We start from the raw sequence: 72,089 nt of genomic DNA on the forward strand, positions 1-72,089 counted from the left end.
TGAAGAGGAAGCAGCGCTCGCAGGGAGCGCCGCCTCCTCTTCAGACAGCTGAATGGCAGGGGTGTCGGATCCCTGCAGATCAGATATTGATGACCTATCCTGAAGATAGTTCATCAATATAAAACCCATGCTCAACCCCTTTAATGAGTCCTAATGATGGATTCAAACCTTTTCAGGTTTATGGGTTATTTATTTGTTTAAAGGGGTTCTCTGGAAATACATAGTGATGACCTATCCTCAGGATAGCTCATCAATATCAGATTGGCAGGGGTCCGACTCCAGGAACCCCGGCAATCAGCTGTACGAAGAGGCCACGTCTCTCCCTGAGCACTTAGACCTTGTGACATCACATTCATCAGTCACATGGCTTAGGCACAGCTCCGTCCGAGTTGGGATACCATGCACAGCCACTAGAGATGAGCGAAGCGAACTTGAAACCGAACTAAGCTTTGGGTCGGTTTCAAGTTTTAAAGCGGTTTTCCATTTTAGAAATCAATTACCAGTTATTTAACCAACTTTAGCTCATGAGAGCCCATACTTTTTAATACCGTACGGAGACGGATCCCCGTACAGTATTAATCTGAAGTTTTGAACGATGCGACTTTGGATGTAACATTGCAAGCTCACTTCACTTATCTCTAACAGCCACTATCAAATGTATGGCACTGTGCTTGGTAAGCTGCAAGGAGGCAGAGGTGCACAAACAGCTGATCGACGGGGGTTCTGGGAGTCGGACCCCCCGGTGATCTCATTGATGACCTATCCTGAGAACCCCTTTAACACTGTTTCACACCAAGAAAGCCAGAAAACAAACAATATTGAGGCAATTAATACACATTTGCTTTAAAGGAAAATAGATTTTTATTTAAAAAATCTGTGCAAAATGGAAACATAAAAATGAAACCGTATAACACAAGAATTTTAATAAAAAAAACTAAAACAAAGCAAAAATCATGTCAACAGATTAAAGAAATCACTGCAAAACATACTCATCAGTGTAGGAGGCAATGGGACACTAAGTTGCCCGTACAAGCAGGCAGCCTTTCTTTGCAGGCATCCCAAGTAGTGTTGAGCAAACATGTTTTTTTAAGTTTGGCGTCCAAAGTTCAGGTTATCGAAGAATCCCCTTCTGGATTCCGCTACAAGAGACTAACAGAAATCGGAATCCATAACCGGATTCTTAAAAAAAACCGAACTTTGGATGCCGAACTTGTGTTTTAAGTTCGGCATCCAAAGTTCGGGTTTTTCGAAGAATCCGGTTATGGATTCCGATTTCTGTTACAGTCTGTTGTAGCGGAATCCATAAGGGGATTCTTCGATAACCTGAACTTTGGACGCCAAACTTAAAACACAAGTTTGCTCAATCCTAAGCATATGTCAACCCGTGACTGAAATGCTACAGATATTCTGCATCAGAAAATATGGGACATTTCTGCTTGAAATCTACGCACCAAATGGTGGTTTGTGTTCCAGATTCTGTTGCAAAAACGCTGCAGATTTAACGCAGATTTCATTCTTTGCACTGCAAAGGATAAAATCCACAAATTTTAAATAGGTCTCCCATTTTTTTCTGCAGCGTGGGGACAAAATCGCTAAAAACTCACTTTGCTGGTACTGTACGACATTGCAGATTTGCTGCACAAAAATCCACAACCGGAAATCTGCAGCATTTCAGTCACGCATTGACGCCCGCTAAAATTTCTTTGTAAAATAGTGTCGCTCTACAGTGGAGCCGGCGTCATCTGGCTCTATGCGACTAAAAATGAAGACTCTGGTTAAAACGGAGGTAATGGTCCACATTTTTATAGCAGTTTTATTGAGTTTATTTTGCAGCAATTCTTTTGCATGTCATATTAGGAGAAGACAACCGGGTATTGGTGGCATGCAAACAAGATTTTGGGGATTTTTTTTAAGCATGTTATATAAATATATTGCTCATTACTCTCCCCAGAGCTATGCACAGTTGGCCAATATGAATCACTAGTAACGGAAAATGGTATTTTTTATGTAAATGCTTAATAAATCAAGAGCACACGTCATTAGAATATATAATAAAGCAGTATCTGAGGGGGCGGTATACAATTCAGGGCTCATGCACAGGAACACACTTTTTCCCCCGTGTCCATTCCGTGTTTTCTTTGTGGCCAGTATGCAGAACCATTCACTTTAATAAGGCCGCAAAAAACGAAAATTAATCCACATGCATTGCATGTGAATATGACTGCATGGCCATTCTGCAAAAAAACATAGAACATGTTCTATTATTGTCCGCATTACAGACAAGGATAGGACTGTTCTATTAGGGGCCAGCTGTTCTGTTCAGCAAAATACGGAATACTCATGGATGTCATCCGTATTTTTTGCAAAACATCCAACGGTTGTGTGCATGAGCCCTCAGAGATGGAGATCACGCATCAACCCCCAGACTCTGCACAGGAGGTAACGTGGCTGCCACATTACATCTTTTTAATGGCCTTTTTTGGCCTGTAGATAAACGTACACAATTCTGTTTGTTTACAAACATTTTTGGGGTTGCATTTTTTAGTCATCCAACTTTTTTTTTCTGTCCATTTTTTTCTTTTAGAGAAGTTAGAAGAAAAAAAAAAAAAGCCAAATCCAGAGCAGAAAAAGTCTTAAAATAGTACAACAATAAAACTAAAAAAAAATGACACGAACGCTACAAGTTTGTGTTATTAATTAGGTTACATTGTGCTTGTCTATAACTGTGACTTGCATAACAAATCAGACCACATTTAATTACTAATCAGTGCAAAAATCCAGGCAATTCCAAAGGGTTCACTTATTTTCTCTTGCAAATACAGAGATTTGTACAATTTCTATACAATTTTTACAGTTCCGAGATGAGATATGCGCCACTCACATTGTGTATTTTGTATCAATCTTTGTTAGATAAAGTAAAGAGCGGAACATAAGGCTGCTTTCACGTCACCGCTATTATTTCCGTTCTCCTGCTCCGTCCTGCAGGACTTTTCTCTCTGCCATTTCTGGTGAACTCTGTGATGGAAGCCCCCAACAAAGCCTCCGAAGCAGATGTGAATGTAGCCTAAATGGTATAATGGATAGGTTTGTATTCTTGTTTTGGACCCACTCCTTGCTTTGGCTTGCATACACTGAAGCTCTGGGGCATTTTATAATTGTCTATTGGCCAGCCTGAGACATATCTGGCTAATGTATTCACCCCAACTCCGGACTAGGAGCGCGAGTATAAGACAGCTCCCGCCCTGAACTTCCAGCGCTGCCGGGGTCGCATAGCTTTATATTGATGTATTTATGTAAAAAAATACAGCATTATGTCAGTGTTATCCAATACATTCCAGACGTTTGAGGGTTACATAGCATCATAAATCAATATAATGCTATGCGACCCCAGCAGTGCTGGGAGGTCAGGATGGGAGCTGTCTTATACTCATGCTCCCAGTCCGGAGTGTACAACTCACTTGTCTGAAAGCGACCTAAGAGTTTTTCCTGGAGTGTTTGCAATCACGTATGAAGCTTGTGTGGCACAGGGAAGACACAGCAGAGAGAAGTATCGCTCTTACTTTCATACCTTTCCTCATTTTTTATTATTCACTTCTGGCTTTGGCAAAAAAGGCATCAACAACTGCATGTGTGAATCCATAAAAGGAAGCAATTAACCAAGGGGGTTAACAGTGCATCCAGACATCGCAGCTGTGCTGCATTTTGGTGAAAAACAAACAAAAAACACACACCCAAAAAGAAACCAAAAACAAACAAACAAGAGTTACATTGAAATTTGCAGTGTGTTTTCCCTTTGCTGAAAACGCATCATAACTGCAGTTATGTGGTTGTAAAAACCGCGCTTTTCTACCACACCAAAAAAGCAGCAAGGCTGCGATAAGTGGCACGACCCCTAGAGAGGATTAACCAGGTTTTCTTAATGGCCGCTGTTCATACAAACAGACCACATGCAGTTTTGTTATGCCTTTCTTAGCTGGCTCTTGGCCATCCTAAGGCTCTATTCACATATCCGCAATTTCGTTCCGCATTTTGTGGAACGGAATTGCGGACCCATTCATTTCTATAGGGCAGCACGATGTGCTGCCCGGACACGGAATTGCGGACCCGCACCTCCGTTCCGCCAAAAAATAGAACATGTCCTATTCTTGTCGTTGCGGACGTGTGAATGGAGCCTAACAGTGTGCCGATTTCTCAATCAGTTGTTCAACGTAGGACTGCACACAGTGTACAGTGCTTGAAGATGGGGCTCGCCGAGGCAAAAGCCATGAGGCGTGACGGCTGGAATACTGAAATACAATTAGGTCTATTAAAAACAAGGGGTTTTCCGGGACTCCTACACGGATGGCCTATCCTCAGTATAGGGCAGTGATGGCAAATCTTTTACAGACTGAGTCCCCAAACTACAACCCAAAACCAAAACCCACTTTTTTATCGCAAAGTGCCAACACAGCAATTTAACCTGAATACCAATAGTATATCTTCCATGTACTTTATCATTTAGCTATAATACCCTGCATTCAATGCGCTGCCTGTGCTGTTCATAGTGCGCCCTGCGCTGATGAATGGCAGGGAAAGTCTAAGGCAGTCATGGCGAACCTATGGCACGGGTGCCAGAGGCGGCACTCAGAGCCCTCTCTGTGGGCACCCGCGCCTTGGAAAAAGTCTATGGCGTACCAATATGCCTTAGACTTTTCCTGCCATTCATCAGCACAGGACGCACTATGAACAGCGCATTGAATGCAGGGTATTATAGCTAAATGATAAAGTACATGGAAGATATACTATATTGGTATTCAGGTTAAATTGCTGTGTTGGCCATTTTTGATAAATAAGTGCCTTTTTGGTTGCAGTTTGGGCACTCGGTCTCTAAAAGGTTCACCATCACTGGTCTAAGGCATATTGGTACAACATAGACTTTTTCCAGGGTGCGAGTGCCCACAGAGAGAGCTCTAAGTGCCGCCTCTGGCACCGTGCCATAGGTTGGCCACCACTGGTATAGGGCACGGATATCTGACTGGTGAGGGTCTGACACCCAGGACCCCCGCTGATCAGCTGTTTGAAGAGGTGGGGTGCTCTGGTGAGCGCTGTGGCTTCCTCAGCGCATCCAAGTACAGCACCGTACATTGTATAGCAGTTGTGCTTGGTATTGCGGCTCAGGCCATTCGCTTGAATGGGACTGAACAACAAATAGGGGGACTGGAGAGCAAGACATCACTGGCCTAGGAAGCGGCTGCAATGCTCAGCTGATCAGTGGGGGTGCCAAGAGTCAGGCTCCTGCCGATCTCACATTAATAACCTATCCTGAGGACAGGCCATCAAAATAGGAATTCTAGAAAACCTCTTCCCTAGCATAAAAAAAAATAAAGTAATAAGAGTAGCCTGTATAGTATTCGTAGAACCTCACTTGAAGCAATGTTGTGTAAAGGTAGCCTAACACATTAGTCCAAGGCTACATGCACACGACAGTGCCGTTTTTTGTGGTCCGCAAAAAACGGAAGCCGTCCACGTGCCTTCCGCAATTTACGGAATGGAACGGGCAGCCCATTGTAGACATGCATATTCTTGTCCGCAAAACGGACAAGAATTGGACATGTTATATATTTTTTTTTGCGGGCCCTCGGAACGGAGCAACGGATGCGGACAGCACACAGAGTGAATGGAGTGAATGGATCCACATCTTTCTAGATGTAGGAGTCCAGTGGACGGTGCTACTCAGTGATTGACAACTTTCCTTGTAGAAGTGTGCATAGAGAGATCGCTGTCAATCACCAATATCAATCTGCTCTACAACTTCTGCCCTATAACTTGCTGCCTAAAGATCAGACTGCATTATCATAGCGATAGGGACCTGACCGGTCACTACGTCATTAAGTTGTAACTCTGTGTATTATCACATAGCCACTGCCCCTGAGCATTTTGGAGGTTTCCCATGTTCTTCTGACCCCCTATCCCCCTTTCTTCCCCCCACAGTAAAATATGGTTCCTGATATTTTGGGCAGGCTATATACAAATACACAGTGATGGGGATGGCAACCACTGCTTCTGTGACGAGGGGACATCCCCTGCGTCTAGAGGAAAGAAGGTTTGTACACAAGCATGGAAGAGGATTCTTTACGGTAAGAGCAGTGAGACTATGGAGCTCTCTGCCTGAGGAGGTGGTGATGGTGAGTACAATAAAGGAATTCAAGAGGGGCCTGGATGTATTTCTGGAGCGTAATAATATTACAGGCTATAGCTACTAGAGATGGGTCGTTGATCCAGGGAGTTATTCTGATTGCCTGATTGGAGTCGGGAAGGAATTTTTTATTCCCCTAAAGTGGGGAAAATTGGCTTCTACCTCACAGGGTTTTTTGCCTTCCTCTGGATCAACTTGCAGGATGACAGGCCGAACTGGATGGACATTTTTTCAGATGTAAAGACTGAATTCTATTACTAGTCACGATGCTGTCAAATTATGGCTAGACAGCTTCAGAGCACTCTGCACAGTGTGACCCTGTGAGACCAGCGGTGGACACAGGACATTTTTACATTTGCCAGTATTCTCTGCTACATTCTGCTCCAGTCTCCACAGGCTTGTCTTCTTATATTCCCGTCTAGCCTCCTCTGTTCTGTCAGTGCTGGCCGCAACGCACTGTACACACAGCGCTAATCCTAAAAAGCAAATATCACAAGATGCCGCTGCGCAAAGTGCTGTGCTGTCCAGCGATGATTAGACAGCACGGGGGTTAGGAATAGAACTCTACTCCTAAAGAGAAGCAGTGGTTAATGTCACAGTCATAGCAAGATACCGTGAATCTGAATATAGCTTAAACAAAATATCAGGGGCCATATTTCAGCAATGGAAGGCGGATGAACATGGGAGAGATACCAAAATGCTCTGGGGGGCTGCGGCTATGTGATATGTAATAGATTTTTATGGTCTCTTGACAGGTCCTCTTTAAAACTAAATTTACCCATACAAATTAGTCTAAAGTTGATCAGAACAGATGACTTCAACCGAACAGTGTTCATTGGGTGAAATCTAAAAAGGGTTGTCCCACCAAAAATATTCTATATTTTTCAAAAAGGCACCTGGATCTGAATATTTTTGTAATTTAAAGAGGACCTTTCATGGGTCCAGACATTATAAACTAAGTATCAGGATACGTAGGGCATAGTGCAGGGATCTAACTGCGCTTACTATTTTTCGCCCGCTGTGGCCCCCGTTGTATTCTCTCGCCTGGTACGCTAATAGCATCGGAGGAGACGGAGTCTTTCTCTGTGGGCGTCTCCTTCTCCCTGGCTGTAGATCTGTCCAATCACAGCGGAGAGCGTCACAGCCAGGGAGAAAAAAAAACCTCACCTTCTCCCTGGTTCTGACGCTCTCCGTTGTGATTGGACCGCGCTACAGCCAGGGAGAAGGAGACGCCCATGGAGAAACAGGACAGTCTCCTCCTCCCTGTACCAATGCTATTCATTAGCATATCAGGCGGGCAAAGTGATCGGCGGGGGAACGGAGCAGCGCCCAGACAAACATACATATCCTGATACTTTGTTTATAATGTTTGGACCCATGAAAGGTCCTCTTTAATGTATTATATATGTAGAACGTATTATAGCTACTGAGTTATTCAGTGAAATCAATATGTATATCACCACCTGCTGTTTGACCTTTTTGTAATTTCTCTGTCCACTTTAGTTAGGTGGACACACATGCTCCGTTCTATCCTTCAAGTGCAACCAGCTGCAGAAGGACACATCTCCTGAGAAAGGACACACTCACTGAGCTGCCAGCTTGAAATAAATCTAGGAGAGCAACTGGAGCAATGAATGTGGAGATCTCTGGAGCCATGTGAGGTACAGCGCTGGTTCTAGTTTTGTTACAAAGAGATTGTCATGTTATTATGTCTTATTTTCATTTTTTAGATTCATGATGGGATAACTCCTTTACCAACAAATGCTTGTATTAGCCGATCGATGACAGACCATCATCATCTGAAACAAAGTCAGATGAGGCCTTTTGTCTAAATTTGTCATTTGTCATTCATTTCAATGGGTCAGCCAAAAAATGCTGATAGTTCATCCGTTGTCCGTGTTTCCCTTCAGCAAAAAAAAATACTGCATGTCCTACTTTTTTCACATTTGCAGACAAGGATAGGCATTTATTACAAGGGATCTGTGGGGAAAAAAAACGATCCTCCAAAAAAAAAACAACACATGCAACATCCGTTTTTTTTTTTTAGCGGATGCACAATTTGTGTGCATGAGGCCTAACGGGGTGGACTTCATTTCCAAATTACTCAAAACTCAGTTTTATGAAGCATCTGTGGGATAAGCTGCTAGTATAGAACACCTTAGTACCAGATAATACAGGCACCTTCAGAGCTTGTAAAGTCCATGCCTCAATGGTTCAGAGCTGTTTTGGCGTCAGGAGAACATGAATAATATTAGGTTTTAATGTTATGGTTGACAGCTGTATATTTTTTATGTAAGGCTACTTTCACACTGGCGTTTTGGTTTCCGTTTGCGAGATCCGTTCAGGGCTCTCCCAATCGGTCCAAAACTGATCAGTTTTGCCCTAATGCATCAATTTGCCTCAGTTTGGCTCCGTTCCGCTTGCAGCGTTTTGGTGTCCACCTGACGATGCGGAGGCAAATGGATCCGTCCTGACACGCGATGCAAGTCAATTGGGACGGATCAGTTTTCACTGACAATAGAAAACGGATCCGTCCCCTATTGACTTTCAATAGTGTTCAAGACAGATCCGTTTTGGCTATGTTACAGATAATACAAACGGATCAGTTCTGAACGGATGCTGACGGTTGTATTATCTGAACGGAAGCGTTTGTGCAGATCCATGACGGATCCGCACCAAACGCGAGTGTGAAAGTAGCCCAAGCTGTGACATGTAATCTGTTTGAAAAGATGATCCCTGAAATAATGCACAGCGAAAATATACAGTTATCTAGCCACCTGGGCAGCGACTAGATTTCCAGAGGAAAAAGGATTAAAGCCGACTATGACTGATACGTATCTAAAGTGAAACTATTGCTTTTCTTGGAAAATGACTACATGTTACACCGGCGCTGATGACACATATACCTTATACATTTCTCCCTTATTTACAAGTGTGTAGATAGAAAGGCATTGCGGCAATCACAAGTACGTATCTGAAGTGGACTTATTCTAGTCCAAGTAGATTCCAAGTCATCCGTCCGCTACATTCAGGGGTTGTACCTAAAAGAGAGTAAAACACATAGGTTTGTAACACAATCTCTTCTGCACCTCAGATGTTATTCACCTGGACACGATAGCCATCTGACATTATCATATAATGGTTCTGCGGGACCATATTAGGGACGAGTATATAGCAGGAGTACAGTATGTTGCTGCTGTCTGGCACTATATTTCCTTCTATATGCGGTGCTACTAAGGAGAATTGTACTGTAATACAGTAGGAAATAGAACATGGCACTTGGGCCAGAAATACTATCATAGCAGCCATTACAGGGCCCGCAGAGGCAGGGGAGCCCAGGCTACAGTGATGTCTGTCATCCATTATGGCCCGGGCCTCATTCTGCAGCCTGTTCTCTACCCAGCAAGCACCATGCAGTGACATCATCGTGCCTCTCGTACCTGCTGGGAATAGACCCTCAGTCCGTGCGCTTTTCTACTCTAGACAGAAGAATGAATGGGCCAAGGATCACTCTTTGGTCTGTCCGCTGTCTCAAACCATCACACGCAATGATGTCACCACATCGAACCTACTGGGAAGAGCAGCATGTGCTCCGATCATCGGGGGAACGAGACTAGGTGAGTATTGTAAGGGGGGCACTAAGGTGGAGCACTACTGTATTAGGCCAATAACTGGGTATTATACTGTGGAGAGGCACAACTGCTGTGTGGGGACACCAAAGGGGCATAACTACTTTGTGGAGTAACTAAGAAAGCATAACTGCTGAGAGAGTAGGGGTTATATAGTAAGCACGGGTGGTGTTTACTAGCTGGGGTTCAAAATTTGCTATGGGTCCTCTGTGTGCAGAGTGCCTCTGTATAAAACTAAAGGTGTTCAGCGGTACAGTATGGCACTGTCAAATGGATTTTTACTGGATCCAGCTAGTAAAAATCCATGTGCATTAGGCCTTACACACACTACTACTGAGTTAAGCAGAGACAGAAGGCTAAATACAGGAGAGGGTGAAGATATCAGCAGAACGGCACAATCATAAGTGCCGAATGGCAGAAAGTTTATACTGGCCACCTGACAACATGTATGGAGGAGTTCACATCAGTTTTTATTGATCCAACTGCGTTTTCTGCAGATATCCATGTATGAATGTACTTATTTTAATGTGAGGTTTACTGGTGGAATTTTAGGGATAAAGTTAACAAGTTAAATGGTTTTCTACTAACTATACTACATACGTGATCTAAAATAAGAAATAGACCTCCTTGCGCTCCCGGCCTAAGGGTCTGCAACAAATCAGCCAAGCCTGGCTGATCCCGCGGCTAGATGTCGGAAAGGAGCTGTTGTCCTCCTTGGATATATGATATAAAGGATAGTTATATCACCCGAGGGTGATGTAAGACACCAGCGCTGGAATAGCAAAAAAAACCCCGTCTGCTTAATCCCTATATTTCTAGAGTATGTGAGTGGGTGTAGGGGAGAGGGGGGGAAAGAACAAAGGTGGGAAGAGAGAGAAGGTGCAAATGACAGAGACCTGGACTCACCAGTGGGCAGTCCGTAGCGTTCGCTGTCTGTGCTGAGGATGCAATGAAGGCCTATACAATCAGGTAATAGCGCAAGTCTTCCAGTGTGCAATATGAAGATGAAAGTGTACCTGGTAAGTTCCTGCTTTAATAGGTTCCGAGATGCGTCTTCTTCCAATTCTTTTTCTCTTTTTCAACGTTCTTGTCGGTGTTCTGCAATAAGTCCTTCTTGCTCACCTGCTAGCACGAACGCTGCCCCGGCCGGAAGCAAGCGTGGTGCGAGGGAGCTTGTTGTTACGGTCGTCCTGGAAACCGCTTCGGTGACGTCACCTCCGTGGATACCGTAGCCTCCGTGGGACAAAATTACCTCCAACGCGTTTCAGAGCCTATCGGGCTCCTTCGTCAGGGATGGTTGATACATTGTCCGTGGGGGTTTAAGTAGTTGGTCCGGTTTCCATGACAACAAGTATAATCTTCTATCAAGCTGATATGTAGATAAGGGGACGTTATATTTATTACAGATGTATTCCAACTCATGCATACATGCAACTGTGATGTGTCTATATGTATGTATTTTATCTATGTTATTGAATAGTTCATAAAGTTTTCCAGGCGATATGATGAGTACTGTTTGTTTGAAAAATGTAGGAATATAGGGAGTTCCTTAAATATTTTATTGGCTGGGTTCATTGTGATGGTCATAAGTTATTATTGAAAAGCAAAAAGTTCGATTTCCTGATTCAACCCGTTAGGTGCCAGACTGTTGCATTTGAAAATCCATTGACTTTCGATCCTGGACATCAATTTGATGTAATCCCCTCCCCTGCTATCCTGTTTTATTTTTTCAATTCCTGCAAAGCTTGATCCCAAAAATTTGCCTTGATGGAATTCAGCATAGTGTCGTGATAGCGGGTGATGATCTGCCTTTTTATGTATATTGTTAACATGCTCCCTAATCCTGGTTTTCAGCTCTCTTTTAGTGCGTCCTATGTAGATTTTTCTGCACGGACACCTAATGGCATAAATAACACCCTTGGTATTGCAGGAAATATAGTCCTTGATTGTGAATTTGCCCTGTGGGGTGTCAAATTCCAGTATTGATTTGGTTTGGGGTCTCGATATTTTACAGTTTTTGCATAATCTGCATGGGTGGAAGCCTTTTTTAACATTGGATTTCTTCATCACCAAATTCCTTTTAGTGGATGGGGCTACAAGGTTGGCTAGGTTCGCAGATTTTTTGAAAATGAATGTTGGATTGGGGGAGATCTTGTCCCCAATTATTTTGTCGTATTTTAAAATGTCCCAATGTTTGTGGATAATTTTCTTAAAATGATTTGCCCCTGCACTGTATGTGGTGATGATGGGTACTTTAATGTTGTGAGTGTCATCACTTATATGTTGTTCTTTTTGTATTGTTTTTTCTTTTAATAGTTTATTCCTATCAATGTCACTCACTTTCTGGGTGATGGGGATCAAAGATTCTTCCTTATAGCCTTTCTCAATAAATTTTTTATTTAGTGTGTCCACCTCTTTGTAGTAATCTGTATTGGTGGTGCAGTTTCTACGGGCTCTTATGTACTGACTGAAGGGGATATTATTAAGCCATATAGGTAGATGGCAGCTTTCCAGGGGGATGAAACTGTTGGTGTCTGTAGGTTTGTGATATGTTTTGGTCTGTATTTTCCCGTTTTCAATGAATATGGTTAGATCTAAAAATTGTATTTGTTTTTTATCAAAGGTTGGAGTGAAGTGTAAGTAAAATTCATTTTTATTTAAGTTGGTTAAAAAATTGTTGAGGGATGGTGTGTCCCCTCCCCCAATCCAACATTCATTTTCAAAAAATCTGCGAACCTAGCCAACCTTGTAGCCCCATCCACTAAAAGGAATTTGGTGATGAAGAAATCCAATGTTAAAAAAGGCTTCCACCCATGCAGATTATGCAAAAACTGTAAAATATCGAGACCCCAAACCAAATCAATACTGGAATTTGACACCCCACAGGGCAAATTCACAATCAAGGACTATATTTCCTGCAATACCAAGGGTGTTATTTATGCCATTAGGTGTCCGTGCAGAAAAATCTACATAGGACGCACTAAAAGAGAGCTGAAAACCAGGATTAGGGAGCATGTTAACAATATACATAAAAAGGCAGATCATCACCCGCTATCACGACACTATGCTGAATTCCATCAAGGCAAATTTTTGGGATCAAGCTTTGCAGGAATTGAAAAAATAAAACAGGATAGCAGGGGAGGGGATTACATCAAATTGATGTCCAGGATCGAAAGTCAATGGATTTCCAAATGCAACAGTCTGGCACCTAACGGGTTGAATCAGGAAATCGAACTTTTTGCTTTTCAATAATAACTTATGACCATCACAATGAACCCAGCCAATAAAATATTTAAGGAACTCCCTATATTCCTACATTTTTCAAACAAACAGTACTCATCATATCGCCTGGAAAACTTTATGAACTATTCAATAACATAGATAAAATACATACATATAGACACATCACAGTTGCATGTATGCATGAGTTGGAATACATCTGTAATAAATATAACGTCCCCTTATCTACATATCAGCTTGATAGAAGATTATACTTGTTGTCATGGAAACCGGACCAACTACTTAAACCCCCACGGACAATGTATCAACCATCCCTGACGAAGGAGCCCGATAGGCTCTGAAACGCGTTGGAGGTAATTTTGTCCCACGGAGGCTACGGTATCCACGGAGGTGACGTCACCGAAGCGGTTTCCAGGACGACCGTAACAACAAGCTCCCTCGCACCACGCTTGCTTCCGGCCGGGGCAGCGTTCGTGCTAGCAGGTGAGCAAGAAGGACTTATTGCAGAACACCGACAAGAACGTTGAAAAAGAGAAAAAGAATTGGAAGAAGACGCATCTCGGAACCTATTAAAGCAGGAACTTACCAGGTACACTTTCATCTTCATATTGCACACTGGAAGACTTGCGCTATTACCTGATTGTATAGGCCTTCATTGCATCCTCAGCACAGACAGCGAACGCTACGGACTGCCCACTGGTGAGTCCAGGTCTCTGTCATTTGCACATTCTCTCTCTTCCCACCTTTGTTCTTTCCCCCCCTCTCCCCTACACCCACTCACATACTCTAGAAATATAGGGATTAAGCAGACGGGTTTTTTTTTGCTATTCCAGCGCTGGTGTCTTACATCACCCTCGGGTGATATAACTATCCTTTATATCATATACTACATACGTGGTTGTTGCTAAAATTAATTGATCAAATTAATCTCTGCATAAACTGAAGATTTTATGAGCACAGCTAAGGGTACTTTCACACTAGCGTTGTTAGAATCCGGCAGGCAGTTCCGTTGCCGAAACGGCCTGTTGGAGTCGGCAAACAGTATGCAAACTGATATTCTTTTTTTCCGGATCCTGATCAGTCTCATTAGGAATAACGGATCCGGTATTTACATTTTTTCAAAGATCAAAAGCGAAACCAACTCCTCCTATATCCCGGCGCATGCGCAGACCGGAAAACCAGATTCGGGGACGCGGCAATTTCCGGAACACTTTGTTCCGGATCTAGCATTAATACATCTCTATGGAAATGAATGCCGGATCCAGCAAGTGCGGTATTGTTCTGGGATTTTCTCTGGTCAAATACCGTGAAATCCTGATGCAAACTGAACGGATTGCTTTCCGTTCTGAATGCATTAGGACAAAACTGATGCGTTTTATCCGGTATTGAGACCCTTTACCAGATTTCAATACCGGAAAAGAATAACGCTAGTGTGAAAGTACCCTAAGGCCTAGTTCACACATTAGTGATTTTGATCAGTGATTGTGGAGCCTACGTAGAGATAAGGTATAGGGGAAAGATTTGCACCCGTTTTTGACCCGCATTGGTTTTGGTGATGGAAATCACCGACGTGTGAGTAAAGCCTAATTCATCATTGGTTCTCTTTACATTACGTCTTACTGATGCATAAATGTGTGAAATTAGAGCTGCAATATTAGGGTTGCTGTAACTTGGGCAGTGGCCAGTTTTTCTGCTTTACTTTGTCTTGGCTTTGTTGATACCAATTACAAAATGTTATATGGAAGTGCTAGGAGGGGTTGGAAAACCAGTACTTACGTGACAAAGTAGATACGTGAGAGCTTTGGTGCACGTCCGGCTGGCTACTGAGTCACATTTTTGGATGATAGAGCTGTAGAAAGATCTCTAGGCTCAAAGTTAACTCCATCTCCAGCCAATCTCGATTGAATCCATGGAGACAGCCACACAAGGTACCACCTTTCTCCAAGAAAATTCTTAGCATTTTTCTTCCATCCATGGTCATAAGCTCTTTCATGGCCGCCAAACCACTCTCTGGTAGTTGAGCCACGGTAAAGAATTGAACAGTGCAGGATGAAGAAAGCCAGGCAAAATAGGAAGCCCACGACACAGGTATCAGCGACAAAGGCGACAACGAAAGCCGAGCCTGAGACCTGACCTAGAAAAGAGAGAAGGCAACAGCTTAGAAAACATTTCTTACACGCTCTATAGAACCCCGAAGCCCGCTATTTACGGAAATTGGTGTCAGCTAGGTTTAGCCTATAGAGCTGAGGACATACGCTGCTAGATCGCCACTAGCACAATATACATTTCCCATAGCTCTGAGGGCTTTTATTCAGTCAAATAAAATATTTTATATATTGTAAGGGATCGCTCTCTCAGAGGGGGGGGGGGGGGGGGGTCGCAATCACAGATGTCTCCTCTGACAACAGGGTTCAAGTCCAAAAGGTGCTTTATTTTGGCACCATCACACACACATAAACACGAAAATAAACACCTGCCCGTCTGGGCTCTACCTAATACGTGTGATGTATCTATCTCACCTATAGAGTCCTCAGCCTCGTGGCCCCTCAGCCCTCCTGGCTGAGACCACACAGAGCCTCGGCAGGCTTCATTTTCCAAGTCTCTCCTGAACTCCTGCACTGAGGGCTGGTTTCTCCCCCCAGGGATTATAGCCAGCTGGCCTCACCTGTGGTGGAATAGGGGTGTGGACTAAAATATCCACCCCTTCTACACCTCTATCTTGTATGAGGCCTGTCACTGCCTCACAATATATATGCAAATGAGGCTAGTAAGGAGCCCAATGGGCTGTTACCAACATTTCAGGAGCCGAGCCACGCCCACTGTGACGGAGCCCGCAACGCCTGCATCCTCTGAATATCCTCCTTGCTCCTCCTACTTCACACAGTTAGAGCGCTGTAATTTCACGCATGCCAGCTAGCACATGCGCAGTTAGTTACCTGAGGCTGCAGACAGCACATGGAAGGAACACTATGCCAGCACTGACAGGCTGTGTACTCGCACATGCGCGAGATTCCGGTGCTCTAACTGTGTGAAGTAGGGGGAGCAAGGAGCAGCTCCGAAGGATGCAGGCGGTGCTGGCTCCGTCACAGTGGGCGTGGCTCAGCTCCGGGCGCCACGAGGAACGCCGAAGACTTCACCACCAGATCGCGTTGGACTTCGCAAATTCTTTCAGGAACAGCTGATCGTTATCGGAGGATCCGTCCCAGCAGCGCCGATTGGTGGGTAAGTGATCTCTGTAGCTGGAGAGCACGGGATGCCGCACTTAGGCACAGAGCACCTTTTCTTCCCACAGCACCGTGCAGCATTACAGCTATTTAACTTTATATATATTGTTTCTATACATACATTCTGAAGCCCCAGATCAAGGAAGACCATTCCTGGTTTAATACAAGGTCAGTGATAATCACCGCATATCTTCACTTGTCTTGTGAAGGATTATCCCACAAAAAGTCGCATCATTCAAAAAGTCGCATCATTTACGGTGGAACTCTATTCATTGACTACATTTTATCTACTAAATACCATTTTCACCATAAGTGGCTATTTTATTGTTATTTTATTTTTACTCCAAGGAACATTTTTATTGACTCTCAGTTTGGACTATTGATCAAATTCATCTCATATTACACAACCATATCTCAACCAGCATTTTATCTATTTCCTATTATCTACAGTACAGACCAAAAGTTTGGACACACCTTCTCATTCAAAGAGTTTTCTTTATTTTCATGACTATGAAAATTGTAGATTCACACTGAAGGCATCAAAACTATGAATTAACACATGTGGAATTATATACATAACAAAAAAGTGTGAAACAACTGAAAATATGTCATATTCTAGGTTCTTCATGGTTTTCACTTCACAGGTGTGCCCTGTCAGGTTTAATAAGTGGGATTTCTTGCCTTATAAATGAGGTTGGGACCATCAGTTGCGTTGTGGAGAAGTCAGGTGGATACACAGCTGATAGTCCTACTGAATAGACTGTTAGAATTTGTATTATGGCAAGAAAAAAAGCAGCTAAGTAAAGAAAAACGAGTGGCCATCATTACTTTAAGAAATGAAGGTCAGTCCAAAAAATTGGGAAAACTTTGAAAGTGTCCCCAAGTGCAGTCACAAAAACCATCAAGTGCTACAAAGAAACTGGCTCACACGCGGACCGCCTCAGGAAAGGAAGACCAAGAGTCACCTCTGCTGCGGAGGATAAGTTCATCCGAGTCACCAGCCTCAGAAATCGCAGGTTAACAGCAGCTCAGATTAGAGACCAGGTCAATGCCACACAGAGTTCTAGCAGCAGACACATCTCTAGAACAACTGTTAAGAGGAGACTGTGTGAATCAGGCCTTCATGGTAGAATATCTGCTAGGAAACCACTGCTAAGGACAGGCAACAAGCAGAAGAAACTTGTTTGGGCTAAAGAACACAAGGAATGGACATTAGACCAGTGGAAATCTGTGCTTTGGTCTGACGAGTCCAAATTTGAGATCTTTGGTTCCAACCACCGTGTCTTTGTGCGACGCAGAAAAGGTGAACGGATGGACTCTACATGCCTGGTTCCCACCATGAAGCATGGAGGAGGAGGTGTGATGGTGTGGGGGTGCTTTGCTGGTGACACTGTTGGGGATTTATTCAAAATTGAAGGCATACTGAACCAGCATGGCTACCACAGCATGTTGCAGCGGCATGCTATTCCATCCGGTTTGCGTTTAGTTGGACCATCATTTATTTTTCAACAGGACAATGACCCCAAACACACCTCCAGGCTGTGTAAGGGCTATTTGACCATGAAGGAGAGTGATGGGGTGCTGCGCCAGATGACCTGGCCTCCACAGTCACCGGACCTGAACCCAATCAAGATAGTTTAGGGTGAGCTGGACCGCAGAGTGAAGGCAAAAGGGCCAACAAGTGCTAAGCATCTCCGGGAACTCCTTCAAGACTGTTGGAAGCTCATCAAGAGAATGCCAAGAGTGTGCAAAGCAGTTATCAAAGCAAAAGGTGGCTACTTTGAAGAACCTAGAATATGACATATTTTCAGTTGTTTCACACTTTTTTGTTATGTATATAATTCCACATGTGTTAATTCATAGTTTTGATGCCTTCAGTGTGAATCTACAATTTTCATAGTCCTGAAAATAAAGAAAACTCTTTGAATGAGAAGGTGTGTCCAAACTTTTGGTCTGTACTGTATATCCTAATTCTATAAATAAACTAGATCAGATTTTACACATATATGAGTGTGCCTGCTTATCTCTTTACGTCATATTTTCCACTATCCTGACTGGGCGAGTCAGACTTAGCAGTTCTTGCACCTCTATCATTTGCTTTAACAGTAGAGCCATCTATCCCAGTGTTTCCCAACCAGTGTGCCTCCAGCTGTTGCAAAACTACAACTCCCAGCATGCCCGGGCAGCCTTTGTCTGCATGGGCATGCTGGGAGTTGTAGTTTTGCAACAGCTGGAGGCACACTGGTTGGGAAACACTGATCTATCCCATTCACCTTTTCATGTCCTATCTTTTGCCGTATTTTGCAGATGGCGGACCCATTTAAGTCAATGGGTCCGCATCCACACCAGGAGTGCACACGGCCAGCGCCCATGCATTGTAGACCGCCATTTGTGGTCTGCAGCACAGGCACGGAGCCCTTGAGTTCCTGTACATGAGCCATTAGACTGACATTTGTTGTGCGTGTTATATTTTTTTTAATAGCTACAGTTCATAAATCTGGTGTGCAGATTGTGTGCTTAGCTATTGACACCCACTTTTCAAAGATGCCACGAGTGGTGTAAAACATTGGCGTGTGCAAAAATGTGCGACTTTTTCCCGCCAGAATTCTGACGTGAAGGAAATGACAGATACCCCCAATAACATCTGAAAAACATTTCAGCATGCTGTAGGTAGGAAAGCTGGGACGTGTGCAGCAGACGACCACACAATGCTTATATCGGAAAATGCTTCTTTACATATTTATACTCTACTCCATATTATAGGAAGAATGATACAGATCTCCGTAAGAATTATGTCCAGTCGCCCTCTGGAACCAAGCTAAAGCCCAAACATATTTAAAGCTCTACTAAACAAACGGCACAGCTAAAAATATATGAAATGACTGGTACAGGGTTAGAAAATATGGCTGTTTTCTAAAAACAGTGCCACCCCTGACCACGACCACAGGTTGTATGTGGTATTGCAGATTACCCCAATTCACTTCAGTGGAGCAAACCTATAATACCGGAAACAACCCATAGGCAGCTGTAACACTATTTCTAGAGGAAGCAGCCATGTTTCTAGGGTCCATTCACACATCCGTAGTGCATTGCGGATCTGCAATACACCCGGCCGGCACCCCCATAGAAATTGCTGACAAGAATAGGACATGTTCTAATTTTTTCCGGAGCCACGGACTGGAAGATCGGGGGAGCACTCCGGAAATGGGGATGCGGGGAGCACATAGTGTGCTCTCCGCATCCATTCCGTCCCCATAGAGAATGAATAGTGTGAATTATTCCATTATTACGGAAGTGTGAATGGAGCCTAATCCTGTACAATCTGGTTACACTGTATAGCGGCTGTGATTGGTATTGCAGCTAAGACCCTTTCACTTTTATGGGGCTGAGCTGCACCTAGGCCACGTGACCGATGAACGAGTCGTCACTCGGCCTAGGAAAAGCTAGAGAAGGCTGCAGACATTTGATCAGTGGAAGTCCCAGAGGTTAGGTCATCAGTATTAGGCCTCATGCACACGACCGTTGTTGTGTTCTGTGTCCGTTGTTCCGTGACTTTCAATGGGTCCGTTGAAAACTCTGATAATGCACCATTTATCATCCGCGTCCGTGATCCGTGTTTTCAGTCCGTCAAAAAAATATGACCTGTCGCGGACCCATTCAAGTCAATTGGTCCGTGAAAAAACACGGAGGCACACAAGATTGTCATCCACGTCTGCGTCCGTTTTTTTTCGCTTTCCTTCAGGTCTGGTAATCCTCCAAAAATCAAGGAAGACACACGGAAACAAAAACGGATCACGGAACCCCGTTTTGCGGACCGTGAAAAAATACTGTTGTGTGCATGAGGCCTTAAAGTGTGGAAAAACCCTTTTAACAGTTATAACCTGTTAGGTAACTGATTTTGTAAAAAGAATACAAACCTCACACATAAGTTTAAAGGAGTCAGTATTCAGGACAGACCCCCTTAATGAAGAACTTCTACATTATTCTCTAAGAGAAACATGTAAGACAGAGAAACTATTGCACCTACTGATCATCATCTGGAACTTGTTCCCGAGTAAAACAAATGTGCAGATCACAACTCCTTACTGCAAATGAGTCAAGGAAACATCCACATAGTCTTTTCCAGGTGTGTAGCCGAAGAAGGTGAAAAATGTAGCAGGCGCACCCTGGCCCTGGTGCCTGAGAGGGCCCAAAGGTGCCCCTGCTGGTATGATGATAGTTAGGGGGCCAGGAGCAAGTTATGCCTTGTCTAGTCTAAGGCTAGGTCTACACGACGACAATAAGTCGCGTGACAGATAGGGCACAACTACACTGCAACATTTGTCGCATCAATGTCGCGCGATAACTTTTACAATGATAGTCTATGGTGTCGCAATGCGACATGCTGCGACTGCGACGTGACAGTCACAGAAAAACCAATTTTGAATGGATTTTTTGCGACTGTCACGATGCAGCATGTCGTAGTGCGACACCATAGACTATCATTCTAAAAATTGTTGCGCAACATTGATGCGACAAATGTCGTCGTGTAGACCTAGCCTTAGACTGAGAGGTCTGTTTTGCATATTATGAGACCCGATGTCTAAAAGGTTCCTGCTCCAATACGTGACATCGTATATGTGGCTGTCTGCCCTGTATGCATTGATAGCAGTTATTGTTATAGGTACATTGTAATCGTAGAGACATTTTATATTCCGGTCTTAGGGTCCATTCACACGTCTGCAAGTGGGTCCGCATCCATTCCGCAATATCCGGAACAGGTGCGGACCCATTCATTCTCAATGCTCAACTGCTCTCCTCATCCGCATTTCCGGAGCGCGGCCCCGGTCTTCTAGTCCGCAGCTCCGGAAAAAAATAGAACAGGTCCTATTCTTGTCCGAAATTGTGGACAAGAATAGGCAGTTCTATGGGGGTGCCGGGCGGGTGTATTGGCGGATCCACAATACACCATAGAGTGTGAATGGACCCTTAAAGGGTTTTTCCCAGAGTTAATTAACAATGACCTATCCTCGGGATAGGTTATCAGTATCAGATAAGTGGGGGTCTAACACTCGACACCCCCACGATCAGCTGTTACCTACAGCTGTTGGTGCTGAACCTAGCACTCAAAATAGAGCCAGAAGCACAGCTCCATTCATAGTGTTGTGGCCACACCAGGTAACTGCAGCTTCGCTCCCATTAAATCTCTAATCTGTGGTCCACTGATGTCACATGTGGGAACAGTATTAAGAGGTGCATGCCTTCTAATAATTGTGGCGCAGTATGGGCTGGGGTAGATTTCAGGTATAGTTTACGCCAGTGTTCTGATGTGAATTATAATAAATGTGCCAGGACACCTAGGCCCTGTGCCGCCCGTTTAAAAAAAAAAAAAAAAAAAAAAAAAGCCTGGCTTGTGCCAAAATTCACAACTTTTGTCAGTATTCTGGTTTAAAACCGGTGATCAATTCCCTCCAGTTCATTCCAAGCCTTGGGATCTATACATGTATAATCTATTCTTACATTTGAACAGCCCCCCCCCATGTGCCTGGCCCCTCAGAGGGAATATACTTACCCCGCTCCCTGCGCCGTCCCTCGTCCCTGCACCACCACTGCTGTTTCTTCCTGTACACGGATAAAAACATCAAGTGTCAGGGGGAAGCAGCCAATGGCAGGCGGGGGCGGGGAGGAGCCTCCCCTAGCGTCACCCGCAATGCTAGAGAGGCTCGCCCATGCCCTTGGCTGCTCCACCGCCCTCCGACACCAGATGTTTTCATCCGTGTACAGGGAGAATCAGCAAGAGCGGTGCAGGGATCAGGAGCGCGCAGGGAGCGGGGTAAGTATATTCCCTCTGAGGGGCCCGGCACATGGGGGAACTGTTGAATAGGGGTTATCCAATATCATTCTTTAAAAACTACTACTACTACCCTTACTAGACATCTTTAGATCAACTACCCAAAAATAAGCCGCTTCGGTCAGTGGCTGTCACCTTAAAGGGCTTCTGTCACCCCCCAAAACTCATTTTTCGGCATATTAAAATCCTTATTGGACGACTATTCCCTATATAGGGCTCTTACCTTGTGCTGTGGCTTGGTTTCACTAAAAATCCATATTTTAAAATATGCAAATGACTTCACTACCAGCAAGTAGGGCGTCTACTTGCTGGTAGCCGCCGCATCCTCCTTTAAAAAAAACGCCCCTCCTCCTGCTGATTGACAGGGCCAGGGAGCGCTCTCCTCCTCCGGCTGGCCCTGTCTGCAATTCAAATCCCGCGCCTGCACCTCATTCGGCGCAGGCACTCAGAGAAGGACGCTCGCTTCCTCAGCACTTCCTCAGTGCGCCTGTGCCGATAAAGTCTTCTCTTTCGGGTTTAGAGGTGAACTCATCGGCACAGGCGCACTGAGGGAGTGCTGAGGAAGAGAGCGTCCTTCTCTCAGAGCGCCTGCGCCGAATGAGGTGCAGGCGCAGGATTTGAATTGCAGACAGGGCCAGCCGGAGGAGGAGAGCGCTCGCTGGCCCTGTCAATCAGCAGGAGGAGGGGCGTTTTTTTGAAAGGAGGACACGGCGGCTACCAGCAAGTAGACGCCCTACTTCCTGGTAGTGAAGTCATTTGCATATTTTAAAAGATCGATTTTTAGTGAAACCAAGCCACAGCACAAGGTAAGAGCCCTATATAGGGAATAGTCGTCTAATAAGGATTTTAATATGCCCAAAAATGAAAAATGAGTTTTGGGGGTGACAGAAGCCCTTTAATAAACCATTTTGCTGTGCTATATACGGTAACCTTTGTATGTGATGTACATGGAGTTGAACAAACACCTTTACCTGTAAGGAACATCATCCACGGCATAATCAGCAGGAAGAGGCTGTGGAGACTGAAGCCCTCGTGAAGCAAATCCATGAAAATTTCAGCATTCAGGATGGTTGCAAGAAGCAGCGCCACCAACCCACTGAGTAACGCACAAAAGAAGTAGCGATAGTTTGAGTAGCCGACACACTTTCCGAGCAGGGTGCAATGGTGGTCACGGCGAAGTACACACACGTTACAGTTAAAGCAGTGGTGGCATCTCGGGGGAATGTGGGTCTGGCAGCTGTAACAATAACTAAAAAAAAAAATACAGTCAAAAGAGTACCTCAAATGGAACACAAAAACACTCAAGAACATAAAAAAGTGAATGCATGATTTCTATGAAGATATAATCCGACTTCTCAATCGCTCCTTATCAGCGCGACAGGACCCTCAAATTATTATTGTAGTCTATTACTCATTATACCTTGTTTTAAAAGTGCAATCTAAACTGATGACAGAAAACACAATTGAAAAACAGGACCCCATATTATTTTTTTTGCCACAGACAATCATCTACAGGAGGTTGGGGGAACGCACAGGACATGAAGACATGGTATCCAGCACTTTGGTCTGCTGGAGTTGATCAACAGGGAAAAAAAAAAAACGACCAGAAAATAAGCAGAAAATGGGACCAGAAACGGAAGGCTCCATCCACTGTGGGGTCGTCGTCAGCACAGCTCCCATTTACCTGACTGGATTACATTCACATGCATATACACATTATTATGGTCACCAGCTAATATACAGAGAATTCACTGTCTGCTGCATGGCACTCCTTATAAACCGACTGAGGGATATGTGTGCAGACAGCCTATCACACACCTTATATACCCACCGGGGGATAAGTGTGCAGACAGCCTGTCACACACCTTATATACCCACCGAGGGATATGTGTGCAGACAGCCTATCGCACACCTTATATACCCACCGGGGGATAAGTGTGCAGACAGCTTATCTCACCTTATATACCCACCAAGGGATAAGTGTGCAGACAGGCTATCACACACCTTATATACCCACCAAGGGATATGTGTGCAGACAGGCTATCACACACCTTATATACCCACCAAGGGATATGTGTGCAGACAGGCTATCACACACCTTATATACCCACCAAGGGATATGTGTGCAGACAGGCTATCACACACCTTATATACCCACCGAGGGATATGTGTGCAGACAGCCTATCACACACCTTATATACCCACCGAGGAATATGTGTGCAGACAGCCTATCACACACCATATATACCCACCGGGGAATATGTGTGCAGACAGCTTATCTCACCTTATATACCCACCGAGGGATATGTGTGCAGACAGCTTATCTCACCTTATATACCCACCGAGGGATATGTGTGCAGACAGCTTATCTCACCTTATATACCCAATGAGGGATATGTGTGCAGACAGCCTGTCACACACCTTATATACCCACCGAGGGATATGTGTGCAGACAGCCTGTCACACACCTTATATGCCCACCGAGGGATATGTGTGCAGACAGCTTATCTCACCTTATATACCCACCGAGGGATATGTGTGCAGACAGCCTATCACACACCATATATACCCACCGGGGAATATGTGTGCAGACAGCTTATCTCACCTTATATACCCACCAAGGGATATGTGTGCAGACAGGCTATCACACACCATATATACCCACCGAGGGATATGTGTGCAGACAGCCTGTCACACACCATATATACCCACCGAGGGATATGTGTGCAGACAGCTTATCTCACCTTATATACCCACCGAGGGATATGTGTGCAGACAGCCTGTCACACACCTTATATACCCACCGAGGGATATGTGTGCAGACAGCCTGTCACACACCTTATATACCCACCGAGGGATATGTGTGCAGACAGCCTGTCACACACCTTATATACCCACCGAGGGATATGTGTGCAGACAGCCTGTCACACACCTTATATACCCACCGAGGGATATGTGTGCAGACAGCCTGTCACACACCTTATATACCCACCGAGGGATATGTGTGCAGACAGCCTGTCACACACCTTATATACCCACCGAGGGATATGTGTGCAGACAGCCTGTCACACACCTTATATACCCACCGAGGGATATGTGTGCAGACAGCCTGTCACACACCTTATATACCCACCGAGGGATATGTGTGCAGACAGCCTGTCACACACCTTATATACCCACCGAGGGATATGTGTGCAGACAGCCTGTCACACACCTTATATACCCACCGAGGGATATGTGTGCAGACAGCCTGTCACACACCTTATATACCCACCGGGGGATATGTGTGCAGACAGCCTGTCACACACCTTATATACCCACCGGGGGATATGTGTGCAGACAGCCTATCACACACCTTATATACCCACCGGGGGATATGTGTGCAGACAGGCTATCACACACCTTATATACCCACCGAGGGATATGTGTGCAGACAGCCTATCACACACCTTATATACCCACTGAGGGATATGTGTGCATAAGTAGGAAGCGGTCATAATAATGGGACTCGACCACCGAGGGATGTGTGTGCAGACAGCCTATCACACACCTTATATACCCACCAAGGGATATGTGTGCAGACAGCCTATCACACACCTTATATACCCACCGAGGGATATGTGTGCAGACAGCCTATCACACACCTTATATACCCACCAAGGGATATGTGTGCAGACAGCCTATCACACACCTTATATACCCACCGAGGGATATGTGTGCAGACAGCCTGTCACACACCTTATATACCCACCGAGGGATATGTGTGCAGACAGCCTGTCACACACCTTATATACCCACCGAAGGGATATGTGTGCAGACAGCCTATCACACACCTTATATACCCACCGAGGGATATGTGTGCAGACAGCCTATCACACACCTTATATACCCACCGAGGGATATGTGTGCAGACAGCTTATCTCACCTTATATACCCACCGAGGGATATGTGTGCAGACAGCCTATCACACACCATATATACCCACCGGGGAATATGTGTGCAGACAGCTTATCTCACCTTATATACCCACCAAGGGATATGTGTGCAGACAGCCTATCACACACCTTATATACCCACTGAGGGATATGTGTGCATAAGTAGGAAGCGGTCATAATAATGGGACTCGACCGTGTATTTCAGCTCACTGGAAACAGGAATTACATATTATCAAAATAACCATCTACTATACAAGAGACATTATATACTCACACCCAACCTTGACCGAGGCTCCCATGCTCCAAGAAGACACCTTTAATTGTGGAATTACTCAGGACAAATTTCACCATATTCCCCACCACATTAAATAAGAGGTACAATGCCAGCACCAGAAGAGGCAACTGTCCACTCCCTGTAGTGGTGAGGATTAGATAAAACACCTCCAAAGTCACAGAGGAGACAAGAATGGCCATGATGATCAGAGGCAGCACCTGGGCGGGGTCCCAATGGCGGGTCTCCATGCTTAAATACCTGCCAAGCAGAAACAGTGGTCAGAATGCTAGAAACATAATTATGCATATCATCCATTCTTAAAGTGCAGCAAATAACTGCAGAGCACATTAAATGACAACTCTATTTTGGGCCATTCCTCTATTATTCCTGCTAAAAGTTTACAAATAAGGGTTCTGCTACACAGCAACTTGAAAGTCACGTGACTTTTAATATAATGATTGTGAGTGGGGTCCCAATGAGGCACGCGACATTCCGCAACTGAGTCGCGACAGTCACAAAAATCCAGACATGATGGATTCGGTGTCGTAGGTCACACATATTTTTGTGTCGTGCAACTTCTCTGTAGCCGAACCCTAAGGCTAGGTCTACACGACGACATTTGTCGCGCTACAAAAAGTCGTGCGACAGATAGGGCGCAACAGTTGTCGCGCAACATTTTGTTGCATCAATGTCGCGCGACAATTTTTATAATGGCAGTCTATGGTGTCGCACTGCAACATGCGACAAGTTGCGACTGCGACGCGACAGTCGCAGAAAAATCCATCTTGAATGGATTTTCTGCGACTGTCGCGTCACAGTCGCAGCATGTCGCAGTGCGACACCATAGACTGCCATTATAAAGATTGTTGCGCGACATTGGTGCAACAAAATGTCGCGCGACAAATGTCGTCGTGTAGACCTAGCCTAAAGGTACAACTAGTTGGCGGTGTGTCCTCGTGAGGTCTGTTGCACACACTGTTCAGTCAGTGCGACCATTGGCAGATTGTGCAGGGACACACGCCCCACTAGTAGGACTCGGTTGTACTTTTATTCATAAAGGGGAACACCCTGGTTTTGCAATTGTCAGCATCAAATGACAGGAAACGAGCTCATGCACGCAAATGTATTTTGTGTCCACAGGTCGGATGTGGGCCCATTCTCTTCAGTGGGGCCGCAAAAAAAGATGGACAGCACGCCCCTGAGCTGTCCGTTTCCGTATGTCTGTTCCGTGGCCCTGCAAAAAAAAAAAAATAGAACACGTCCTATTATTGTCCGTTTTACAAAAGATAGGACAGTTCTATAGAGAGCAGGACACAGGCGGATCCGTGTTTTGCCCTAATTGTGGTTGTTTATCAGTAAAGCCCGGTTTTCCTGCATTCAACTGCAGTCATGTGACATTTTCCACTGTGTTGGCTGCTTGCCCGATAACATCACGTCTAAGGATCGACAGATTATTGGAGTCACCGATATTATCGGCCGAGATTTCATGATTTTAAAAGTTATCGGCATCTAACCTTGCCGATAATGCGTCCAGTGCGCTGTCACAGAACATGAGCGTGCTGCTGTCAGTGCGCGCCATGTTCCCTCAGCAGCATAGGGGAGAAGGAGTCACTCTCTCCCTCCCCCGTGCCGCGCTGCCAATGAGGAGAGACGGGGGAGGGGGATGGGCGGGCACACTGCGCCACCAATGAGAGAACCTTTCATGGGTCCAAACATAAAAAACTAAGTAGCAGAACATGTAGGGGTTAATGCAGGGATGTCCCCGCACTTACTATTATTTCTGTCCAGCACTCCGTTGCGCCCGCTGTGGCCCCTGTTACTTTCTCCTGTGCTGTATGCCAATCACTAGCATCGGAACACCAACTTCTCTCCCTGGGCGTCTCCTTCTCCCTGGCTGTAGCACTGTCCAATTGCAGCACATCACAGCCATGGAGAAGGAAAAAAACGTACCTTCTCCCTGGCTGGGACGTTCTGCGAGCTATTTTTGAGTCACTCTTGAAGTCAAGCGGTCAGCGGCCTCTTTGCTTCTAGTCACGGTAACCGTGCCCCCTTCGCTGTGACTGACAGCGCTTATGACCGTCAGCCGGCTGTCAGTCACAGGAGAAGGGGCAGGGAAGGGGGCACGGTTACCGTGACTTAAAGCAAAGAGGCCGCTGCCCGCTTGACTCCAAGAGTGACTCAAAAATAGCGCGCTCAGGGGCTAAAAGAACGTTTTTTCCTGCTTTTACTGCATCTATCTGCAGGAAGAAAATCATCATTAGAAACACACTGCCGGCTACTTGAAGGTACTAATGGCAGTTTGGGGTGGTTTTTGCCGCTGACAGGTTCCCTTTAAAGGGTTTTTCTGAGATTTTTATACTGATGACCTATCCTCTGGACATCCTCTCAACACCCGGGACCCCTGCTGATCAGCTGTCTGAGAAGGCACTGTGCTCCAGCCCCATAGAAGTGAATAGGGCTGAGTGCAATACCAAGCACAGCCGCTATACTATGTATATGGCTATATGCTGAGCATGGCGACTAGGGAGAAGGCTGCGGCGCTACTGCCAGCACTAGTGCTTCTCAAAGAGCTGATCGGTGGGGGTCCCGGGTGTCGGACCCCCATGATAAGTTACTCGTGATTCTGCAGTAAAAACACATTTGGAGAACTCCAAACTCGGGAGGTCTGCAGGCCAGAACTGGAAACCTATGCCAGCTAGGAGCTGCTGAAGACTTCTGGTGCAATTCACCCCAGCAGAACTACAGACACTACTGTGGAGCAGGAGACAGAACGCTGAACGATCTCACTGACATACATGGCCCTTGGGAATGTGTGTGTAGGCAGAGAGGTATCTGAGGGCAGAGCCACAGCAAAATCCCACAAAAAAGCTATGTTACCCATAGTATTCAATCAGACTCCAGCTTTCATTTGTCAGAGAACCTTTTCAGAATGAAAGCATTAACCTGATTGGCTGCCATGGGGAATTTCTTGTTCACCAGAGAATCATCTATGAAGCTGCTGGGTACAGACACCATTAGTAAGTCACGTAGAGAGGGCTGACATGAGCGCAGTGTCACCATGGCAACCCAACACACGACCAGAGTGTTTCACCCCAGTACAACCACTGAAACTCCCTTCACTACAATACAGAAAGACAGAAGAGTCCGGTTACCTCTAGATACAGCTGACAGAAGCCCTGCAGGAGTCCGCCTTATCCTTACACTCAGTGTCAGTGGCCTTCACTCATGGATGACAGGGCTGAGCAGTGAGCACTACCTTTCCCTCCACAACCTGTTTCCACGTCACGTGACCTAAACCGTCAGCGAGCCCATACACTGCGCTTTACACAGCGGTAAAGTGTGACTGAAGGACCTTTCATGACATCATCACCACGTGATCAGTCACATCCGGAGGAGCCAGCCAGTAGAAGCTAGAATGGAGTGGGTGTCGTGAAAGGAGGTGTGACGTCAGACGTTACGTGGTGCTGATGGTCACGTGGTTGCAGGTATAATAGAGGCAGTGGGGGTAGTATATACATCAGTGTGCTGGTATGTGAGGTAGGAGGTATAAACGACACCTCATACTTACTGCTGTAGATATACTATATATCTATCTATCTATACACACTACTGTAAAGGAAAACTGGCTTAGTTGCCCATAGCAACCAATCAGATTCCAACTTTCATTGTCCAAAGGAGCTTTGAATAATAAAGGTGGAATCTGATTGGTTGCTATGGGCCACTAAGCCAGTTGTACTTTACACCAGTTTACATCAATCTCAGTGTGCACAGATGTATAGTATTAGGGATAGTGGGGTTAACTGGTCATTTATATTGATGACCCAACACCCAGGACTTGTGCCGATCGGCTGTGTGGGTGCTGCAGCCTTTTCCTAGGCCATGTGACATCGCCCTACACGGGTCACATGACCTAGGTGCAGCTCAGCCCCATTACCACAGCTGCTATACTATATGTGGTGCTGTGCTTGGTGAGCAGCCAGCTACACTCACCGGAGTGGGGGTGGGGGGACTCGGACCCCCACCAATGTTATAATGATGACCTATCCTGAGGATAGGTCATCATTATCCTTTCCTGGATAACCCCTTTAACTGGTCTGGCATACTGTTCTCAGCCTGCCAGGTCACTTAAAGAGGACCTTTCATGGGTCCAGACTTTATAAACTATCAGGATACGTAGAGCATAGTGCAGGGATGTAACTGCGCTTACTATTTTCCTGGGCGCCGCTCCGTTCACCCGCTGTGGCCCCCGTTGTATTCTCCCGTCTGGTATGCGAATAGCATCGGAGCAATGAGGAGGAGGCTGAGTCTTTCTCCGTGGGCGTCTCCTTCTGGCTATAGCGCTGTCCAATCACAGTGGGGAGCGTCACTGCTAGGGAGAAAAAAACCTCCCCTTCTCCTCTGGCTGTGACGCTCTCCGCTGAGATTGGACAGATCTACAGCCAGGGAGAAGGAGATGCCCACAAAGACTCAGCCTCCTCCTCATCGCTCTGATGCTATTAGCGTACCAGGCGGGAGAACAGAGCGGCGCCCAGGAAAATAGTAAGCGCAGTTATATCCCTGCACTGTGCCCTACGTATCCTTAGTTTATAATGTCTGGACCCATGAAAAGTCCTCTTTAAACGGAGTTAGGAACCTGCCCTCAAACTAACCTCTAACCATAATACTAGGTACTAAAACTAAAATACTCTATACTGAAACTCACCGTAACGGTCCATTCACACATCGGTGTGTGTTTTGCGGCAATGTGCGTTCCCGCATTTTGGGGACCGCACATCACCGGCACTAATAGAATATGCCTATTCTTATCCGCTATCGCGGACAAGAATAGGACATGTTCTATTTTTTTCGGGATCGGAAATGCGTACCCAGAAGTGCGGATCGTGCGGCCCCATAGGAATGAATAGGTCCGCAATTCTGTTCGGCAAAATGCAGAACAAAATTGCTGATGTGTGAACGGAGCCTATAATACTGTTTTCAAAATGCCTAGTTTGTCTGCAAACGGTCAAGAGTAAGACATTTTCTATACTTTTTGGTGCGGATTCAAACAGCACATGTGTTGTGCTACCCGCATCCGTAAGTCCGTTCCACAGCCCTTCAAATAAACAGAACATGTCTTATCCTAAGGATAGGACATTTCTGAAGGAGAGAAAAAATTGTGGCAGGCTCTTGTGTTTTGCAGATGCACAATTTGCGGATCGCAAAAACAGATACGGTGATGTGCTTGAGCCCTAACCCTGCATGCAAAACCATCAGTTTTTCCCTGAACAGATCCTGACACAATCTGCATTGCTCGTGTCAAATTAGGGTTGGTATTAGGCCTCATTCACATGACTGTATTTTTTGTCAGTGTCCTATCCGCATTTTTGCAGATCGCACATGGACCCATCAATTTCTATGGTGCTGCAAAAATTGCAGGCAGCGCATGTGTGCTGTCCTCATCCGAGCTGCAAGTTACAGAATATGTCTTATTCTTGTCTAATTTGCAGTTTGGCGATGGGGTCTGCGAAAAGTGCAGGATGCACATGGCAGCTATCTGTAAATGTGGCCTTAGTACTAGGGTTAGGCCTCATGCACATGGCCGTGGCTGTACTGCCAGATGCAAAACAGGGATCTGTAAAATACGGACACTTTCCTTGTGCAATCCGCATTCTTCTCACTCCCGCAATACGGACAAGAATAGGACATGTTCTATAATTTGCAGAACGGACACACGGATGCGGACAGTACATAGATTTTTTGTGGACCCATAGAATTGAATGGGTTCATTTGTAGAGATGAGCGAACCTCTGTTTTAAGTTCGGCGTCTAAAGTTCGGGTTTGGATTAGCGGAGAATCCCGATCTGGAACCGGATATGGATTCCGACTTCCGTTGTGGTCCGTGGTAGCGGAATCAATAATGGCCGATTATTGATTCCGCTACCACGGACCACAACGGAAGTCGGAATCCATATCCGGTTCCAGATCGGGATTCTCCGCTAATCCAAACCCGAACTTTAGACGCCGAACTTAAAACAGAAGTTCGCTCATCTCTATTCATTTGCAATCTGCTAAAAATGCAGATCAGACACAGATACAAAATGCAGTCGTGGCCATGAGGCCTTAGGCTCCTTGCAGAGGAGCGTGAGCGAATTAGGTCCGGATGCGTTCAGTGAAAAATTTGCGATTTCGCAAGCAAGTTCATTCAGTTTTGCCTACGATTGTGTTCAGTTTTTATCACGCGGGTAAAATTTTATCGTGCATTGATACGTTTTTCAAGCGCGTGATAGAAAACGGAATGTTTACAAACAACATCTCCTTAGCAACCATTAATGAAAAACGCATTGCATTCGCACTTGCTTGATTTTCACGCAGCCCCATTCACTTCTATGGGATCAGCGTTGCGTGAAAAACGCAGAGTATAGAACTTGCTGCGATTTTCACGCAAAGCACAAGTGATGAGTGAAAAACAACGCTCACGTACACAGACACATTAAAATGAATGGGTCCGGATTCCGTGCGGCCGCAATGCGTTCGTATCACGCATTGCAGCCGCGCAGAAGACTCGCTCGTGTGAAAGGGGCCTTAGGGGTTAGGATTAGGGTGCAGATTTATGTGCAGAAAATCCGCACCAAAAGCACACAAGAATGCACATAAATCCGCATTATTTATCGCATTTTAGGTGTGTTTCTTAGGCCTTATGCACGCGGCCGTTGTTTGGCCGTTCCGTGCATTGGGGACCTTAATTTGCGGTCCCCAATGCACAGGCAACATGTGTGCGGCTGCTGCAACAGATCCAGACCCATTCAACTTGAATAGGTCCGTGATCCGTCCGCACTGCAAACAAATAGAACATGTCAAGTGACTGGGTCCGCATTCGTGATTTGGTGTGCACACGGCCGCTGCCCGCATATTGCAGACTCGCTGTTTGCAGGGCGCAATACGGGCACGGCTGGCTGTGTGCAAGAGGCTTTATGCTGTTTTTGGTTTAGATTTGATGCAGATTTTCCATCATATGATCTTTTACCATGGTGATAGATCATGTGATGACCGGAGTGACGTCACCACAGGTCCTGTTCCTGCAATGAATGCTCACCACAGGTCCTGTTCAGCAAAGGAGACAGAAGAGATGCCGCCTACGCGATCAAGTGGACTAAGGTGAGTTAAATTTTTATTTTATTTTTTAACCCCTCCAGCGCTATTTTACTATGCATTCTGTATTCAGAATGCTATTATTTTCCCTTATAACCATGTTATAAGGGAAAATAATACAATCTATAGAACACCGATCCCAAACATGCGCGATTTTTCTCACGCAAGTGCAAAACGCATTACAATGTTTTGCACTCGCGCTGAAAAATCGCGGGTGTTCCCGCAAAGCACCCGCACATTTTCCCGCAGCGCCCGTCTGAAAGAGGCCTAAGGGTTACATAGCATCATAGATCCCTGTAAGTGCTAGGGAGGTCAAGACGGTTGCTTCCGCAGACACACACTGCGAGTTCAATGCGTTGAACTCGGTCGTGTGAAACCAGCCTAAGGGCTCACGCACATGAACGTATGTATTTTGCGTTCCGCAAAACAAGGATCCATATTGCATCCGTTTTTTTTTCTTGCGGACAAGAATAGGACATGTTCTATCTTTTTTGAGGAACGGACATATGAAAACGGAATGCACACAGAGTCATTTCCATTTTTTTGCAGACCCACTGAAGTGAATGGTTCGGCATACAGGCCTCAAAAAAACGGAATGGGCACAGGAAAAAAATAATAAGTTTGTGTGCATAAGCCCTAAGGCAGGCATCTGTGAACTGCCTGTTTGCAGTGCGGGATGTGTCTGATGACCGTTGTGCGTGCATGTGGTGTCTACGGGTATGTTCACATGGTTTAAATCCATGTCGATGAGAAACTGTTGAATCTTGAATGTGTCTTGAATGGAATATAGTCTTGAACACCGGCTGAATCAGTGACATATTATATGAATAAACCTGCCCTAAGGGCTTGTGCACACGGCCGTAGGTGTTTTGCAATCTTCAAATTGCGGATCCGCAAAACACATCCCTGTCGAGTGCATGACACCATATTTTTTTTTTTTACTTCTCTATAACTGTCCTATATTTTTTTCACAAAACAGACAAGAATAGGACATGTTTTATTTTTGGGCTGGGCTGCGGAACAAACATACGGATACGATTGTACAATTATTTCCATCTCCTGATCACTTTATGGTGGAAATTTTTCAGATCCATGAAAACATGTGGAAAGGTGTTCAGAAGATTAAAATGTACACTTGCATATGCTGCAGTTAGGAAAAATGGCCACTAGATGGGGCCCTTCTATAAAAAGAGAAGAATTATTGGGCATGATGCATGCAGGAATTACACATAAGTAACCTGTCATATATTGTATGTTATGCAGTCAGATATCAACATGTTGTAGAGAAAATTGTGGAAATTTGTTTTTTGACATTTTTCAAAGCACAGTTGTAGCGTCATGGGGGGGGGGGGGGGTGAACCATACGACCTCATGAAGGTAATGGTCCAGTGGTGAAAATAAAGATGATTTTTACACCACATATACTTGTGGTTTTTGATCTAGCGAACTAGAGGGGTGGATTCTCAGCAGTGTATCAACCTTGGTCCTGCACCTTTAGGCCTCATGCACACGTCCATGGAACACGGACCGCGAGATACCGGCCTGGATTCCTGCTGAGTGCAGGAGCGCACGGCGTCATTGGTTGCTATGACGCTGTGCGCCCGCTGCTGTACAGTAATACACTCGTATGATCTATACGAGTGTATTACTGTACAGCAGCAGCGGCATGAAGTGCACGGCGTTATAGCAACCAATGACGCCGTGCGCTCCTGCACTCAGCAGGAATCCAGGCCGGCATACCACGAACCGTGTTCCACGGACGTGTGCATGAGGATTTAGCTTGTGAATTCCTTAATAGACTCCCTCTTCAGTGTCAAGTATCAATGCCATCCACAGGGGCATCGAGAGAAAACCTAAAAGATGCAGCAGCGGCCACCACACATCTTCACTAAGGCTACTTTCACACCCGCGCTCGGTGCAGATCGGTCTTGTATCTGCACAGACAGATCCGCACCAATAATGCAAACGCTTGTATCCGTTCATAACAGATCCGTTTGCAGCATTCATTAAGACGGATCTGTCTTCACTTACATTGAAAGTCAATGGGGGACGAATACGTTTTCAATTGCACCATATTGTGTCAGTGAAAAACGGATCCGTCCCCATTGACCTACATTGTAAGTCAGGACCAATCCGTTTGGCTCTGCATCGTCGGGCGGACACCAAAACGCTGCAAGCTGCGTTTTAGTGTCCGTCTAAAAAACGCAATGGAGACCAAACGCAGCCAAATTGATGCATTCTGAACGGATCCTTATCCATTCAGAATGCATTGGGGCTGAACTGATCCGTTTTGGGCCGCTTGTGGGAGCCCTGAAACGGATCTTACAAGTGGACCCAGAAACGCCAGTGTCAAAGTAGCCTAAAAGGCTTATAGCGTTGTACCTAGTCATTAGCACAGCTGCTTTAGGCTAGTGTACATGTCAGTTTCATTTCAGATGTAATCGGGGTGGACTGGCCATAGACCCTACAGAGAAATTTCCCGGTGGGCCGATGCCCAGGGAGTCGCCCAAGCCCTTCTCATAGCAATCTGATGCTATTATCATTAATTCATGCTAGGAGCATCAGGTACTTATGCATCTGGCCAGTGGCTGCAGGTGCTCTCCTGAACACAACTGCATTCTCAGTATGGTGATACAGTTGAATACTGCAGTGCGGGTGGCAGTATTATGTTCTGCACTGTGGTATTTAGTTCTGCAGGGGCGGTATCTTGTGCAGCACTATGTATTGCTGACCCGTCTACTTCTATTCTCTTTTATTGTCCCTGCCTACTTGTGTTGGCATGCCTTCAGCCAATTTGACCCTGCCTACAACATGGGGCCACTTTTAGTCTCCAGTCCGCCATTGGATGTAGTTCAGATGTGATTGCACTAAGTAGCATCCTCTGATCTCTTTATTTATTCACCCACCACCCTGTGTTATCGGCAAGAGTTCTAAAAGGTTTGTAAGGAGGTCATTTTTTTGTCAGACATATGGAACGTAAACAAGAATATTTACTGATCTCAAATGGGACATCAAGCTTGACGGTTACAATAGTCTTACAGGAGGCAACAGGCTTAGTGGTTACAGTCTCAAGTGGGGCAATGAGTAGCTGGTTACAGAGTCTCTCAATGTAGGTCAGAGACATCAGTTGTAACACTAGAACTGTCTCTTTAAGAGGCACCTGTTTACTCTCTCCCTCACCTTGTGGCGCGCGCACCGAGTTCCCTGGGCGTCACCTTTCTAGATTCAGTCTCCTTAAGGTGGCAGTGGTGAAGATGGCTAAGCTGCAGTTGATGCCATGATATCTCCTCTATTTGACATGGTCCCACACAATATGAACAGTCTCCAGCCAACACGCCAAGATTGCAGGATCTTTCTCCTTGCAACCATCGTGCACACTGCCCTGTCCCACCACGGTGGCAGTATCCCTCCTCACGGCAGTATTGCACCCAGCATTGCTCACAGTTGACTCTGTATGCCATCATTTGCAGCAGGTGGCTTGTCTTGATCACAGACCTGTCTTCTCTACAGGCCTAGGATGCTATGAGGATGCGTGGACTAAGCAGCTTCATTCTACCCCTATGTTCAGCCTTCTACTCCTCTGCAATGGTCAACTGCCTGCTTGCCCCATCTAAGCCTTGAAGTGATGCACCTTTATGGCTAGTCCACTCACTTATGTTTTAGCTAGCTACATGCCGTGTCTCCTAGCTCACTCTAGTGCGGTCTTTCTTTCATAGTGGCTTTCTTGCTTCTGACCATTAGGCTGTGCCTGCACTTTTGTTTATCCCCTCCGGGAAGCATTGTAGCTTGCATGGGGATGCGGGCATCTTGACTCCCACATTGACCTCTGATTCAGCCAGGCCTTTGTCACTTTACCAGGCAGTTAACCAGTCACGGCCACCAATGGTTCCCATAGTGCAATATAGAGTGTACCCCGTGTCTAGTTGATTATGCACGGTACCGTTCATCAGTAATCAGTGCGGATTATCTGTAATGCCCCTCGTCCCCCTGCCCAAGGTATGTGACTCCACTGGTGTAGACCTGCTGTCGTAGACTGCCTTTGATGTTGTAAAGTCACATCCCAGCATGGCCTCAATACATGCAGGGCATTTTACCCACAGTGACGCACATTATGTCTAGATGCCTCGCTGGTATCTCTTGGCAGTCAATGCACAAAACATGGCATATCACATAGCATCACAACATGGTATAACTAATATGAGTGCAAGTTACATGGCACACTTAAAGGAACCTGTCATCAACTGTGGTGAAACTACAACTCCAAGCATGCTCCATTCATTTCTATGGAGTTCTGAGAACAGCCAAGCAAGTGCCATAGGTTCGCCATCACTGCACTAGACTGTGGACTGATCGGTGGCAGTGTATACACTAGACTGCAGACTGATCAGTGGCAGCGTATACACTGGACTGTGGACTGATCGGTGGCAGCGTATACACTGGACTGTGGACTGATCGGTGGCAGTGTATACACTAGACTGCAGACTGATCAGTGGCAGCGTATACACTGGACTGTGGACTGATCGGTGGCAGCGTATACACTGGACTGTGGACTGATCGGTGGCAGCGTATACACTAGACTGCAGACTGATCGGTGGCAGCGTATACACTAGACTGCAGACTGATCGGTGGCAGCTTATACACTAGACTGTGGACTGATCGGTGGCAGCTTATACACTAGACTGTGGACTGATCGGTGGCAGCTTATACACTAGACTGCAGACTGATTGGTTGCAGCGTATACACTAGACTGCAGACTGATTGGTGGCAGCGTATACACTAGACTGCAGACTGATCGGTGGCAGCGTATACACCAGACTGCAGACTGATCGGTGGCAGCTTATACACTAGACTGTGGACTGATCGGTGGCAGCTTATACACTAGACTGTGGACTGATCGGTGGCCGCGTATACATTAGACTGCGGACTGATCGGTGGCAGCGTATACACTAGACTGCAGACTGATCGGTGGCAGCTTATACACTAGACTGTGGACTGATCGGTGGCAGCTTATACACTAGACTGCAGACTGATTGGTTGCAGCGTATACACTAGACTGCAGACTGATTGGTGGCAGCGTATACACTAGACTGCAGACTGATCGGTGGCAGCGTATACACTAGACTGCAGACTGATCGGTGGCAGCTTATACACTAGACTGTGGACTGATCGGTGGCAGCTTATACACTAGACTGTGGACTGATCGGTGGCCGCGTATACATTAGACTGCGGACTGATCGGTGGCAGCGTATACACTAGACTGCAGACTGATCGGTGGCAGCTTATACACTAGACTGTGGACTGATCGGTGGCAGCTTATACACTAGACTGTGGACTAATCGGAGGCCGCGTATACACTAGACTGCAGACTGATTGGTGGCAGCGTATACACTAGACTGCAGACTGATCGGTGGCAGCGTATACACTAGACTGCAGACTGATCGGTGGCAGCTTATACACTAGACTGTGGACTGATCGGTGGCAGCTTATACACTAAACTGCGGACTGATCAGTGGCGGCGTATACATTAGACTGCGGACTGATCGGTGGCCGCGTATACATTAGACTGCGGACTGATTGGTGGCAGCGTATACACTAGACTGCAGACTGATCGGTGGCAGCGTATACACTAGACTGCAGACTGATCGGTGGCAGCTTATACACTAGACTGTGGACTGATCGGTGGCAGCTTATACACTAGACTGTGGACTAATCGGAGGCCGCGTATACACTAGACTGCGGACTGATCGGTGGCATTGTAGTCTCTACTAGTCTACATTTCACTCTGTAGAGGGCGCTACACTTAGAAACATTGCATCAAAACATTCTAATCTCTCATTGAGGGCACATACACATAGCTGTTATGTTTCTTAGGCTAGTCTCACACTAGCAGTGGAGATCCGGCAAGGAATAACTTGCCAGATCGCTGTGCATTCTGGCAAATTTCCTATTATGGTTAATGGGGCCGGACAGAGCCTTACAAACCTCCGGCAATGCTGGAATGCACAGAGATCCGCAGGCTATTCCCTGCTGGAACAATCTGCCGGGTCTCCGCTGCTAGTGTGAGACTGGCCTTAAAGGGGCTCATCACTCTTGGGGTTTACAAGTCTCTATTCCAGAGGTAATATTTGCTCTCACTCAGATGCACAGTCTTTAAAGGGAACCTTTCGTGATTTTAACCAACTATCCTATGACCTCTGCTTGATAATAAATATGTAATGTTTTCCGCAGTGCTTATTTTATTGACCATTTTATTGTACCTTTGGAACCTGCTTTCTTTTCATTTGACATCACAAGCGCAGTGGTTTGCGCATTGTAGCCCATCCTCACTCCTCAAGATTGACACCTCCTGATCCGCTTTTCAAAATGAAAGTCTCGTTTATAATCTTGTGCATGCGCGCTTTCCTCCCAGGGCACTCTAATCCTTCCCAGCACCATTGTAGTGCACATACACTGGCTCCTATAATAGTCAAGGTTTCTAGGCGCCATTTCCTTACTTCCGTCTTTAGCATTGATAGCGCCGGCGCGGCAGTCCTGCCAGCTCTTCCTTTCTGACTGGATTGAATCCAGATTTTCCCCCCAGCCTAAACTGAGGTACAGTTGCTTACCAAATCATAATAATGATTATTTGTTACACAATCGTTCTTATTAGTGTGTCTGTAATGGATGCAGACTTATGAGCAAATTGGTGGTGCGTTCTATGCTGTGCCTGTATAGATGCAATTGAAACTTTCAAAACGCCAACCTAATTTAGAAAAAAACACCACAGGCACACCGTGAACACATGGTGGATCAAATCTGACCAAGGGCGACATCTGCCTGGAGTTTGTATGTTCAACCCCTGTCTATGTGGGTTTCCTCCCACACTCCAAAGACATACGTATAGGGAACATAGATTGTGAGCCCCATTTTGCCTCAAACTGACTTCTGATATTTGACTATGAGATCTGATCATAGTCAAATGAACACAGTACCCCTGTAGCGAGTGCAGGGGGTGGTCACTTTCTAAGGCTTCTTTCACACTAGTGTTAGGCTTGTCCGGCAGGGGAACAGCCTGCCGGATCCATACTAACGCATGCACACGTGTTCTGCCGGAGGTCCGGCCCCATTCACGCCTGCGCTTTTTGTCTAGCCATCTCTCGGCACGTTTGCCATGTTGCGGCCGCATCTCCAGCCGGTCCCCGTTATATTAAATTGAGCCGGGCTGGACTTCTAGCTGGTACATGTGTGCAAGCGTTAGTACGGATCCGGCAGGCTGCTCCTCTGCCGGACAAGCCGAACGTTAGTGTGAAAGAAGCCTTAGCTGATTTTAAGCTGGGGCTGAGCCAGAGCGCTCTGACGATGTCTTTGCTGTTAGTTTATTACTGCGGTGCATAGTTTCTGCAAAGCAGCATCTTTTTTATATATAAGTGGCCCTGTAGGACTAGGGAATTGATCGTCCTTAGGTTTCTCTATACAGAAATCTACACGCATGCAGATGTTTGCATACAGGCACACACAAATATTCTTTACAAGGTCCGCACATACATAGGAACACTTACACCTCTATTTAGATTGTGATCGTCCTTTGGGCAGAGGCCGCCTTTCTTTTGTCTCATTATTTGTTCTCTACTTAGGATTTTACTTGTCACTTCCTGAATGGTAAAGGGCTCTGTAATATGATGGCGCTACATAAATAAGGATTATTATGGCGCTATATAAATAAAGATTATTATAAAGCTACATAAATAAGGATTATTACTGTTATGTATGCACTCGAAGTGAAAGCTCTTACTTTTTATTCCATGAAACCACAAATTAATCTGTATTGGAATCACATTAGGTAAAGGGGTTTACAGAGTTGGGCATAAAATTGCCCAAAGAGGGGAAATGTGATAAACTAATAAAAGAAACATTACTTAAAGGGAGTCTGTCACCTAATCTGAGCCTTTCAGATTGCTCAGATCAGGTTATAGACTTCTTTGCCCACATTACAATGGTATCTTTATTTGTTCTGTCCCTCGCCGAGATCTTGAAAAATAGACTTTTTAAACTTATGCTAATGAGGTTTCGGCAAGTGCCCAGTGGCAGTGATACTGCAGCAAGTGCCCAGGCTCCTCGGCGACGTGCCCAGAAAAACACACCTCTTTCACCCCTCTGGCCCGCCCCTATTTCCTATTATTACCTCTGCCTCTCAGATCTCGTGCCTGTGCCGCTCCACACTTGTCCCGCCCCTGCACACTGCTGTGCCCATTATGGGCAGAGGACCAGGTAGTTGGACTGGTCTTTAGCGCAAAATCCAGTGGGCGGAAGTCGCCAGCGGCACTAGAGAACTGCAGTGAAGCGAGAGACGTGTGGAGCAGCGGAGACGCGAGATCTGGGAGGCAGAGGAGGAGGTAATAATAGCAAATTGTGGTGGGCCAGAGGGGTGAAAGAGGTGTGTTTTTCTGGGCACATCGCCGAGGAGCCTGGGCACTTGCTGCAGTAACGCCGCCCCTAGGCACTTGCTGAACCTCATTAGCACAAGTTTAAAAAGCTTATTTTTCAAGATCTCGGCGAGGGACAGAACAAATAAAGGTATCATTGTACTGTGCGCAAAGGAGTCTACAACCTGATCTGAGCGATCTGAAAGGCTCAGATTAGGTGACAGATTCCCTTTAACCGCCTATTTCCCCACCATTCCAATGCCACCACCCCAGCCCTCCCAGATATGTCCATATAAACTAACTACTGCAGCCAATCACTAGCTTTAGTAGTAGATGAGACGAGACTGAGAGGCCAGTGATTGACTACAAAGGTTGTGTGGTTATACAGCCATGTCACTTATGCAGACAAGTTAACAGCGGAGGAAACAAGTGATGGAGCAGCGTGGGATAGTCAGGTCATTTATTATTATTATTATTATTATTATTAATAATAATAATAATAATAATAATATTATTATTATTATTATTTGAGCACATTTCCCTCTACTTGGACAATTATTTAGCCAAATAAGATAACCCCTTTAAATAGAAAGATATAAAAGACTCCCACTGAAAATGTGAATTACTGTTTATTATTTAATAATGATAATTAAAGGGGTTGTCTGGTTTTAGGAGGGAACCAGACAACCTTGGGATCTGCTTGAAATAAAGGGCAGGTAAGTACCTACCTGACAGACCCTTTGCCAGGCTCCATTTGCTTGGCTGCAGTGGTGACGTCACATTGACAACCTGTGTCTTCTGCAGCCAATCACTGGCCTTGTCACGTGCACCACTAAGGCCAGTGATTGGCTGCTGTGGTCACGTGTTATTTTTTAAGACACTGATTTCCTGCAATTTCCCGAACAGTATAGGTTTTTAATAATAGAAGTTAGTGACAAGTGGAAGCAAATCTATAGGCAAAAAAGTTGCGTATATCTAGTTCATACATTATGTAGCACGTATCAAACATGCTTGCCCAAATTTCAGTCAGGAAGGAATTTTTCCTTTCATCCGCCTCAAGGGCTTTCCAACACCATAAAATTAGAGATTGTACTTGTGCAGCGAGCCCCCTTTGTAGGCGGTGTAGAGGACAGGAGTATTACTGGCCCTGATGTAGTATAGTTGTGTCCTACCTCAGGCCAGCGCTCCCAGATTTCGGCGAATGTCCCGCAGTCCTAGCACGGCTGAGGTATGTACAAATTTAAATGTCTCTGCGTCCAGAGTTGAATACAATAGTCAAGCAGGGAGTCGTTAGCTCCCTCATAAAATCACTGGAAAGAACAAAATTCTGCTGGGTCACATACTTACCTGTCCATGATCAAGTGACAAGCCCGGCCTCTCTGTTGCCGACAGGTAGGCTGGTCAGCATATCAGGGAGCAAGCAAGTACATCAACAGCAGCTTATACTCTTAGGCCCCTTTCACACGGGCGAGTTTTTTTCCCGCGCGGGTGCAATGCGTGAGGTGAACGCATTGCACCTGCACTGAATCCGGACCCGTTCGTTTCTATGGGGCTATGCACATGAGCGGTGATTTTCATGCATCACTTGTGCGTTGCGTGAAAAATCGCAGCAAGCTCTATTTTGTGCGTTTTTCACACAACGCAGGCCCCATAGAAGTGAATAGGACTGCGTGAAAATCGCAAGCATCCACAAGCAAGTGCGGCTGCGGTGCGATTTTCACGCACGGTTGCTAGGAGACGATCGGGATGGGGACCCGATCATTATTATTTTTCCTTATAACATGGTTATAAGGGAAAATAATAGCATTCTTAATACAGAATGCATAGTACAATAGGGCTGGAGGGGTTAAATATTTTAATCCACTTGATGGCGCAGCCCAGCTTCTCTTCTGTCTTCTTTCTTCAGGACCTGGGTAAAGGACCTGTCATGACGTCACTGCGCTCATCAATATGGTCCGTCGCATGATCCACCACCATGGTAAAAGATCATGTGATGAGCGCAGTGACGTCACCACACGTCCTTTACCCAGGTCCTGAAGAAAGAAGACAGAAGAGAAGCTGGGCTGCGCCATCAATTGGATTAAGGTGAGTTTAATGTATTTTTATTTATTTATTTTTTAGCCCCTCCAGCCCTATTGTACTATGCATTCTTTCTGTATTAAGAATGCTATTATTTTCCCATATAACCATGTTATAAGGGAAAATAATACAATCTACAGGACACCTAACCCAAACCCGAACTTCTGTGAAAAAGTTCGGGTTTGGGCACCTGCCTCTTATCCAGGCAAAAAACATGACGCCCGTGTGAAAGAGGCCTTAGGCTACTTTCATATCTTCACAGCATTGTGATCCAGTTCTGGCAAAGAATGCTGGGAATTAGCCAGAGACAAACCAAGAGTGCAGCTGTTTCTGTCCAGCAAATTCTCAGCATTTTTGGGGGACTACAGCGGGCATTCCGGTCGCATCTGGCAGTGCTGGATCCAGAAAACTCTGGCAGGCTGTTCTCTGCCAGAACAGCCTGCCGGAATTGTGGCCGCAGATGTGAAACTAGTCTTAAAAACATTGGAACAGAGGCCATGTAATAATGGATCCTCATCAACATATCTGTATAATCTACATGGAAAATAGCTTCTATGTTACTACAATCTACATGTTCTGAGAGAACAGAACATATCCTGTATAAAAATACAACCTAATAATTAATGCACACATCCACCCTCATGCAGCTGTTAGGTCAGTGCCTGCTGCTGCCCTGCTACTTACCACCTGTCAACCTCTGCAAGCTGCTCTCTCCATTGCTCCAGTATCTGTTCCCTTAAGGCACGCACATGTACTCACCTGTAGCCCCTTAAAGGGCTAGTGCGTGCATCTGCAAATCCTTTCCTAGCCAATGGCTTAAGCTTTGGGTTTTCTAGTGTCTAGTTACCAGCGAAGGTGTGATCTCTTGTCTGACTACCCTTGTCTGTCTACCGATTCTGCTTTTTGCTGCCTGCCCCGACCATGTATTTGCTATTTGGAAAACGCCCTGACCTTGCACTGTTTTCAAACTACAGTACACCTTGCTTGATCCCTTGCTGCATCATCTCTTTGCATTTTGCCTGCATTATATCTGCTTTATCCCCCACCTGTGTTCTTGTGTGTACTCCAGTGTATACATGCTCCACCCATGTGTTCCAGTACCTCTAGTCTTTAGTATCAAGTTCCATTTACCTAGTTCATCTGTATTGTCCATGCTGCTGCCCAGTATCCAGCCTGTTTGCCTTGCTTGAGTCTGCTCACTACCCTGCCTGCAATCTTCTACCTGTGTTTATGTTTCTTTACAGCCAGTACTCCAAGTAAAAAAAAACACCTGTCTAAGTATCCATTCACACTTACCTGCGTTTTTGGTGCGTTGTCTGCATCCTGAGCTCCAGGTGTTTGCACTGGAGTCTCTGACCCCAGTGGGTCAGCTGACAACCACACCAGGACTGTCCCAAGAGGTAGCAAACTGTTTACTTCCCCGCAGCAAAGTCCAGATCCCTGTACAGGGGTTAAAGGGTGAATACCAGGAAAGCTCCTGGATAATGCCCTTAAGGTTAGCCTTAAGTCAAACCGGTTTGTTGGTACAGTGGTTCCACACTCACTGATGACAGCAGCTTTGCAGCAGTGATTAGCAAAAATTGGACGCAGTTAAATTTGTTACTAAAATGCATTCTCCAACACTGTCCTTTATAGTAGCATAGTAGTAACACAGTACATAAGGCCAAAAAAAGATTTTTTTCCATCCAGTTCGGCCTGTCATTCTGCAAGTTGATCCAGAGGAAGGCAAAAAACCCTGTGAGGTAGAAGCCAATTTTTCCCACTTTAGGGGAATAAAAAATTCCTTCCCAACTCCAATCAGGCAATCAGAATAACTCCTTGGATCAACAACCCCTCTCTAGTAGCTATAACCTGTAATATTATTACACTCCAGAAATACATCCAGGCCTCTCTTGAATTCCTTTATTGTACTCACCATCACCACCTCCTCAAGCAGAGAGTTCCATAGTCTCACTGCTCTTACCGTAAAGAAGCCCAATACTGACCCCTGAGGTACCCCACTAGTGACAGTGACCCAATCTGAGTGTGTACCGCTATCACTGAGCCAGTTACTTACCCACATACAGACATTCCGAGCATTCTCATTTTATATACTAACCTTTTATGTGGTACAGTGTCAAATGCTTTGGAGAAGTCCAGTTATACGACATCCATTGATTCACCGCTGTCAAGTCTAGAACTTACCTCATCATAGAAACTGATTAAATTAGTTTGGCATGACCGATCCCTCATGAAGCCATGCTGATATGGCGTTATTTGCTTATTTCCGTTGAGATGCTCTAAGATAGCTATAGTGAATAAAGCAGAAAAAATAAAGTACTCAAAGAAAGAAAAGAAGTACATTAACGATGAGCACCCTGTGGTGGCTTTGTTTTACCATCTTCCAAAGATGCAGAAAGACGTGAACAGTCCCCTAGGTAGACCCATAATATTAGGCATATCATCTATAACTTGCAATATTTATCACTATGTCAACATCTTATTGCAACAACATGTCACTGGCCTCCGTTCCGTCCTAAAGGACTTATTGTCACGGCTGAGAGTGGGGGAAACCCTCAACCGTGCGATGTCAATAGGATAAGGATAGCTGCTAGGCCAGGACGACAGGATCAGGGAGCAGGTCACCTCCTAGCGCGTCCCTAATCCTGACCCTGACTCCTAACCGTATGAGCCAAACCAGATGGTAGGAGGGCTCATACTCCGGAACCTAGGGTCCCTACCTGGCCCTCAGGAAATCCCTGGACTAGGAGCAGGGTAAGGTGACCTGTTCCTCCTAGACACCGACGAACAGGAGTCTCACTGGCCAAGGAGCAAGGAGAGGGGAAACATATACAGCATAAGGGCGGATCAATAGTAGTGCAAGACGTGGAACATTACAATGCTGATTGCTTGAGGCAACTGTCAGATATAAATACTTATAATAAGTTGACAGGAGACCCGACACAAATATTCTATAAAGAACTAGTAGATTTATGTGAAAGAGGGAACAAATGCGGGATTTTAAAACAAGAAGAATTTGATTTTATTATTAATAAATATCCAAGAACACCAGTCTTTTATACAATACCAAAAGTACACAAAGATATGGTCAATCCTCCAGGACGCCCAATCGTATCGGGGATAGATTCCCTGATGTGTAATCTATCACAATATATATTTACATTGTTACAACCGAGGGTGAAGAAAATTCCGTCATATACGAAAGATACCACACAAATAATTAAATTAATAGAGAATAAGGTATTTGATGAGACTTGGCTGATGGGCACATTGGACGATCAATCATTGTACACAGTGATTGATCACTCACAAGGTATAGAAGCAGTGAGATTCCAACTGCAGGAAGAGGGTATTTTAGCCCAAAAACAAGTGGAATTTTTAATTGATAGTATAGGTTTTATTTTATCCCATAACTATTTTAATTTTAATGGGGATTTTTATTTACAGACTCGAGGCACAGCCATGGGCACCAGGTTCGCACCCAGTTACGCAAATTTATTTATGGCGTATTGGGAGGGACTATGTATTGCCCCCCGACTGGGGACGGACCTGGTGCTCTGGCAAAGATACATCGACGATGTATTCTTTATTTGAAAATCGGGTAGGGAAAAGCTGGACGATTTTTTAAAAGAAATGAATTTAAGTATTTTTAACCTTAAATTTTCAGGTGCAATAAACAATGAAAAATTAGAATTTCTGGATTTAAACATCTATGTTGAGAATAATAAAATAAAATGCAGTACGTATATTAAACCAGCAACCAGAAACAGTTACATCCAAGCTGGCTCATTAATATTCCTCAGGGCCAATTTCGGAGGATAAAACACAATTGCACGGCTAATGACCAATTCGAGAAGGAAGCAGTAGAAATGAAAAGAGCTTTTTTAGAGAAAGAATACCCCATGGAACTTTTAGACGGAGCACTTAATAAAGTAAGGGATATGAAAAGAGAAAATTTCTTTAAAGAAAAGGAGGGAGAAAAGCAGGAACAGAAAGAAATGGACCTCCGTATTATTTTATCTTTCAACAGTGAGTATAAGAGAATAAGAAAGATAATAAACAAACATTGGCATTTAATAAAAAAGGACAAGATATTGGGCCCCATTACTTCACCTAACCCCCTTATCACATTTACTAAGGCCTCATGCTTAAATATTAAAGTGGCCCTAACAATTAAGAAAGAAAATAAGCAAATTTGTTCAGTTCAAAGTTGGGCAAATATTAATGGCTTCTTTAGGTGCGGACAACGTGGAAACTGCAAGGTTACGGATTTCCCACGTAGGACGAATGAAATTGTTTCCGCAACGAATAAGCACAAACATAGAATTGGGGAATTTTTGTCATGCAATTCGACAGAGGTCATTTGCGTGATTGAATGTCCCTGCGGGAAACAGTACGTAGAGAGAACCAAAAGGACTTTAAAAAAAACAAATTTCCGAACACATGACTAATATCAGGAAAGGTTTGAAGACACATTCATTGTCTAACCATTTGAAGGTAGTACATAAGCAAAACCCAACTGGCCTTAAGTTTGCAGCCATCGATAAGGTTCATAAGGATTGGAGGGGGGGGTAATTTTATTGGTAAAATGTCAAGACTGGAAACACAACGTATTTTTGAATTAAATACTTTACTTCCAGGGGGGCTCAATGCCGAATTCGAATTATTCGGCTTTTTATAGAGTGGGTGAATGCCCCCTGCTGATGGTGTAACCCCACCTAGTACTTGAAATGGGGGTGTTCGCCCTTAGCAGTGGGCTTCCACTCTATACTACATTATCTTGAATAACACTGTGAAAATATGTAAGAAGATTCGCAAGTCAAGTAGTTTTCTCTCTTAGGGTTAAACATTATAATCTATATGGCCCACCGACAGACTGTTTTAGTTGGTGACCACATACAGTTTTAAAGTTTATTTCCCTTATATTTTGATTCTGGGGACTTTTAAGAGTATAGAAGTATTATAAAAAGGTGTCCGAGTCGTTTGCCGCAAAAAACGCACCAAAACCGCATGGTGTCAGATGCGTTTTGTTTTTATTTATTTTTTTGTTTTTTTTGTTGCATTAGAATCACCAGGCTTCGGTCTATATGGGGATAAAAGGGTTTTTGCATATTCAGCTGCAAAGCCAAATTAGAGCACATTTTAGATTGTGATTAAGATTTTAAATGTAGTATGTCGAAACTTATTTTAACTTATTTAACTCATTTAGCATATATGTGTATTTATACATTAAAGGTAATTGGATTTTATACAATGTTGTAAAGATTTAGAGAAAGGAAAATAGAAGCAATGATATAGAGTGGACCAAACAATTAATCCACTCCAGGTTTTTGGAATACTTGATCCTGGTTTTGGGAATAGCCTATTCACTATATAAGAAAGGACTTCTTTGGGGGACTGATAGCTACTGAGGAAGGGGTAATGTGATACCCCGAAACGCGTCTAGCCTAGACAGGACCCCAGAAACTTGGACCACTTGGGAATCTGGAGAATCGACTGGATATCCGTTAAGAAGGAATCGTCTGTCACACGAATGGCTCACTTGGAATACAACCTGTAAGGCCTGAGTCCATGTGGAAGGCCTGAATACATGTGCCAAACAATTGCCAGTGTGTAAATCTATTGACGAACTATTGGTCTACAGACTCAGAGGACCACATTATTACCTTCGTTGAACTATCAAGGGAGACGGTAAGACCGTTTGATTTTATCCAGCGATTTTATCCAGCACCTTTATTCATATGACTTTTAGTCCAGTGGGACGCTGCTTGTGGATGTGATAAGCGGGACGCCGCTTAAAGTTGGTTCAGTGGACCACGTTTTGGGACTGAAGTTTTGGATACCCCTGTGATCAAATCGAATAGGACAATATTAGAGGACACAGTTTATTACTACCAGTATCCGACTTTTCCATACAAATATTCGGCTGAATATTTATACGAACATTTTACTATCGAGTATTCCAATTTTATTCCTCAAATTTTATTACAGTTTTAGATCTCTATTTTCCAGTTGTTTTATATGATATTACTGCATGTTGTGTGTTTTTATATATATTGATATTTAGTGTCTACTATTACCCCCAATATATACTGTTGCTCAGTGCTATTGTTATATATGCTAATAAATGTCAATTGGTTCAGATATCCTGAGAGTGCCCAGTTAATTTTATTCTATTTTTATTGCCTCTGGGAGTGGACAGGGTGAGTCCACCCGACTGAGTGCACCTCTTGGGGCCGTAGTTACTCTTGTGCGTTACATTTATCTTTCTTTATATACAGCATATGGATATGGCAGGTGAGTTAAACCAGTACTACACCTACCTGCCACAGACACGCTGACTGGAACCCGTGAACAAGTACTGATGTCCACACAAACCTTAAGGACACAGCACACACACACAACTCACACAGGTATCCAGGACACCCATAGTTGCAAACAACATAGAGAGCATAAAAACATCTTCTTAACATCATAACATATTTTATGACCACAAGGGTGGCCCTCACTGGATAGATGGCATAAAAGGCCAGGAGGATGACTCCAGCATAGAGCATGGCTGGAGTACCCCCCAGCTACAGGCATCCAGCAGGAGCTAAATAGCCCAAGCAGCCACACCCACACACACATACTAGGAAAGGAGTTAACCCTTCCAACACCAGACAAGGTAAGTGTCACTTATAGGGGAAATGCACACACAACTAAATCCCGTGCACACCAAACATAGAAAGTGAACGCATACAAACACACGTTGCAGATGCAACCGTATGCCTTGACAGCGAGCTGCCTAGCAACCAGCTCAGGCTTCTACACTGCCAACAACATCATGTTACCAGTGGCAACCACACGTGAGACAACATACTAACTGCCCTCACCTGCGGTAGACAACAAGCAGACCGCTGACAACTGCATGCGACACAAAGAGTCACGACCAAACACATAGTCGTGACACTCATCCAGTTTGATTACCAAGCTAGAAGAAATCAAGTGGCAGTTCTCCTATCTTTTGCTAACATTGGACGTAGCAGCCTTTTTGCGGACCGCACATGACCGGCACTATAATAGAAATGCATTTTCTTGTCCATGGCTGCGGACAAGAATAGGACATGTTCTGTTTTTTTGTGGGGCCGCGGAACAGAAGTGAAAATGAATGGGTCCGCACCCGTTCCGCAAAATTGCAGAACGGATGCGGACCCATTATACGTACATGTGAATGGACCCTTAGCCTAAGGGAACGTTGGAACATTACGAGGAGTCCCTTCAAACCGATCGTGGCTTGACTTGACTGCGCTTCCTTCATCATTAGGTAACTTGTACAATATCTCTTAGGCCCCTTTCACACGGGCGAGTATTCCGCGCGGATGCAATGCGTGAGGTGAACGCATTGCACCCGCACGGAATCCGGACCCATTCATTTCTATGGGGCTGTGCACATGAGCGTTGATTTTCACGCATCACTTCTGTGTTGCGTGTAAATCGCAGCATGCTCTATATTGTGCAATTTCCACGCAACGAAGGCCCCATAGAAGTGAATGGGGCTGCGTGAAAATCGCAAGCATCCGCAAGCAAGTGCGGACGTGGTGCGATTTTCACGCACGGTTGCTAGGAGACGATCGGGATGGAGACCAGATCATTTTATTATTTTTCCTTATAACATGGTTATAAGGGAAAATAATAGCATTCTGAATACAGGATGCATAGTACAATAGGGCTGGAGGGGTTAAAAATAATTTAACTCCCCTTATTCTACTTGCTCGCGCAGCCCGGCATCTCTTCTGTCTTCTTCTTTGCTGATTGCAGGAAAAGGACCTGTGGTGACGTCACTCCGGTCATCACATGATCCATCACATGATCCATCACCATGGTAAAAGACCATGTGATGGACCATGTGATGACCGGAGTGACGTCACCACAGGTCCTTTTCCTGCAATCAGCAAAGAAGAAGACAGAAGAGATGCCGGGCTGCGCGAGCACGTGGATTAAGATGAGTTAAATTATTTTTTATTTTTTTTGAACCCCTACAGCACTATTGTACTATGCATTCTGTATTCAGAATGTTATTATTTTCCCTTATAACCTTGTTAGAAGAGAAAATAATACAATCTACAGAACACCGGGTTTGGGTACCAAACATGCCGATTTTTCTCACGCGCGTGCAAAACGCATTACAATGTTTTGCACTCGCGCTGAAAAATCGTGCATGTTCCCGCAACGCACCCACCTCTTATCCGGGCCAAAAATATGACGCCCGTGTGAAAGAGGCCTTAATGTTCATTTCAATACGGTGGCATCTCCCCCCCCCGGTGGAACAAACCTTCAGCATGCTGTAATCATCCCATCCTTGTTAATATTTAACAGATAGAATTGAACATCTTCTGTTCCAACTATTATCATGTATCTAATTATTATTTATTATTATGTTTCTTTTATTATTGTTCTTCTGTTCCTACTGCCTCCTCCCTTGCCGCAGGGTCCATCCTGCAAGCATATGTATATACTTTCTTATCTATCTATCACACTGGTCTATATATTATCAGTTCTAACTATATATTTTTTTAATCATGTTGAGTTCTAACAGTGTTCAACCTGTTTATATCAAATTCACGTACATATACCATCCAATTTTATTATCCGATCTGGTTCTGGGTCAATGTCCTGTCCTATCTGGCATCAGATACAATGGGGGTCATTTACTATGACTTCCTACACCAGAAATTGTTGCTAAAAATGTACAAACCTAGCCTCCGGATAGGTTATCAAAATATGATCAGTCGGGGTACAACACCTGGAACCCCAGCCGATCAGCTGTTTGAGAAGGCACCAAGCACAGTTCCATACACTGTGTAGCAGCTGTACTTAGTATCACAGCTCAGCCCCATTCTCTTCACTAGGCCATGTGACCGATGAAGGTGACATCACTGGCCGAGACAAAGCCGGAGCACTACTGTGAGTGCCGATACTTCTCAAACAGCTGATAAGCTGGGGTCTTGGGTGTCAGACCCCTTCCAATCAGATACTGATGACCTATCCAGAGGATAGATCATCAGGTAAAAAGTCCTGGAATACCCACTTAACCTCAGATAACCTGAGTATTACAATCATTTCTAAAATATCAACCACAATAAGAAGCTTTGAAGGACCTGTATATGTAAACTAAGTAAGCAAACATCCCCATCCACCCTGCCCTTGTTGACAAGTCTTAATATTTGCTATTAGTAATATTACACGCCTTGGCGAACACAGGTGTACTTAGAGGGAGAGGCTGGATTCCAGTGGCCTATATATATATATGAGGTGTCATCATCTTAGCTTTGCAGGAACACCCGTATTGCGTGTTTTGTAGGTATCATACCATTTGTACGAAAGAAATATGAATCGCTTTATACTCCTCTTCTCTTTGGTCTCCTTTTGCTATTGTGCCCCTGTGGAGGAGATGATCAAAGCAGAGGTTGCTCCAGTTACTGGAGGATGGAACGCTTTGCCCCTGAACTCCAGAAAAGTAATCGGCATAGTAAAGCTTCTTCAGAACTTATACAATAAGCAAAGTATGAGTTCGTACTGGATCAAGTTCTCTGAAGTGGAGGAGGCACCTGTGCAGGTAGACAAATTGTTTCTACCTTACTCTTTCTGTAAATTTTTTGCATACAAATGATTATTCAGAGACTTTTTATAGTTTTTATCTTACATTTTAACAATTACAACTGAGAAAAACGAAGGTTAAGTTCAGATCTGCTGCTGAAATCCCATATTCTTTTATGGAATAGAAAGAGAACACTAGAATCACCAACTGGAGACAGCTGGCACCCGATGAGTCCTATTCACTAGAATGGTGTCCATCGGGTTTCCTGCTGGAATACCACCATTCTGCCGAGCAAAAAAATGCTGCATGCAGCGGTATGTTGTACTTTTTCAATCTTTTTGCTAGAATCTATGATGGAGTCTCCTACTAGAACCTCAGCCGCAGGTGTAAACATAGTTTTAACAAACACAATGCTCAAAAAAAACCGCAGTCTATAGAAAATGAATTGAGTTGTTCTATAATTACAGCCCAGGAGACCAAGATGATCATTCACACAAATATGCACACTACGTGCTAATAATGAAAAACAACTTTCACTGTCATAGTGAAGAGTAAGGCTAGGTCTACACGATGACATTTGTCACGCAACATTTGTCGCAGCAATGTCGCGCGACAATTTTTATAATGGCAGTCTGTGGTGTTGTACTGCAACATGCTGTGACTGCTATACGACAGTTGCTGAAAAATCCATCTCGAATGGATTTTCTGCGACTGTTGCGTCGCAGTCGCAGCATGTTGCAGTGCAACACCATACACTGCCATTATAAAAATTGTCGCGCGACATTGCTGCGACAAATGTTGCAGTGTAGTTGTGCCCTATCTGTCGCACGACAAATGTCGTCGTGTAGACCTAGCCTTACGCCAATAGATTATCTGACCAATTTCTGTCGGATCTGTGTGTGTAAATGGCCATCTGACCAATGATTGGTCAGATAATCTGTTGGTGTAGTACATGCCTAAGACTAGAGCACCTGTGCACACCTTGTCTAACAAGTAAATGGGACATAAATGGTTACTTGTTTTATACCACAGCAGTCAGAATAGGCAGGACTCCAATCCCATGCCTGCATGTGTACTCCAAACATTTACACAGTTTTCATTTCTCATGCTTTGAATGTCGCAGCTTGTTGGCTTACCCTCTTAATACCTTGGAAAATGCTCCCTTTTGCATTTTGTATCATTAGTAAACATGATCATTTACAAAGGGCAAGACTGGAATAGATAAATGGTGTGGCTTAAAGATTGATTTCATGGAAAAATATTTAAATCTCCTACATTAGTGAACTTACGTCCCTGTTTATTAAAACTTTTGGATGTCACAACGCACCTATTAGGTGTAAATAAAAGGAAATGGCCCAGTAGCATATTGCCAAATGTGCAGTTTGGGCAGCCACTTGGTGCGAATGGCCTCTGGAGGGCCCATGGACAACCAAAATGCCCAATGTGATGTGATGCCGCCATTTCCAGGAGAGGTGAGGAGCCTGTGACATTTACTACAGATCCCTCCACTGATGGACATGGCAAAGGAACAATGGAGTGAAATGTTGATGGGAGGAGAGCATGGAGAGCATTAACAAAGGGGTCGCACAAATAGTGATGTACCGTCAGCCACAAATACATTTAAAAGGTTTATCATACTCACAAAAGTAGAAAGCATCGAGGTGACACATCACTTTATCTAACAGTGAGCTTTTTTCATCCATTGAAAGTTTCTTTACCATAAACATCGGTCACTATGGTTTGTTGGGAGCAGACATGTCCTGTTCCTTATATTAAACACCTTATTTGATGTTATTACAGGTAGATTTTTCCATCTTTATTACTGTTACTAGTGCAGCATGTGGCATTTGGGTGTAGAAGATACGGATATACTTTAGTTATGGATGTCTATCATTTTTATGTTACGGTCAGACACTATTGGAATAGTAATTTACTTATAATCATTTATATTGATTTCTCCTAATTGAGTGGTTGTTTATATTTTTATTATGTGCACTTTAGGCATCTTAAGCACTGCACTGTCAGATCAGTCACAAGAGTAACTTTACACTATTATAGTATAGCATTATAATTATTGAAGTGTCTGTATATCATCCGGTTGTAGGATATATTGGTGGATTCTCATACTGATTAGTGTTGATATTTAATAAAAAATCATATTTTAATGGTAAAATGATTGCTACAATTTTCTTTGGTACAAACTGCAAAGAAAAAAGGGGTTAGTCAGGTGCACGTTGCTGTGGCTGAAAATAAAAAAATACAATGCAACAGCACTCTGCAAACAAAATAAAGTACAAAACGTATTCTGATGTTAATGCTAGGCACACTAAGTAAATTTGAGATTCTTGGCAAATAAATTTTTTACAAAATTATGTGGGCCCATCTGCCACACGTCAAGGTGATCTCTGTAAGATGGGAACCTAACACTAAATTCTACCTGTTATGTGCCATGACGGCTACTATACAATTCAGGGAGTGTAGGTTCCACATGTATGCTGGGGCCACCTTAATTTTTGGTGCCTAAATGGCCTCCATTAAATCTAGGGAATGCAGGTACCAACATGCATGCCGAGCCTTGACGTGTGGCAGACGGGAATAAAATTATTTTGTACAAAATGTATTTACTAATAATCTCAAATTTACTTAATAAGCATAGCATTAGAATAGCATTATGTATTTGGGTAGCTGGTTCTTGGTTATGGCATGAATCATGATATATAGGAAGAATCGATTTGAGTATCCAATTAAACATATGTAAAACATTTCAAGCATATCCATATGAACATGGCAGAGGAAGTGGAACAGAATTGTGCATGCAGCCTCCCAACAAAGACGCAGAGGCCCAATGATTTAAATGATGTGTTCGTCCTCCATTATTCTGGTGATTGGGGTGGTTGTTTGATACAATCCACTTTTGGCTGAGATGTGGGTAACAGTAACATCAATTGCAACTTAGTAGCATGCATTGTGATGTATAGTGTAGGCTAGCCTGTGCTTTACATGAAAATACAATGCTATGAAAGACAGAGGTCATTACTTATTGAGTGCTGCCTCATGGCCCTGCGCTGCGTCACAGTACTTTGTATGTTTGTTATGACGTATGAATTGTAATAAATGCATTTTCAATAAAAAAAAACTTGAGTTGATCTTTCGCCATCTAACATTTATTCTCATGTCTTCTTTATTTCAGGTCACTAACAAGATTAATTACAGATTTACAATTGTTACAGAGCCTACAGGGTGCCTCAAAGAAGAAGATGTAGAGACCTGCCAAACCCCCGCCTTTGAAGAAATGATGGTACTTCTTGTTATCATGTTTAGCTATGCCCAGTGGTCCATGTGAAAACCAGGGGCGTAGCTATATGGGGTGCAGAGGCAGCAGTCGCTACCGGGCCCAGGAGCCTGAGGGGCCCAAAGACCTTTGTGCCGCATAAAAAGACACCAGTATTATAGAAAGTGCACACTGAGAGGGCTCTGTTATAGATTTTGCACTGTGGCCTAGAATCTTCAAGTTACACCTCTGGCTGGAAGGAAGGGGTTAGGGCAAGAATTTGGCATTGGTGGTGGTGGGGAATGCCGTTTCAATTTTTGCCTCAAGCAGCAGGAAGGCTATGTGCTCCCCTGGCCACAAAGCACTGAGGGAAAGGGGATGGGGGCCCAAGCTGGACTCTTACACCAGGGCCCATGAGCCTTTAGCTATGCCCCTGGTGAAAACTGCTGTGTTATAGTACAAAGATAGATATGAGATAGGCAGATAGATTATAACTAATGAAAGGTATTTTGAATATATTTCTAATAAAGTACTTTAACCCTTTCATGACCAAGGGTCATTGATGCCCCAGTGTCCAGGTCAAAATTTACAAATCTGACATGTGTCACTTTATGTGGTAATAGCTTTGGAACACTTTTACTTATCCACGCCATTCTGAGATTGTTTTCTCGTGACACATTGTACTTCATGATAGTCATATATTTGAGTCAATATATTTCACCTTTATTTATGAAAAAATCCCAAATTTACCAAAAATTAGGAAAAATTCTCAATTTTCCAAATTTCCATTTCTCTGCGTCTAAAACAGAAAGTGATACCTAATAAAATATTTATTACTTAACATTCCCCATATGTCTACTTTATGTTGGCATCATTTTGGAAATGTAATTTTATTTTTTTAGGGCGTTAGAAGGCTTAGAAGTTTAGAAGCAATTCTTACAATTTTTAAGAAAATTTCCAAAACCCACTTTTCAAGGACCAGTTCAGGTCTGAAGTCCCTTTGTGGGGCTTACATAGTGGAAACCCCCATAAATGACCCCATTATAGAAACTACACCCCTCAAGTTACTCAAAACTGATTTTACAAACTTTGTTAACCCTTTAGGCGTTCCACAAGAATTAAAGGAAAATGGAGATGAAATTTAAAAATTTCACTTTTTTGGCAGATTTTCCATTTTATATATTTTTTTTCTTTAACACATCGAGGGTTAACAGCCAAACAAAACTCAATATTTATTACCCTGATTCCGCAGTTTACAGAAACACCCCACATGTGGTCGTAAACTGCTGTACGGGCACACGGCAGGGCGCAGAAGGAAAGGAATGCCATACGGTTTTTGGAAGGCAGATTGTGCTGGATTGGTTTTCTGAACGCCATATGTTTTTTATTTTTCTGCCGATCGTCTTGTGCAGGGGCTCGTTTTTTGCAGAAAGTGTTGAGGTTTTTATTGGTATCATTTTTGGGTACATAGGATTTTTTGATCATTCTTTATTACACTTTATGGGGCAAGGTGACCCAAAAATTGGCTGTTTTGGAATAGTTTTCATTTATTTATTTTCACAGCGTTCATCTGAGGAGTTAGGTCATGTGATAGTTTTATAGAGAAGATCGTTACGGACGTGGCAATACCTAATATGTATACTTTTTCTTATTTATTTAAGTTTTACACAATAATAGCATTTCTGAAACAAAAAAAATGATGTTTTAGTGTCTATATAGTCTGAGAGCCATAGCTTTTTTATTTTCTGGGCGATTGTCTTAAATAGGGTATCATTTTTTGCGGGACGAAGTGATGGTTTGATTGGTACTATTTTGGGGGTCATAAGCCTTTTTGATCGCTTGCTGTTGCACTTTTTGTGATGTAAGGTGACAAAAATAGCTTTTTTGGCACTGTTTTTTTTTAATTAATTTTTATGGTGTTTATCGGACGGGGTCCATCACGTGATATATTTATAGAGACGGTCGTTACGGACGCGGTGACACCTAATATGTGTATTTTATTTTATTTTTTCATTTTTTTATAGGAAAAGGCAATGTCTTTTTTTTTATTTACATTTTTATTGATTTATTTTTACTTTTATTATTTTCACTTTTTTTTATCAGTTCCCTCTTGGATCTTGAAGATCCAGTGGGGCTGATAGTTGTACTATACTTTGCAATGCTCTTGCATTGCAAAGTATAATACTTCCAGACTGCCTGTAGGTGGCAGCACTGGACGCCTTTGCCATGGCAACTGGACGCTTTTGCAAAGCGTCCGGTTGCCATGGCAACCATCGGGTGCTGCAATCACAGCGCTGCAGCCCCGATGGTGGAGAGAGGGAGCCCCCTCCCTCTGTTAACCCGATGGATGCCGCAACCGCAGCATCTATCGGGTTACAGGAGAGTGTCAGCATAGAGCTGACACTCTCTGCTGATGGCGGCGGCTCAGGAATGGAGGGGGGGGGGGGGGGGGGGGGGCGTCCAGAAAATTAATGCAGGGGGCGGGGAAGGGGCGGACCGCATCAGGGCAGGAAGGACATCAGCGGCGCGCAGCAGGCACAGATCGGCGTGGCAGAGGTGGCACAGGTCAGCGGGGCACAGATGGGGGGGACCACAGAGGGGCACCAAAGGCTTGGAGGATCGGGGGGCACGAGGACACCTTACCGATTTCAGGCTCTGATCTGCAGAGCGCAGATCAGAGCCAGAAACCGGCATTTTAACGCTGCCGCGATCCGATTGGTTAGTCTGCACAGACTAACCAATCGGATCGATTGCCGGCAAGGGGCCACTCTGATTGGTCCCTTGCCGGCATTACTGCACTGTATGCTGTCCGTGACAGCATACAGGGCAGGGGCAGAAGCTTTAATCCAAGCGCTTTGCAGCGCTTGGATTAAAGAGCTGCCAGAACGTATATATACGTGGTAGCTGCACGGGGTATGTGCAGCTATCACGTATATATACAGATTGCAGACGTGAAAGGGTTAAGTAATATAATTTTATGAATTCCCAGAGAACCCCTTAAGGAGTGGGGCATATGTCTGAAAATTTAGAGTGGTGCAATTTCTCCATTAAAGGTTATGGACATGTTTGAACACTGATATTTATTTGACTTACATTTTACAGAAGCAGCATACCTTGTTTTGCTATATATCCCATTTATGAATACAGTGGACTGCTGGCCCGCTTGGTTATTTTCATAAGCCCGGCCACCTGGGGCCATCACTTAGTCCCATCTCAATATGAAAACGGTGAACACCCCTTCAAACTTACCTTCAGTAGAGGTAAGAGAGGGGCTGCAGACAGAGCTATCAGACAGCATGTCTGACGGATTTAGCAAGGAACTGTATCTAGCAGTCTGCATTGTACTGTATTACATGCAAGGTCTGTAAGCCAAAGGATAAAACACTTTTAATAAAAGTAATTTCAATTCCTATTTGTAAAAAGTATATACAATGAAAAATGAAATAAAAGTGTTTTGGGGTGTCCATAGCCTTTATGAATATGAATTTGTATCAAATTTACTTGAAAGGGTATTCTGTCTATATGTTCTGCTTTTCATGTCTGTTTTTATGTCTTCTCTATAGGTGGAAAAATGTCACTACTTTCTAACTGAACAACCTCGAAAATCCATACTAACTGTTATCGCCAAGACGTGTGAAAATATGTGATCATCCATGAACTAACATTTAACTAATCTTACGTGTTTCACTGTGCGTACACTTCAACAAGAAGAACCTGTTCGACAGCAAAATTCAGTTAAACACCCGGCGATGTGGACTTGATGCATTAATCACAGAAACACATTAGATTAGGCTACTTTCACACTTGCGTTCGGGGCTCCACTTGTGAGTTCCGTTTGAAGGCTCTCACAAGCGGCCCCGAACGGATCCGTCCAGCCCTAATGCATTCTGAGTGGATACGGATCCGCTCAGAATGCATCAGTCTGGCACCGTTTGTCCTGCTTGCAGCGTTCGGGTGTCCGCCTGGCCGTGCGGAGGCAAGCGGATCCGTCCAGACTTACAATGTAAGTCAATGGGGACGGATCCGTTTGAAGATGACACCATATGGCTCAATTTTCAAACGGATCCGTCCCCCATTGACTTTCAATGTAAAGTCTAAACGGATCCGTTTGCACTATCATGAACAAAAAAAAAAAAAAAGTTCTGAACGGATCTAAGCGTTTGCATTATAGGAGCGGATCCGTCTGTGCAGACACCAGACGGATCCGCTCCGAACGCAAGTGTGAAAGTAGCCTAATGTTGTAATTTTTGGTTGATTGAGTGGCCATGGAAAGTTAAATAATTTATCATGGTAAATAGCCAATCATAGATGTTTGCCGTTAAACTAACATAAAATGAAGTATTTCAAAGAAAAGTGTCACTAAAAGTTGTATCTGCCAGTTAAAACCAGACAGCGACACATCTCCTTTTTTCTAATATGTTTTTATTTTCTGAGTACAGATTTTTTTATTCTGTTTCCTGAACATGATTATGGGGGCGGCCATCTTGCCTGAGCTGTTCTTAACAGCATTTACAAAGCCATTAAAAATTGCTAAATGGCAGCCCGATGGTCCATAGACACAATGATCAGGAGGGGAGATCACTGACTTCTATGGGGGAGTTTTCCTGACATGCTCTATGACCTGTGCAGAGGTCATTGTACAAGGAAAGAAGAGATATGATCTGACAATCACCTATTGTGAATGGTGGATCCTGTCTTATCTATACACAGAGGTGATATCATTACAGGCAGGATTAGAATGACAGATAAGCAGATATCTGCAGTAAAGTGATCTGCAAAGGCGACTATTATTAGACATAGTGGCCAGTGCAAAAACTGCAGGATTTTTTGTTTTAGTTTGACATGAAAAATAACATCATCAAAAAGTATTTAAAAATGTGTTAAACATTAAAAGTGATTTAAACAGAAGGCCATTTTATCATGACACATCTCTTTAAATAAATAATGGTGATACTTATCCACTACCTATCAGGAGGTACATTTTCGCAGCTTGCATTGAATGGGTTGTTTGGTTTCATCAACATTATCCAATGCACTATTATAATATTATGCCCCTAGAGCCATTAGGCCCAATGAATGCACTCCAGTGTCTCGATTTCCCTGCAGCAGCAAGCAGCAACTTTTATTAAGCTTGATTAATATTACTGTAAGGCAGCAGAACCCATAGCGATCAGCTTGATTATAAGGAATTCACAATTTGGATAACATTTTCAAAACTGTTCCCCTTCTACACCTGGTCTTTTAAAACATGTTTTAATCCTCATAAATATTTGTCAAGCATTGTTCTTTTGGGAATAGAGAATCCTGACAATTGTTATGGTCTGTGCACACCACCGCTTCTCTCAGTGGGGATGGCTGCAGAAATGCTCAGCTTGTTGCTGAACTGCCGCCACCCTCCTTTTCCGGCCACTGGGGCTACACAGCTCTGTCCATTCCACAAGGCTGAGTCTTACAGATTGCTTGCTATATCTCTCTCCACCCACGTGCACCTCCTTTGGCTCTTAAAGGGCTAATATCCATCCACCACAGTCTTCCCCAGCCAATGGCTGGGAATAAAGAAAATTCTTAAATATTACTTTATTATAAATATATTCCCAAATACCTTTCATTAGTTAGAATGGCTTGTTTTGTCTGGGGAGCAGCCTCATTGTCACTGTGGCTGTGTAGGCTGGCTGCATGCTCTCTCCCATACTGGCTGCAGGCCGACTCCTGTGTATGCCGGTTGCTTGGAGCTACGTGCTGGCTGCAGTGTCTTGTGTGAACTATGTCTGTGTATGTGTGTACTCCCCGTGTCGGCATCTCTGTGCAGTTCTTGTCACTGTTGCCATGTAGGCTGGTTGCATGCTCTCTCGCGTACTGGCTGCAGGCTGACTCCTGTGTATGCTGGTTGCTTGGGACTGTGTGCTGGCTGCGGTGTTGTGTGTGAACTGTGGCTGGTGTTGTGGCTTCCTGTGTCTGCATCTCTGTGGTTCCTGTCACTGGTGCCACGTAGCATGGCTGCATGCGCTTTGTGTACTGGCTTTGGGTGTTCACATGCATGCTAGTTCTGTGATGCGTGCTAACTGCGGCTTTGTGTGTGAACAGGGTCTGAGTATGGATGCATTTCTGTTTATATCACTGTGCTGTTCTGTCACTCCTAGTTGTTGTGTAGGCTGGCTGCCTGTAACCTCATACTGGCTACAGTTATCCTGTGTATGCTGGTTGTCGTTTGGGCATGCTGGCTGCAGCATTCTCTGACTGGTGTGAACTGACACTTGTGATTGTGTGTTCTGTACTTCTGGTACTCCTGGTTCTGGTGGGGTGAACATTCCCTGTTCTGTTCCTGGGTGTGGCTTATCAGGTGCCCTTGTTATGCAGCTGTATCTATCTGTGAGCTGTGGGGTTTGTGGTCAGTCTGTCTTCTGCCTTGCTGGGTGCAGCCCTTTTCTGCTGATACAGTTTTTTTTGCCATCTGCCCTTTTGTGTGGTGTCGCCTGGTAATGCATTGTTGTTGTTGCTTTGCCTGTTCTTCTGTACCTGTCCTGTGATTATGTTGTTATCCTTGTCCATGCCTTGCCTGTTCTTCTGTACCTGCTCTCTGTCTAGATCCACTCTGTTCCATGTCTAGCCTAGCAGTGCTCTAACTGCGTCTGATAGCCTGGCAGTGCCTACTGCTTCTGACCTAGTCCGTTCCTGGTCTGTCCTGCAGTGCCTTATTGCTTCTGTTCCTGTGTATGTCCTGCCTTCGTGAGAGGGTCCCTGGGTTCACCAGAAAGAGGATCTCTAGTCTGTGTGCAGCTCTGCCTTAGACCACCATGCTTCCATTCCGCTTGGGGTTCTGGCACCTGCTTCTGTGCTGGTTCCTGTTTGTCTTTTCTGCTCCTGTGTTTAGTTGGGTTCCAGTCCTGTTGTCTGCTTCTACTGGTGCTTGCACCAGCGTGGTTCTCTGCAGGTAGCGGCCAAGTGTACCGGGACCTTCCTGGAGGTGCGACCAGTGAGCTCTCTGCCCAGTTCATCCCCACCTCCAGGGGCTCTGTGAAGAACGGGGCTCACAGGCTCTAGCCCTCTGGGTTTTGCCTCTGGTCTGCCTTGGCCCCCCAGAATGTGACACATCCTCCTCTCTGCTCTGCTTGTCCGAGATTATGATCCTGTGTACAGATGATAAGATCTTCAGGTCAATCTCTGTAGGAATGGAGTTCATGAGGAGACATAAAGTACAGAAAGGACAGACAGGACAAACTGTGGTAATGAAGACTGCATACAAGTGCTGCTGCTCATTACTCACATCCTCGCCTCCTCTCTGTACTTAATGTCTCCTCATGAATTCCATTCCTACAGAGATTTAGCTGAATATCTTATCGTCTGTATTCAGGATCATAATCCCTGACAAGCAGTGCAGAGAGGAGAGGAGGCAACTCTTTAGCTCAGTGTCCTGAAGTAACTTGTCCTGCTGTGTGATTAGGACAGGTTTTGTGTGTACTAATAGGACGATGGCCATTTTTTTCTACTAATAATTTCTCCCTAGACAAAATGAGCCATTATGACTAATGAAAGGTATTTGTGAATATATTTATAATAAAGTAATAATTAAGTATTTTCATCTTCTTAATTCCTGGAAAAAACCTTTAACCCTTTCCTCCCCGGGCCAGTTTTCACCTTCCTGCCCAGGCCATTTTTTTGCAAATCTGACATGTGTATGTGGTAAGGACTTTAAAACGCTTTTACTTATCCAGGCCATTCTGAGATCGTTTTTTTGGCACATATTGTACTTGGTGACAGTGGTAAAATTGAGTCAAAAAATTTCATTTTATTTATAAAAAAAACCCAACAAATTTACCCAAAATTTAGAAAAATTAGCAAATTTCCCAAATTTCAATTTCTCTACTTTTATAATAGATAGTAATAGCTCCAAAAATAGTTATTACTTTACATTCCCTATATGTCTACTTCATGTTTGGATCATTTTGTGAATGCCGTTTTATTTTTGGGGGACATTAGTAGGCTTAGAAGTTTAGAAGCAAATCTTGAAATTTTTCAGAAAATTTCTGAAACCCACTTTTTAATCACCAGTTCAGGTCTGAAGTCACTTTCTGAGGCTTACATAATAGAAACCACACACAAAAAAAACATTTTAGAAACTACACCCCTCAAGGTATTCAAAACTGATTTTACAAACTTTGTTAACCCTTTAGGTGTTCCATAAGAATTCATAGAAAGTTGAGAGTTTTTTTTGGGGCAGATTTTCCATTTTAATCATTTTTTTCCGCTAACAAAGCAAGGGTTAACAGCCAAACAAAACTCAATATTTATTGCCTTTATTCTGTAGTTTACAGAAACACCCCATATGTGGTCGTAAACTGCTGTATGGGCACATGAAAGGAACGCCATATGGTTTTTGGAAGGCAGATTTCACTGGGATAATTTTAAGCTGCCATTTCACATTTGAAGACCCCCTGCTGCACCCCTAGAGTAGAAACTCCACAAAAATTACCACATTTTGGAAACTACGGGATAAGGTGGCAGTTTTACTATTTTAGGGTACATATGATTTTTGGTTGCTCTATATTATACTTTTTGTGAGGCAAGGTAACAAAAAATAGCTGTTTTGGCATCGTTAATATTTTTTGTTATTTACAGTGTTCATCTGACAGGTTAGATCACGTGGTATTTTGATAGAAAAGAGTGTTACGGAGGAGACAATATGAAATATGACTTTTTTGGTTGTTTGTTTCAGTTTTACATACTAAAGCATCTTTGAAAAGCGATTTTTTTTTTTTTTTTGTGTCTCCAAATTCTGAAAGCCATATTTATGTTTAAATTTTGGGCAACTGTCTTATGTAGGGGCTCATTTTTTTCAGTATGAGATGATGGTTTGATTGTTACTATTTTAGGGTGAATATAACTTTTTGATCACTTGGAATTACACTTTTTGTGATGTAAGTTTGTGTTCTCAGGGGTTAGGTCATGTGATATTTTTATAGAGCAGGTTCTTACGGACGCGACGATACCTTATATGTATACTTTCTTTTAATTTATTTAAGTTTTACACAATAACAGCATTTAAAAAAAAAATCATGTTTTAGTGTCTCCATATTCTGAGAGCCATAGTTTTTTTTATTTTTGGGGCGATTGTCTTAGGTAGGGTCTCATTTTTTGCAGGATGAGATGACGGTTTGATTGGTAGGATTTTGGGGTGCGTATGACTTTTTGATCGCTTGCTATTTCACTTTTTGTGATGTAAGGTGACAAAAAATTGCTTTTTTTACACCGTTTTTCTTATTTAATTGTTTTTTACTGTGTTCACCTGAGGGGTTAGGTCATGTAGTATTTTTATAGAGCAGGTTGTTACGGATGCGGTGATACACAATAAAAGTTTTGAAACAAAAAAAATCATGTTTTAGTGTTTCCATAGTCTGAGAGCCATAGTTTATTTTTTATTTTTTTGGGGGCGATTGTCTTAGGTGACTGTTATATTGGTACTATTTTTGGGGTCATACGCCTTTTTTAATGCTTGGTGTTGCACTTTTAGTGATTTAAGGTGACCCAAAATTTTTTTTTTTAGCACAGTTTTTTATTTATTTATTTTTTATGGTGTTCACTTGAGGGGTTAGGTCATGTGATATTTTTATAGAGCCGGTCGATACGGACACGGCGATACCTAATATGACTACTTTTCTTTTTTTTCCCTATTTTAAAAAAAAATTACTTTATTTTGGGAAAAGGATGCTTTTTTTGTAAAACTTTATTTTTCTACTTTTTGTTACACTTTTTTTTGTCCCACTCTGGGACTTTAACTTTTGGGGGTCTGATCCCCTTTACAATGCATCACAATACTTCTGTATTGTGATGCATTGGCTGTAGGTGTATTACAGACTGTAATACACTTACAGCCTGATTGCCTGTTAGATCCAGGGGGCTGTATCTCACAGGCTTACAAGAAGGCATCTGGCTGCCTTTTCTTGCCATTGGGTCCCGGTCACAGCAGCGTGGGGACCCGATGGCTGTTATCTCCCTCCACACATCGCACGTGCTGCGGTCAGCGCTAACCGCGGCACATCAAGGGTTAATGCGCCGACATCTGTGTTTTCACCGATGCAGCACATACAGCAGGGGTCCGGCTATCAGTGACTGCCGGACCCCTGCCGCTGATCGGGCGGGCGCAGCTCCTGCACCTGCCAGATCAGCCCGCCGTAATAGTACGGCGCTGGGCGGCAAGTCACGTCCCGCTGCACCGTACAATTACTGCGCTGGTCGGGAAGGGGTTAAGGTTCCTTCCCCTGTGTGAAGTTGTCTTAACAATTGGTTGTCTACTTTCTTGCAATGGTGTGCTAATAGTCTCATTCACTTCCCTGTACATCAACTTTTGCATGTCTCCATACTGACCCTTAGCTGCCTGCACTGACATTTGGACTGTGCGAACTCTGTCTGCCCTGACCTCATTCTGTCCTTGACTATAGGTTTGCCCGACTCCTCTGTGTTTCACACCAACGTCTACTGGGTCAGCAGTCTACTGAAGAGAAACTATTCCAAGGGTAGTTACCCTGGAGCAGAGTCCAGATCCCTGTATAGGAATTAAAGGGTGAAGAACATGGAGGCCACTTAAATAACACCCTTAGGAGTAGCAGCAAGTCACTAAACACAGGGGATCCACATATACTTCGAAAGAATAGTATTTTAAAGTTTTAAAGATAATTAGGTGTATCCCTATTTTATCTCTCAAAAGATTGATATAAAGATGCAGGGTGAGATGGGATGTGGTAGAGGTAGGTACTGGTTCCTGATGTGGGTCCATCATCCATTAAACATTTATGTGATAAATATCTTAGATGAGATAATGTGCAATTAAATGCAATACAATCGTTGAAGATGAATTACATTTTTATGGAGAAAGGAAAGATGAGCAATTGCTAAACCACAAAGAACAAGAAAGAAAACCGATGTTTGGTCAAGCTGCATAAGTCGCCATTCAAAATGGCATTTAAAAGGCTTTCCCACACTACAGACCAAATATTACTGCCATATACTCTAATGGGACATTAGTCAGAGAATTGTCTAAGGCAGACTCGCTCAATAAAGGACCCGTGAGCTTAAAGGGGTTTTGTCACTTCAGCAAATGGCATTTTTTATTATGTAGAGAACGTTAATACAAAGCACTTACTAATATATTGTTATAATCCATATTGCTTCCTTTGCTGGCTGGATTAATTTTTCCTTTACAATAAACACTGCTCGTTTCCATGGTTACGACCACCCCGCAATCCATCAGAGGTGGCCGTGCTTCCACACAATAGGGAAAAGCACCTGCCTCTCTAGTGGCCAGGTCTGTGGGAGAACACATAGGCTAGTGGTTTTTCCTATAGTGTGGACGGACGCACGGCCACCCCTGATGAATTGCATACTGGTCGTAAACCATGGAAACGAGCAGTGTATAATGTGAAGGAAAAATCAACATGGACAATCATATTATATAAGTAAGTGCCTTGTATTAACTTTCTCTACATGATAAATGGCATTTGCTGAAGTGAGACAAACCCTTTAACAAGTCAAGTAATGGAAAGTTTAAAAGCAAATGAGTCAATGGGCAGTTATCATAAGATGTCCATGCATGGGACACAGCGTTTGACAGTTTGATATTCAGACAACCATAATATTTGGCAGCATGATATTTAGAAGAGCACAGTATATGGCTTGTTGTCAGAGGGCATGTTGTGTGGCAGTTTTCTTGTCAAGGAACGGTGTGTGGGAATATTATATTCAGAAGGGCAGTATGCAGCAAACTCTGCAAGAACAAGGCATAGCTGGGAAAAATAGAGAAAACGTAGAAAAAAGAGTGACTTCTAAGTCACTGAATGTAAATGTTTATTTTGCCTGAGTGCGTCATTCAGATACATATAGGTATTTTCTGTATTGTTATGTAAGTGTAAGGTGAAAGATATATGCAGAAGAATACGGGCGGTTTCTGGCTTTAAGAATAGACTTTACTGTGGAACCAGCAGTAAACAGTGAATAAAATTTGGAACAGTAGAAGCCAAATTCAGAAAACAATCTTGAGTTAGCCCTATCTTCAGCCGCACGCCTGTGAGAGGACTTTCCCTCTTCCTTACACGTAGTCTTTAGGGTATATAGTTTTTTTTTTTATCAGGTAATTTTTATTATTCATTTTCCATATACATTGTATAGAAATAAAATATAAATAATGAGATGAGAACAATCAGTACCAATTCCCTCCCCACCCCCATTCAAATGTAAAAAGGAGAACGCCACACTACAGCATGTAGCCAAAAAGAGATCCATATGTGAAAATTGTAATCCAGAAAAAAAGAGATACCAGGTTTTAAAGGTTTGCAGACATGCTCAAAGAACAGTGCAGGTCAAGGAGACACCGGACTCATCACTCACAATGAGACACTGTGAGGAGTCCCATATGTAGTAACATTCTGGCTCGATTTGGTAATCCTGGGCTCTCTAACCCAGTGTTTCCCAACCAGTGTGCCTCCAGCTGTTGCAAAACTACAACTCCCAGCATGCCCGCACAACCAAAGGCTGTCCGGGCATGCTGGGAGTTGTAGTTTTGCAACAGCTGGAGGCACACTGGTTGGGAAACACTGCTCTAACCATTTTAACCAGATAGCATCAGGGTATATATACTTTAGGGTATACCTCTGCATAATATCCTTACTAAAACAACTAGGGACATGGGACTGCTTATAAAATATCTGAATAAGTGACTAACTTTAGGGGGACAAAATGATGCTTGGTTCCTTTGTGACACACATACACTATATTGAGAATGCTTCCTTCCCCAGGAAAAGTTATGCTCACCATCTGATGCCTACACACAAGTGTCACTATGTCACGCCCTGCCTTGTGGGTGGTTTGAGGAGATCTTTCAAGTGGTTTAAGACCACTTGAAAAATGGCAAAAAATTTAATTTAGCATGGCTGGATCTGGCCGCTAGCACATCCGCAATATCCCCATAGCTCTGTGTGCTTTTATTGTGTAAATAAAACGATTTGATACATATGCAAATTAACCTGAGATGTGTCCTGTGCGTGAGATGAGTCAGGGACAGGACTCATCTCAGTTTAATTTGCATATGTATAAAATCGTTTTTCTTACACAATAAAAGCACAGAGAGCTATGGGGACTGGATATTGCGGATGTGCTTGCGGCCATCTAGCAACCCATGTCCTCAGCTCTATACCCAAAATCCTGGTGACAGGTTCCCTTTAACAAGTTTCCAAGTAGAGCTTCAACATTCAACAAGAAGAAATGGGAGTGAGACAAAACATTTTTTTGAGCATTCAATTTAATGAAAAAAAAAAGAATAAACTGAAACAGGCTGTTTTTTAGCTGATCAAAAGTTTAGGACCACACGTCAAAAAAACTAACTAACCCCCCCCCCCCCAAAACAGAAATCCAATTTCCAAACATGAACTCAGTAATGAGTAGCTCCGCCGTTATTGTTTATCACTTCAAAAATTTGTTTCGGTATGCTTGATGCAAGCGTTTCCATGAGGTGAGTGGGAACATTTCTCCAAGTGGTGAAGACGGCCGCACGAAGGCCATCTACTGTCTGGAACTGTTGTCCATTTTTGTAAACTTCCCTTGCCATCCATCACTAAAGGTTCTCAATTGGATTTAGATCAGGGGAACACGCAGGATGGGCCAAAAGAGTGATATTATTCTCCTAAAAGAAGTCCCTTGTCCTGCGGGCATTGTGTACTGTAGCGTTGTCCTGTTGAAAAACCCAGTCGTTACCACACAGACGAGGGCCCTCAGTCATGAGGAATGCTCTCTGCAACATCTGGACATAGCCAGCGGCCGTTTGACGCCCCTGCACTTCCTGAAGCTCCATTGTTCCACTGAAGGAAAAAGCACCCCAGACAATTATGGCGCCCCCTCCACTGTGGCGCGTAGAAAACATATCAGGTGGGATCTGCTTGTCATGCCAGTAACGTTGGAAACCATCAGGACCATCACGGTTAAAATTTTTCTCATCAGAGAATAAAACTTTCTTCCCCCTTTGAATGTCCCATGTTTGGTGCTCTCTTGCAAAGTCCAAACGAGCAGTTCTGTGGCGTTCAAGGAGAAGAGGTCTTTGAAGACGTTTTTTGTTTTTGAAGCCCTTCAGTCTCAGATGCCGTCTGATAGTTATGGGGCTGCAGTCAGCACCAGTAAGGGCCTTAATTTGGGTCGAGGATTGTCCAGTGTCTTGATGGATGGCTCAGTGCTGATTACATTTTTTGGGGTCTTCCACTTGACTTGTTTGTTCCATGACTCTCTAAATCATTTAAGAATTTAAGAAATTCCAAATGACTGTCTTACTGCGTCCCACCTCAGCAGCAATGGCGCGCGCTGTGAGAGACCCTGCTTATGCAGTTCAACAACCTGACCACGTTCAAAAAGGGAGAGTTTTTTTGCCTTTGCCATCACAACGTGTGACTACCTGACAGAAAATGACAATGAATCCACATCTTTGCACAGATTTGGCCTTTTAAAGGCATGTGGTCCTAAACTTTTGATCAGCTGAAAAACAGCCTGTTTTAGTTTATTCGTTGTTTTCATTAAATTGAATGCTCAAAAAATGTTTTGTCTCACTCCCATTTCTTCTTGTTGCATGTTGAAGCTCTACTTGGAACCTTGCTAAGATCCAGCAATGCTAAATATGATTTTTTGCCATTTTTCAAGTGGTCTTAAACTTTTGATCAGGACTGTACCACAGTGTAGCACAAAATACTGCCGAGAAGCTGCCCTTCTTTGGTGGCCCGTGTTGCGGTAATTACCCCTTCCTCTGTGATTATCGGGTTCCAAATCCAGTGAGGTTTTATATGCGCCAAGAGAAAACTGACACAGTCAAAATGGCTGAATCAAGTAGTCTGTTTATTGTTTCAAAACACACTTCTTATAGCAAGTTTATTGGCTGTCATCCAAAGGCACAAGACAGCTTGCGTACATTGTCAGTAAAATCAAACTCAAGTTATACAAGGTCATGAAACTTAGATAGTGGGGGCATGTGAGTGCCATGTCAGCATTCTGTATTTTTCCACAAGACCCTTTGTACTCAGAGACAAAATGGATTCCTATCTCTCACAATTCCTCCATTTTGAGATATCTGGGGACCACAAGCCTCACCTCAGGTACTTCAGATGCGCTAATCCCACCTGCCAGTGTAAATCCTGGATTCCCCAAGGTGACGCGGTCATCCAGATTGTCTCAAAAATCTCAATACTGTCCCTTTCTTGTACACATTTTATTGACACATATTAAAAAACTTTAATAATAATATATATTACTAAAACTATTATAACTACTTGTACTATTGCTTGTAGAATTCCCATGA

The 72,089-nt window shown here is 44.0% G+C and overlaps 1 protein-coding gene across 1 annotated transcript; it reads right to left on the minus strand.

Moving 5' to 3' along the window:
• Positions 1-8,753: 8,753 nt before the first annotated feature.
• ZDHHC24 (zinc finger DHHC-type containing 24) lies at positions 8,754-29,654 on the minus strand. The gene is made up of 5 exons (XM_044270609.1): positions 29,460-29,654; positions 26,308-26,565; positions 23,070-23,347; positions 14,821-15,178; positions 8,754-9,216 (listed from the first exon to the last, which is right to left on the minus strand). The coding sequence occupies exons 2-4, from the start codon at positions 26,553-26,555 to the stop codon at positions 14,865-14,867; spliced, it is 840 nt and encodes a 279-aa protein (XP_044126544.1). The 5' UTR covers positions 26,556-26,565; positions 29,460-29,654; the 3' UTR covers positions 8,754-9,216; positions 14,821-14,864.
• Between the last annotated feature and the right edge of the window lie 42,435 nt (positions 29,655-72,089).

This window comes from Bufo gargarizans, chromosome 10, assembly GCF_014858855.1.
Source record: "Bufo gargarizans isolate SCDJY-AF-19 chromosome 10, ASM1485885v1, whole genome shotgun sequence".
Classification (NCBI taxonomy): Eukaryota; Metazoa; Chordata; class Amphibia; order Anura; family Bufonidae; genus Bufo; species Bufo gargarizans.

Bases quoted from the DNA above. Each gene is read 5' to 3' on its own strand.
- ZDHHC24 (XM_044270609.1), bottom strand. From the start codon at position 26,555: ATGGAGACCCGCCATTGGGACCCCGCCCAGGTGCTGCCTCTGATCATC. The intron at 23,348-26,307 runs GTGAGTATATAA...TTTTTTTTTTAG, and splicing joins AGCCTCGGTCAAGGTTGGGT to TTATTGTTACAGCTGCCAGA. The intron at 15,179-23,069 runs GTAAAGGTGTTT...TCTCTTTTCTAG, and splicing joins GTGGATGATGTTCCTTACAG to GTCAGGTCTCAGGCTCGGCT.